Raw genomic sequence first — 72,089 nt, forward strand, 5'->3', positions numbered from 1 at the left:
GAATATCTATCTATAGTCTATGCCATCTAACAATACCAGAATACATACTTTTCTCAAGCTCACATGGAACATTCACCAAGATAGATTATGTTCTGGGCAATAAAACGCACCTTAGTAAATTTTTTAAAATAAAAATTATGCAATGCCTAATCTCAGACCAAAATGAAATTAAACTAGAAATTGTAACAGAAAGATAGCTGAAAAGTTTCCTAATACTAGAGACTCAGCAATACATTTCTAAAGAAGTATATGAGTCAAAGAAAAAGCTCAAGAGAAATTTGAAAATACTGTGAACCAAATGAAGATAAAAACAACATATTATGAAAACTGTATGCCCACAGATTTGATAACCTGAATTAAATGGACCAATTTCTTGAAAGACACAAGAAATTGTCAAAACTCACACAGAAAGAAACAGACAATTTGAAAAGCCTATATCTATTAGAGAAATTGAATTAATAATTAACCCTATTAATAGAAATCACCAGGCCCAGATGGGTTCCCTGGTGAATTCTACCAACCAGTTAAGACCAATATCTTTCATTAAAATAAGATGCAAAACTCCTCAACAAAAAAATAGCACTTCAAATTCAACAAGTTGTAAAAAGAATTATACACCACAACCAAGTAGGATTTATCCCAAGTCCTCAATGCTGGTTCAATAATGCAAATTAATTACTGTAATCTATCACATCAACAGACTAAAGAAGAAAAATAACATGTTCATATCAATAGATGCAGAAACATCAGTTGACAAAATCTAATATCATTTATGATAAAACCTCTAAGTAGACTAAGAATAGAGAGACTCTTCCTCTTATCTGCATCTTCCTCTTATCAAAGTCTGCTCCTTCTATAGCTTGCCCCTTATCAAAAATCAATTTTATCCTTCCAATTGTGCAGGCAAAAGCAAAAAAACAAAACCAAAACAAAAAACACCTTTTGGCTGTATTCTCAAAATACATGCAGCATCTGACCACTTCTGATGTGGTCATACAATGTGCATATAATGCGGTGACTATATGCCTTGGTGATGTTTATTTTCTATAGTGTCTCACATGCATTCTACCGCTATTCTCAAGATCGTCTTGCCCCTTATCGCTACCAGTTATCCAACTCCCCACCTTTTCTTACCCCCCTGCTTATGTGGCTTTTCAAACACTAAGTTAAAGCTAAATTTTCAATGGAGCCTCATATGATCTGCACAGCCCACTGACTCTTCACCACATCTCCCACTGCCTTCTCCCTTCATTACCACTCTCCAGCCATCTTGACCTCCTTGTTAAGCAGGTCAAGTACACTATTTTGCCAGGGATTTTGGACTGGCTGTTTCTGTTCCTAGAATGTTTTTTCCAAAGATATCCAGGAGGAGCCTTTTAGTGGAGTCTTTAGGATTTTCTAGGTATAGAATCATACTGTCAGTGAAGAGATAGTTTGACTCCTTCTTTTCCTATTTGGATGCCTTTTATTTTTGTCTATTGCCTGATTTCTCTGGCTAGTGCTTCTAGTACTATGTTGAATGGGAGTGGTGAGAATAGACATCTTTGTCTTGTTCTAGTTCTCAATGGGAATACTTCCAATTTTGGCCTGTTCAGTATGGTGTTGGCTGTGAGTTTGTCATAGATGGCTCTATGACAACATTCTGTGGTATGTTTCTGTGATGCCTGATTTCTTGAGGGTTTTTATCCTGAAGTGATGTACTTTATCAAAAGCTTTTTCTGCATCTAGTAAGATAGTCATATGGTCTTTATTTGTAATTCTGTGTATGTGGTGAACCATATTTAGCAATTTGCATAAGTTGAACCAACCTTGCATTCCAAGAATAAAGCCTACTAGATCACGATAAATTAAATTTTTGTGTACTATTGTATTTGGTTTGCTAGTGTTTTGTTGAGGATTTTTGCATTTATGTTCATCAGGGATATTGGCCTATAATTTTCTTCCTGTTTCTTTGCTAGTTTTTGGTATCAGAGTGATGCTGTCTTGTAGAATGAGTTAGGGAGAAAGCCCTCCACAATATTTTAGTATAACTGGTACTAGTTTCTCTTTGTGCATCTTACAGAATTTGGCTGTGAATGCATCTGGTCTGGGGCTTTTTTATTTGGTTGATAGATTTCTTTGAAGTTATTATTACTGATTCAATTTTGGAACTTACACTGATCTGTTCAGTGTTTCAATTTCTTCTGGATCCAATCTTGGGAGAATGTATATTTATAGGAATTTATTCACTTTCTCTAGATTTTCTACTTTGTGTGCATACAGGTGTTCATATTAGTCTCTGAAGATGTTTTGTATTTCTCTGGGGTGATTTGTAATGTTACCTTTTTATTTAATTGTGCTTTTTTTGATCTTGTACCATTTTCTTTGTTAATCTAGTAAGCACTCTATCTATCTAGTTTATCCTTTCAAAGACCAAACTTTTTGTTTTGTTGATTTTTTGCAGAAATTTTTGGGTCTCGATTTTATTCAGTACTACTCAGATTTTAGTTATTTCTTTTATTCTGCTAGCTTTGGGGTTAGAGTTTTTGGTTTTATTTTGTTTTGTATTTTGTCTTTGTACTTCCTCTAAGTGTGTTGTTAGATTGTTAATTTCAGATCTTTTTAGCTTTTTGAGGTAGGCATTTAGTGCTGTATAGTTTCCTCTTAACATTGCTTTTGCTGCATACCGGAGATTTTGGTATGTTTTGTCTCTGTTTTCATTTATTTCAAAGATTTTTTAAAATTTCTGCCTTAATTTTGTTGTTTAACCCAAAAGTAATTCAGGAACAAGTTTTTCAATTTTCATGTAACTGTGTGGCTTTAAGAGAACTTGTTAGTATTGATTTATATTTTTATTCCACTATAGTGTGAGATATATGGTTAGTATAATTTTGATATTTAAAAAAATTTATTAAGACATGCTTTATGGCCAAACAGGTGGTCAATCCTGGAATATGCTCCATGTGCAAATGAGAAAAATGTATATTTTTTGGTTGATATATGGAGTATTATGTAGATGTGTATTATATCCAATTGGTCAAGTCCAGAATTTGTCAGTTTTCTGCCTTGATGGTCTCAAATGTTGTCAGTGGGGTGTTAAACTTTGCTGCTATTATTGTGTGGCTGCCTAAGTCTTTTAGTAGGTTTAGAAGTATTTGTTTTATGATTCTGGGTGCTCCAATGTTGGGTGCATACATATTTAGAATAGTTAAGTTATCTTGTTGAATTGAACCCCTCAATATTATGTAATGCCCTTTGTTGTTATTTTTTTTTTTTACTAGTGTTGGTTTAAAGTGTGTTTTATCTGATATAAGAATAGTAATCTCTATTCTTTTTTGTTTTCTGTTCATGGTAGATCTTTCTCCAACCCTTTACTTTGAGCATATGGGCATCATAATGTATGAAATGAGTCTCTTGAAGACAGCAGACAGATGGGTCTTGCTTTTATTTCTTAACTTTTTTTTTTTTTTTTTGAGACAAGGTCTCACATTGTCACCCAGGCTGGAGTGCAGTAGTGCAATCTTGGCTCACTGCAGCCCTGACCTTCCAGGCTCAAGTGGTCCTCCCACCTCAGCTCCCCAAGTAGCTGGGTGTGCACCACAATTCCTGGCTAATTTTTTGTATTTTTCATAGAAACAGGGTTTTTCCATGCTGTCTGGGCTGGTCTCAAACTCCTGAGCTCAAGCAATCTACCCACCTCAGACTCCCGAAATGCTAGAATGACAAGCATGAGCCCCTGCACCTGGCTGGATCTTGTTTTTTAATCCGTCTTATCATTCTTTACCTTTTAAGGAGGGCATTTAGATAATTTATGTGCAAGGTTAATTTGTTATGTGAGATTTTGATCCTATCGTGAAATTGTTAGCTGGTTGCTTTGTAGTTTCTATTTTGTGGTTGCTTTATAGGGTCTGGGGGCTATGGACTTAAGTGTATTTTGGTGGTAGCAGGTATTGTTCTTTTGTTTCCATATTTAGAACTCACTTAAGAATATCTAGTAAGGCTGGTCTAGTTGTAACAAATTCCTTAGCTTGCTTATCTGGATGATATTTTATTTCTCCTTTGCTTTTGAAGCTTACTTAATTTGGTGATATGTGAAATTCTTTATTAGAATTTGTCTTCTTTAAGAATGCTGAACATAGGCCATCAATTTCTCCTGGATTGTAAGGTTTCTATTGAGAAATTCACCGTTAGCCTGATAGGATTTCCCATGTATGTGATCTGACTTTTTTCTCTAGCTGCCTTAAAGATGTTTTCTTTAGCATTGTCCTTGGACAGTGCATATAACGTGGTGACTATATGCCTTGGTGATGTTTATTTTCTATAGTATCACATGCATTCTCTGGATTTGTTGTATATGGATGTCCACCTATCTAGCAATTTTAGGAAATTTTTCTTGAATTATTCTCTCAAATATGTTTTCCAGGTTGTTTACTTTTTCTCTTTCTCTCTCAGAAATGCCAATAATTCATGTTTGTTCACTTTGCATAATCTCCTATTTTTTGAAGAATTTGTTCCTTATGAAAGATTCATTTTTAAAATTTTTATCTGAGAAGACTAGACTTGTCTTCAAGATCCATAATTCTTCATGCTCCTTGGTCCAGTCTATTAACAAAATTTTTAGTTCTATTTTGAAATTCCTTAAGTGCGTTTTTAAATTCCAGAAGTTCTGACTGATTTCTTTTTAAAATGTTTATCTTTTCCTTCATTTCTTGGATTGCTTTAGAAGTTTCTTTGTATTGATTTTCAAACTTGTCTTGAATTTTTTTTATTTTTATTTTTTATTAGATGGAGTCTCAACCTATTGCCCAGGCTGGAGTGTAGTGGCATGATCTTGGGGCTCACTATGACCTTCACCTTCTGGGTTCAAACAATTCTCCTGCCTCAGCCTCCCTAGTAGCTGAGATTACAGGCATGTACCACCATTCATTTGTGCTAATTTTTGTATTTTTAGTAGCTATGGGTTTTTTTCCATGTTAGCCAGGCTAGTCTCAAACTCCTGACCTCAGGTGATCCATCACCTGAGCCTCCCAATGTATTGGGATTACAGGTGTGAGCCACGGCACTTAGCCTGAATTTTTTTTTTTTTTTTTTTGAGACAGAGTTTTGCTCTTGTTATCCAGGCTGGAGTGCAACGGCGCATCTCAGCTCACCGCAACCTCCGCCTCATGGGTTCAGGCAATTCTCCTGCCTCAGCCTCCCAAATAGCTGGGATTACAGGTACGTGCCACCATGCCCAGCTAAGTTTTTTGTATTTTTAGTAGAGACGGGGTTTCACCATGTTGACCAGGTTGGTCTCGACCTCTTTACCTTGTGATCCACCCGCCTCGGCCTCCCAAAGTGCTGGGATTACAGGTGTGAGCCACCGCGCCTGGCCCTAGCCTGAATTTTTTTATCTATCATTTCTAAGTTTCCACTTTGGCTAAAGGCCATTGCTGTAGAGCAGTCCTTTGGTGGTGTCACTACATTCAGATTTTCCATGGTGCCATAATTCTTGTGCTGATTTCTTCTCATCTGGAGATGCTGTCACTTCTAATTTTCATAATTATTTTCATGGGAGTAGAATTATTTGTTTTTCTTTTGTTCCCCGTAATATTACTTTTCTTTTCCTTTCATTTTATCCCCCTCATTAGGGGGTGTGAATGCAGAGAATGCTATGTAGGGTCTTTTGGCTTTGAGTTTTTATAGGGCTGTGCAGTTTGACTTCCAAGCCAGTAGATGGCGCTTATAGGTAAGAACCGGCTATGGACAACTCAGGTATGTATTTGATCCTTGTTTAATGGCTGAAGCTGTCTATTGCCTCAGGCAATGAGCTGATTGGAATGAAAGTGGTCTGAGCTCCCTACTCAGCCCTGGGAGCTGGGGTACAGGGGTCACAAAGGGAAGAGTCAGACTGGGCAGGTCTGCCTACAGGTCCTCCAATGGCAGGCACAGGCACCAGCACTGAGGGTGAATCTAGTGGGCAGTCACCAAATGCCCAAGAGGTATCCCTAGACATGAAGCTGGAAAACCTCCTTTGCCCCAAGTTCTCTGCATGGGAATGCAGGGTGGCCCAAACTCCTCATCCAGGAAAGTAGGTGCTCCAGATGCTTGGAAAATTGCTTGTGTGGGGAGCAGAGAAGGCCCTCTGCACCAAGATCTCTGCATGGGAGAGGTGTAGTGGCTCAGGCTGCTGAATCAGGCAAGCAGGTTCTCTGAATAGCTGTCCATCATGTTTTAAGTGGTAATTTTTCCCTTCCAACTCCTCTATCTTTCATGCATGTGATGCATAGTACTTACTACTATTTGACATAGTGTATATTTTACATATTTATTTATTTTGTCTTCCCCTAACTAGAACATAAGCTCTAAGAAGGCAGGTAATTTTGTCTGTTTGATTCATACTGTATCCTCTGAACTTAGAACCACGCCTAGCACATAATAGGTCATCAATAAAAAAAAAATTATTAATTGAAGAGAGGAAAATGGTATTCTAGAGGAACTAAAAAATAAAATAAACAGAACAGTTTGAATACAGCATAGAATGGGTAAGAGACCAACATGCAGAGTTACACTGGAACCAAATTATTATGCCTATCTTTGCCATGTAAATGTATACATTAAGAGTTACATAAGCTACATTACTTACTCCACCTAGGAAACTTTCAGATTCCTAATAAAGAAAAGTCAACTCTGCCTGCATCCACAGGGGACACTGGCTGCCATGCATAGCCATTTGAAGTCTGAAATAATTGAGACGTTCTAGTGTGTGTGCTGTTTAAGGTACGATTTTGGATACATAAACACATACACATCAATATATGTCACACACATACATACATGAGATTTTGAAACAAACAAGAAGGGGCAGAAGCAATGCAATCAACATCTAGAATGCTCTTGTAAAAGCAAAAAGGTGTACAAATGCATTGTCTGTTATCTTTTGAATTTAGAAGCAAATGGATTTAAGAACAGCCTTCTTGAACTAATCTATTTGTAAGTAGAAGATACTGTCTACATAGATTTTAGTTGTTGTCCATAACCTGACTGTAGAAAATAGTATCTTATATGCTAAATATCAGCAATAAAATATTTCTATTTAATACCTATGACACATTTATCCTGAATTGATTGGATCTTCTAATACATGCAGCTGGCTTAGCTAATCCATTCTAAACCAAGCTATTTTAAAAGCCCACTGTGATAATCCTTTTACAATACTCTGATGAATCATTTTTAAAGGAATACATTTTATCTGAACTAATGTGTCCTAAACCACAATGGCCTCTGTCCAATCAGTTCACATATATGTGTTGCTTGGTAATTTCAGATTCATTTTTATCATCTTGGGTTGATGTGTATTGCTAATAATGTAACAACGAGCATATCAATTGCCAGAAGATGTTTGACTGTCATGATTTCAGAAAAAAAGGCCATTTTTGTTCCAATGAAAAGACACTCTTCATATGCTTTTGCTACGACTCTTCAGGTCTTTCAGAACTGAGGCTCTGTAGAAAACACGAGATTTACACGCATATGCAAGCTGGCATGCTAGCTTGAGATGTAATTGAAGACACATTTCTCCATGGATTGAAGTGTTTTATTGTAAAATGCATTTCCCATTATACTTTCTTTGCACATTTAATTTTTTTCAGAAATGGTTCTTTCCATCATTTCCTTTTTTAAAAAATAATTAATAGTGTGAGAGAAGGTCTGTTGTGGTTTTGTTGTGGATAAACCAGCTGTGGCCCTTCAAATATTCATGTGTTGGAATAATCATATTCTCTTTTCCTGGAAGCAATTCAGTTTTTCTCACAAAAACTCTTAAGAGTTTGCTTCTTCCATTTTCCCTAAATCTGGGTCAATCAGGATTATAAATCTCAGTCAGACTCTTGGTTTATAGAACCCTGGGAACAAAATGGCCACCTATTTTTTAAGAGCCCCTCTCCATGGATCTAGGGATTTTATGAAAGGGTGCCACCATCTCTTCTCATTCTTTTCTGGAACAGCCACCCATGTGTCAGAGAATGGCAAGGACTGAACATCTCCCAGAGAGAAGAATCACTCAGCCAGTGGGTGATGTTCCATTGTTAGCCCTACTCTGGTCAACAGTGTTTTGAGTTGCTGGTAGAAATTCAAGTGTGAAGCCAATTTTTATACTCTAGATGGCAAAAAAAAAAAAAAAAAAAAAAAATGCAGCTAAATCTGAAGGGTTTCTCCTACTTCCCCTGGCAGCTGGTGTGTTTATATAGTGGGGATGAAAGGCCTGACATCTGTGTTTACATTTCTACATTGCAGGGTCCCCCAAACCCACAGTTAGGACTCATTTATATCCAAGCACCTCTACCCCAGAATGACAACAGCAGGGTCTTTCAACCTCTCTTTGGCAAGGGACTTTGATCTCCCTGTGCAAAATGCTCTCTGATGAGTTGTGATTAGAAGGGGAGGGCTGGGAAGTTTTTATACTTTGACAGCTTCCTCTTCTCTCTCCACCCCCAACCACACAAGAACATGACCCAGACCTTTAAGTACCCAAACGTCTTTCTATAAATTCCATTGAATCATCAGAACAAAGTTAAAACAAATTATTGTGAGACAAAAGTAGTGGGTCTCAAAAAATTCTGCATTTTTAATAAGTATGCTTGTTGACTCTGATTTCTTATTCCAGGTAGATTAGAATCACCTGAGTTCTTTATTAGGTGTAGAAACTCAAGCATCCTATGCAACTCTACCAAATGTCAATCTCTAGGTGTGGGCCCAGGAAGCTGTATTTTCATACCTTGAAGTGAATCTTATTCATATCATTGTTTAAGAACCCTTAGGCTTTTGGGGAATTGGGAAAAAGTTAATTTTAAACACTTGTTACAAAACATCATCTTATTTCTTGCATCCTCTGACCCTTTCAATGAAATGGGGCTGGTTTTCCCAAGTTGGCAGCAGTGTAACTTGAGACATGAAATCATCTTCTTTGAATGTTTAGATGTCATGTTTAATTTTTTCTGACCAGTTTATAATACATTCTATTTAAAATTTTTTAACTTGTAAATTGAGGCAAAGTAGCTTAGTAGGTTAAGAGATTTTCATGAAACCAAGTCTTCTGAAACTCACTTGATCTTAGATCTGATTTGTTTCACTACCTGACTTATGCTATACCTCATCATCTGAAATGGCATTCTGAAGTTTTTTTTTTCATTGAAAATTTTTATTTAGATAATTATAGATTCATGTGCAGTTGTAAGAAACAATTGAGAGAGATGCTTTGTACCCTTTACCCAGTTTCCCCTGATGGAACATTTTGTAAAACCATAGTACAGTATCACAGCCAGGATTGATACAATCCATAGGCTTTAGTCAGATTTCCCTATTTTTACTTGGGGTGTGTGTGTGTGTGTGTGCGCACGTGCGTTGTGTATTCTATATAATTTCATCACCTGCGTGGGTTTGAGTGTCTATCATCATGGTCAAGAGACTGAACAATTCCATCACCACAAGGATCCTTGGGTTGCCCTTTTATAACCACCCCCATCTCTCTCTGGCCCCTCTCCAAACTTGTGGCAATCACTAATCTGGTCTTCATTCCTAAATTTTAAAAATATGATATAAATGGAACCATCCATTATGTAAACTTTTCAGATTGGCTTTTCTTCAGTCAGTATAATTCCCTGCAGAGTCATCAGGTTGCTGCACACATGAATAGTTCATTCCTTTTTATTCCTGCATAGTATTCCGTGATGTGAATGTAACCACAGTTTGTTTAACCATTCAATTTACTTAGGGAAAGACTTCTGAGCCATTTCCTGTTTTTGGCTAGGGTAAATAAAGGTTCTCTAAACATTAATGTACAGGTTTATACAAAGTATGATCACTCCACATTTTTTATCAGTCTCATCAACTTGTATAATTATTTGAGACCAATCACTAACTTTATCATAGTGATAAAATCTTTCCAGTTAACTTCAGTTAACCTCATATCATCCCCTTCCTAGATGCCAAAGAAACACCTATGTGCATGAAGCTTAGCATTTGCTTATAGTTGTATTGTTTTTATTGTATTTTTTGCCTTCTCAATGAGATTGGGAGCTGTTTGAGGTCAGGGACCATATCATGTTTCACTTTTTTATAGTCTGTACAGCCTACTACAGCTTTGGACATAACATATGAACCAACCAGATAATATTTTTAAATTTAATTTGATTTATTGTGCCTCTGTGACAGAGTATATCATGTAACCGAGTGGATATAAGAATGCAAAATGGGGCCGGGCGCGGTGGCTCAAGTCTGTAATCCCAGCACTTTGGGAGACCGAGGTGGGTGGATCACGAGGTCAAGAGATCGAGACCATCCTGGTCAACATGGTGAAACCCCGTCTCTACTAAAAATACAAAAAATTAGCTGGGCATGGTGGCGCGTGCCTGTAATCCCAGCTACTCGGGAGGCTGAGGCAGGAGAATTGCCTGAACCCAGGAGGCGGAGGTTGCGGTGAGCCGAGATCGCGCCATTGCACTCCAGCCTGGGTAACAAGAGCGAAACTCCGTCTCAAAAAAAAAAAAGAATGCAAAATGAACATAGAACCTCCCCTCAGTGGACTTACAATTTAGCTGGAAAACTAAAGTCAACACGAAAGCATTTGAGATTGGAAAATAATGAGCTGCTGTGATTTTGCTGTCAGCTTATGTGGACTGAAAACAGAGATGTCAGTGTGGGCTAGAGAAAGGAAGAGCAGTTGGTGAGCTGCTGAAGGAAAGAGCTGGCGATCAGGAGAGGTAGATGAGGTGTGACCAGACTATGACCAACTCTTATGGACCAAATGCTTGTGTCCTTCACCAGAATTTGTGTGTCAAAATTCTAATCCTGTGATGGTATTAGAAGGTTGGGCTTTTGGGAGGTAATTAGGTTATAAGAGTGGAGCCCTTATAAATGGGATCAGTGCTCTCAGAAAAGGGTCTCCAGAGAGCTTTCTCATGTTCTTTCCACCACATGAAGGTACAATGAAAAGCTGACACTCTGCAACCCAGAAAAGGGCCTTCATCAGACTCTGACCATCCTGGAACCCTGATCTTACACTTTTAGCCTCCAGAACTGTCAGAAAGAAATTTCTCTTGTTTATAAGCCACCTGGCCTATAGTACTTTGTTACAGTGGCCCAAGCTGACTGAGATACAGGCCTCAAGGGATACTTAATAGGTATTTGTGCTGATTTCATTTTCTGGAATATAAAATTGGTAACAAAAGCTAACTGAGACTTGAGATGTTGAGGTGGATCAATGTGACTCTGCTAGGCTGAACTCTAATTCTACCCTGCTGGTCTCTAGATGTTCTGGGAGTTTCTGAACTTTTAGGAAATGTTACAGAGCGCTGAGATTTATGACCCGGCAGGTCCCTTGACTTGCAGAGAACCAGTTATACATTTAGAAAGAATTCAAATTGGATCACAAACAAGTTCGATGCTCCAGCAGCTGCTGAGGGAGTGTATGGGGCTAGGAGTTAAAACAGTAGAGCACTTACTCTGCTAGAGTGCTGAAAGGACCAGAGAGACTAGCATAAGCTCTGAAAGAGGGAGTAAGGTCCTAGCATAGGGAGAAGCTGCACCTCACTGACCTCGTCACACCCCCATCTCTCTCCCCTTCCTAAAACATCTGGAAAATTCTGTGAGGAACTCCTGCAAAGAAAGCTAATCACAAGGAGCTGAAGGAACTTTCTGCTTCCTAGAGGTCAGAAATCCAAGGGAGGGTCACCAGCTTCATAGACAGTAGCCTGGGTCTGTCAGTGGTCCACAGAGCCAAAGATCACAGAGCAGTGGACATCAGAACAGAACTGTGATTATTGCCACCACACCATATCCAGGACCCTTAAGAGCCATTGTTTTGAAAGAGATCCTGCAAGGAGTTCTGAGACTCAAGATACTCACTGTTTTATAAAGGTGATATAGTGGTACTCACTCTACAGTTACACCTGGGAGGGATGGGTTCTATTAGTTCTGTTATTCTGGGGAAGAATTAAGAGTGAATGCCAATGCCAATCATGCCTTAGATGCCAGCTATGCTCATTAGTAGCCAGCTGCAGAAAACATCTACATGTACCAATAGAGAAGCTAACACACATAGAGTTTTGTCGATGATCCTATTCTGTACACTTCTGTTTAATTTCCATTTTCAGCTGCGAAGGTGAGACCCCTGTTAATATACCTGAAGAGCTCTGTTTGTAATTTTAGATGTCTGCAATATGGAGATTGCTCATAGCCTACAGGTCCCATGCTAAAAAGAAAAAAAATGTGTAATTCTTAAATACATGTGGAATTTCAGGCACAAATTCGCTTAGAGTATTAATGACTTTAATGAAGACTGGTATCCATCTTAAAATCAACAAATGATTAGACTTGCAGTAAAAGTGTAAGCAATGCCCTTATTAATCTACTTGCCAATTGTTTTCCTTGATAGACATTGACTATTAAGTCTAATGGTGCCTCAAAGATCAACTGAATGGTGAAAAGGGCAACCAGCCAGTGACTTGAAGTCTTTTAACCAAAAAAGCTACTTTCTTTCTACTCGACTCCATAGGGATAACATCAGTTATCATCATCATCATCATCATCATTTTTCTATTATTATTTAACCTAGTTTTGTTTCTCTGAATAAATTCAAACATGAGGTATAGATATAGCCTGTAAGTACTCTGTAGAATAAAGTACAAGGCAGTGTGATGTTAGAAACACAATTTCTGGTTTCAGTTGTTCTCGAATAAAGCTCTTTAGGTTCAAGTTGCATTCTGCTGCAAGTCTTCTTTTCACACCAACTCTAACCCATGGAGAAGAAAGTGGCTGCCTTGCCTTCATTGTGAGAAAATTTGGTCCTCTTAGCTCTGTTTTATAGATGATGAGTTTCTATAAATTAGCCAACATTTCATAGCTGGCAAATGAAGGAACCTAGGTCTGTGTGGCTCCAGAAATTTCCATCATTTCTCCCATGCCATGATCAAGAAAGATAATCAGGATATGAGTCACTAGCTTTAGCTCTCTCCACCAAACATTTTCCAAAAGCAAGAATAACTCCTTCCCTTGAGAATTAAAGAATAAGTAAGGAGGAAAATTCCTGGAGGAACACAAAACACTTAATTGCTATTCGTCACTTCTCTTACTCAGGATAAGATTAATTAACTCTGATCTTTTCATTTGCATGGGCCTAATGTAGATGGTCTAACAATTGCTTCTTTAAAAAGAAACTCTTCTGAGAAAATAACATGAATAAATCTGAACTCGCTTCGTTCCTTCCTACTGCCTGAACTTGTTTTAGACAACAGAAGTCTGTGATTTAAAAAAAAAAAGAAGCCAAACATTTCAAATCTGGTGGTGAAAATCCTTTTCATCATCCTCACAGATACCATCAAAGTTTAGAAATACTGCAGTTTACTAAGATGTATATTTTCAAGCTTGATGGAAATGACAGGGTCTCAAGCTGCAGTGTGACTCCAGGGCAAAACTAGAGACAGTTTCTAAATTCCTTATTGTTACACCCAGGAAGAAGCCCTGCACATAGGCTGAAGATTTGTCAAAAACTTAATTCTCCATGACAATTTCCATTGAAGATAGAGGAAAGTCAATAGCCTGGAGTTCACATCATCTTGGACAGCATCTAGAAGATGGTACAATAAAGACACCAGGACCGTGATAAGCAGTGATTTCCCAATTAGATGTGAGAAAAATGAAGAATAGTTAAAGTGACAAAATATCATCAGTCATGAAGGGTTGGCCTAATTAAATAAAAGACCAATGTAAACCAGAGATTTATGATCCACCAGCTGCAGAATGTGGGCTTACTCAAAACAATGGAAATTGACGTACATTGTACATAGAGCCTCCTCTCATTAGCTTCCTCTTTAACCTTTATCTGGAGGTCATCTAGAAAAATATACCTCCAACCTTAACTAGTTTCTGTATTCTATCTGGTGTAGCCCAGTCCCCAGTGGAGCTTTTATGGCTTTGACCTGCCTGGTAGACAGAATGACAGTTTTTCTTTAGCCTCGCTACAGGCTGCCCTTGCGTGTTTTGCTTTGCTCACTCATGTTCACCATCAGGGTTGGCATATGAATGTTTCTTTTGGCAAAAAATACAGAGCAGTGGAGCTCTGAGTGTTGGCCTAGCAGAGTCCTTTGAAGGGTGTGGATTGGGTGGCGTCCCTGCATGTCACTGGCCCTGCTCGCTATTACATCTGTCAGATGGACTTGCAGCCATGAGATCCTTGACTGGTTCAGTCAGTGAACTGAAGTGAGAATGGCAGCTTCAGGATGAAATACACTTTCCTCTGCAAATGGCCTTTGTGTTTCTCTTCCCTTGTCATCCTAGGCCACTGATTTCCCAAAGCCTAAAAGCACAAGGAGTTTCATGTAACGTGACCGCTCCCAGGAGAGCCTGAAAGTTTGCCATTGGAAGGTTCAGTTCTGTTTGCTCTATTGTTTATCCCCAGTTTATCATTCATCTTGCATGGTTTTTTAATATTGACTATCATATCAACTTCATCCTTAGTTTTACTGAGCTAGCCCAGATATTCATGACCTCAGGTCCTTTTGGTAGTGTTGGCTGCCATTCCATCTTTTTGACCCTACCCAACTGTCTGACAGTTTGTCTATATTCTCCTTACTAGTACAAATATGAAGCTGAGATCCCTTCCAAGATATTTAAATCACTGTAGTTCATGGCCATACCTTGAGAGGATTCTGCTTCCTCCAGTTGTTCTTATCAATTTGTCTGAAATTGATAATTTTGGTATTAACAATTGATAGTTCAAACATTTATTTGTGGTAGTCAATGCCAGGCTCTCATCTGACAAATCCCATCTCACCCTTAAGTCTAGTACAAATTATATCCTTCTCTAAGCTGTAACTTCAGCACCTGGATGAGGGTGAAGGCCAAAGAGTATCACTTGACTGGTATGATCTATTTCAAGTGCAGCAGGATTTGGTGCCCAGCGGAGTAAGCCCCTGGCAACACCACCACAGTCTTTGTTTTTGTTTTCCTCCTTAGGAGAAAGTCATCCAACTTTCCCTGATGTTTCCTTCTCTTTTTCATTATGTCCATGTGCCTAAAAGGTTAGGCCATTTTAGTTAGTCACTAAAAAATAAGTAGCAAATGATTAATGATGAACCAAGTGATTCAACCACATGGTTTAGGCCTAGCCAGAATAGCTACTTTCCAAAGACTTCTTATAAATGTCACTGTGTTCAGCTGAGTTGTTCAGCCCTTACTCTTTCTCTCAATCTCTAGCTACTTTTTTTGTCCTGACCTTTTCAAGGTTTCTGTTAGTTCCTTTGTTACGAAAAAGGAATCTGATAAAATTTTAGTATAGAAAAAAATTATCTGATAGAATAATTTATCTGAATGTCTATTTATATGCTAGTCATTATTCTTGGCACTTAGAGTACTGTGGTGATTAAAACACAGTCCCTTCCCTTGTGGTGCTAGCAGTTTACTGAGTAAGACACACAATGAATAGATTAAAAAAACCATAAAATTAGAAAATAATGGAAGTATGCAGATGAAGCCCATAACCTAGTGCCTGGAACATAATGTTAAATAACTGCAAATTATTGTTTTTGTTAATAATTATTATTATATAATAATTACATTAATTTGTTATATATAACAATATTATTGCATAATATATTGTCATTATTATACAAAATAGTGGGTGTTCTGGTTATCTACTTTTGCATAACCAATCACACCAAAATTTAATGACTTAAAATAACAACAACCATTTATTTTTCTCATAAATCTGCAATTTGGGCAAGGCTCAGTGGCATCAGCTGAGACATCTCAATTGGAGGCTGGAGGATTGTTTTCCAAGATGGTCCACTTACATGCTTAGTAAATGAGTGCTAGTTATTACATGGGAGCTCAATCAAGGATATTTGCTGGCGTCCTCAGTTTTTCCCACCTAGGACTTAGAGTGGGGCTGTTTGAGCTTCCTGACTACATGGATGCTGGGTTCCAAGAGGTTGTCAAGTGACAGAAAGTGAAAACTGTCCTTAAAGTCCCGATCCTAGAAATTATCAGAATCACTTCCACGATATTCTATGGGTCAAGCAGTCACAGAGCCTGCCACTTTGAAGAGGAGAGGCAATAAACACCTATTTCAGTTGGAAGAAGATCAAATACTTTGTAGCCATTATTGATCTGGTACAGTGGGTTAAAATACAAGCTCAAAAATGCATTCATTCCTTTTCATAAAATACCAGCTTATTTGGCTGCAGCACATTGTAAAGGCAATCTTATTTTTCATTTTAGATTCTTGCATGAAGTAGGTAGCATAATTGGTAGTGCCCTCATTCTACAGAGAATTGAGACAGATTTTAACTTGCTTAAGGTGCCAGCCATACTGTATAAACCTAAGGAAATTTGCTTCTTCTCAGTCCCCATGTGCTTTCCATAACTTTTTACAGGTTGTGATTGGGTTTTAACTAGTCACACACACTGGTTGTGACTCAAGAAGAACATGGTTTTAATGGTCAGACCAGTGCACCACTGGTACCCAAGTTTACAATATCCAGCTGTGGAATGTATCATCTTGTCTCTGAGGCCTCAGTTACTGAGATCACTGTTCACTTTTGGTGTACCATCTGTTGTCCCGATCTTCCTAAGTGATTTTCTGGGCTGGCTTTCTTTTTCACTGGGAATAGAAGAAGTTGTCAAAAGACCAATACATTCTTTTCTGCATTGTAAAGCCATCAGGACTTAATTAAGGAAAAGTCTTTTAGCAACAATTGATTTGTTCAACTATCATTCAATTTCAACTATTTTCTCTCTCTTTTTATTAAACATTACTTAAAAGTTGTGGGTGTCCAGCTTTGGTTTTTTTGAGTGTGTTCCCATCTACTTTATATCCTGTTCTTAGTGGGTATTCCATAGTTAGATTGTAGTTTGAAAACAAATTCTGTTTGGAATGTGTTAAAAAACTCATTTAACACTGATTCTTTTTAGTTATCTTTGGATTCAGATAACTAAACTAAAAAAATAGAGTTGATTAAACCTGACAACTTTGAGTTGTTGAAAAATGTTTTAAACAATTGTCTAGGCCTTTGGAAAATCCACTTCATGTTTGTCTTTAGCTCTTTTCCCTGAATTTTTTTTTAGTCTCCTTTTATTTAGAGAAAAGTTGGAACAATTTGTTTCTGATTCATTTATAACTAACTTATTTAGAATTAGCTCAAGAAGCTGTTGTTTTGTAAGGACATGTACTTTAAAGTTGTATGTAATCAATTTTAAGCCCTTTGTCTTCTTTAAGTAAGGAAAATTATTTGTTAAATTGTATCTGAAAATCCAAAATTGGTTTGTTTCAAGATGCTGGAGCCATTGACAGTACTGAATGTAAGTTAGGGTACTGCACCAAACTCTGTCTGTCCCTCCGTGTTTGCCTAGAATTGATCTGCATACAAATTCGTGAACATGTCATCAGGTCATTGGGCAGCAGTTGACCAGTTGCAGTTGAGGTTTCCCAGGACCTAAAAAATACATATCTGGTTATGCATAAATTGATGAGTTTATTCTCCGGTGAGGCCATTTTAGGACATTAAGAGATTTGGAGATACAATATAGAATTGAATCCCCATTATTGCAAATGTTTAGAAATTAGAGGAATAATATCTCCACATGGAAACATGAGTACCTTTGTAAACCGAAAAAAAGAAATAGTTTGCATGGGCCGAATGCAGTTTAAAACACAAAGGAAACAAGAGAATGGAAATTTTGAGAAACTAAATGACTGGAAGAGAGCTGACACAGAAATGATGAGGGTGAGGTGAGGAATGGGTCTTAGAATGATCGTTTTATAACTAGCTAATAATCAGAGTCACCTAAATGGACACTTGTTTCACAAGCACAGATCCCTGGGCCTCAGGATGGGTTAGTTCAGGCACCTGCATTTTCTAAAAGCTCCCCTAGTGATTCTGATGATCAACCGAGATTGGGGACCATATTGTCATTGGAAAAATTTGTAAACTTTTCATGCACACATGCACACAGATAGCCCCCCACCAAACACACACACACACACACACACACACACACACACACACAAGCACAATTATCACAGAGGTAACTGAAGTCCAGTCTGGGCCACAACAATCTCTCTTCATCCCCTGAAATCTGACTCTGCCTTTCCTCAAACATTAGGAAGAGAAATCAGGTAAGTAAGCCCTTTTACTTCTGCATTCTATACAATTCAGACTACCTTTTTCACCAGGTCCCAAGCCAGAACCTAAGATGAGTGGGAGAACAAGACAAAGTAGATAGACAGCTATGGACACCTGCAACTGTGGGGAAGCACTTTCCTGTGTCTTGAGTATTTTATGTCCAGCTCACAACGTTATTAAGTGCTTTGTGAGAAAAGCCCCAGTGTCATTACCAGGAATCCTCTATCTACACCAGGATTACATTATATAATTTTATTGCTTTTTGGAATCTTGTCAGTATCCCTAGTGGAATTCTTAATTTCCCAAAAGGAGCTAAGTAAAGAGGTTGGTGATGATGTCAAGTCCAGTGGATGAGGATGGTCAGTCCACAACACCAGATTGCCCATCTAGTCAGGGCAGTGCCTTCTTGATAGACTGACTGTTTGTTTGCAGGTTATGTTTGGGAATGGGTCCAACTCGGTTTCAACAACTAAATTCACCAGGTAAAACTCTCCTTATGATTTTACTAGACTAGCATTTTCAACAGCCATTAATGAGCCAAGTGCTATGCAATTTTATAAATTAAGGGATTCGGGCTATAATTATGTGTAAATCCTCCCCAAATTACCTGCTCTAGTCAGAAGACATGGTCTGAAAAAGGAAGCAATAATGTTTTGGAAAATGATGACATTCTATAATAAACTCTGGCAGCAAAAGTTTCTTGGCAAAAGTAATTCTCAAGTCAGCCTCAATTTATTGCTACATGAATCAGAAATTAATTCTTCCTCAGTCATTTCCATACTTCTGAAGTATGACATCATTGGCAGAATCTGAACACTCTATGGGTACCTAGACTCTTCATATAGTAAGTCAAATTGAATGTGAACAGTTGAAGAGGGAAGCAACTTAGTTTTCTTGAAATTTTCTGAAGAACTGAGTTTATAGTAATAAGAATATACAAGGCTGCCAAAGGGTGTGAGGGGCTGGGAGAAGTGGAATTATTACGACCTTGGTGTCCATAGAGGCATTTGTATTCTCTGGGGGATAACAAAGCCAAATACTCAAAAGTCTATGTTCACAAGGAGACACTGTTGCTGGGACTACCTTTTATTCAGCTTTTTTGATCATTTTCTCCAGTTCCGAGGAATGATATAATCTCTGATTCTGCTTTTGGAGTCCTTTCCAGCCCATCCCTTTGTTGCCTTCTAACCTTCCATCCAGATATCAGAGTGGTGTGAAAAATCCAAGCATCCTGCTTAGGAAAATGTATTTGCTATTGATATTGTTTGGCAAAACAATATCAAACAATAGGGTATTTTGGTTGTGAAAAGTGAAGCCGCAAGTCAAGATTTAGAGGCAGGAGGCAAAATAAAGGGGACACCGACTTTTCTTACATGAAAAGATGTGATACTGTGTGTGTGTGTGAGCAGTCTGACAGCTAGAGGGGATAAGGGACCCCGAAAAGTTGGAAGCATGGAGCTACAAGATCAAAGGAGAGAGGGTGGCTTAGCAACATGATGAGCATCAGGGATAGTGGGCCAAGTGGCTTAATAATGGCAATGTTTGGTATTACATTCTAAACTGTTTGCTGCACTGCTCTGGGCTAGAACAGAAGCCCCTTGGGGTACCATGAACTTGAGTAGAGTCCATTACATACAATTCCTTGTGTTGGTGATCGTTTGGCAGAGGAATTAAAAGGAGACGAGGTGGCAGCCCACACTAGGGTCATCCTACATGGTGAGATGGTCACAGGAGATGAGACACTGGGTAGAGGGAAGATTATCCTAGTAGAAGGGCATTAGAGACAATTGAGCCTCTGGGACGCCTCTACTCTTGTGTGAGTCAGCTCCCATCTCACATGGGCCTCTGTGGTCATCTCTCACCTGGTCTTGCTGTCCCCTCTCTTGTCCTGCTACCGTCCTTTCTCTACAACAGCAACTGAGGTGAGCTTTAAAAATGTAAATATGATCATGATGGCGTCTCTTTTTATTTTTTTTCAGAATAAATTCTAAATTATCTGCTGTGGTGCAGATAATTTACCAAGTCCTGTGCAGCCTGGCTCATGGTTGCCCCTCCAAACTCCTCTCTTCCACCCTTCCCCTTCCCTCCCCTGATCTACCCACACTGGCCTCCTGGCCATTTCTCCTGCACAACAAACTCTTCCCCATCTCAGGTTTCTACACTTTGTATCTCCTCTGCCTGATAGCTCTTTGCCCAGATGCTGGCATAGCTGGCTTCCAGACATCATTCAGATCCTAACTTACATGTCACCTTTGCAATGAGACCTTCCTTGACTATCCTATCTAAAATACTTGCCCCTCAACCGCTACTCCTGTTTCTTTACTCTGCTTTATTTCTTTTCATAGCACTTATCATCACCTTCCATTTTTATTTATTTGCTTATTTATTTGCTGTCTGTCTCCCTGAGGTTGACAGCCTCTAAAACAGCCTCAATATTCTCTGTCTTCTGGTATTTATCATCTTGAATGTGGGCTGAATCTACTGACTTCTTTCTAATGGGTAGAATTCAGGAAAAGTGATGGGATTAGATTACAAAAAGAGTGTGACTTACATCTTGCCTTCTCTTGCCCTCTCTCTGTCTCTGGGGGCTGCAAACTGTTTTGTTGTAAGTAACCTATGGAAAGGCTCTTGTGGCAAGGAACTGAGGTCTCTGGCCAACAGCCAGCAAGGACCGGAGGCCTGTAAACACCTAAGACTGTGTGAGTGACTTTGGAAAAAGGTCCCCTCCCAGCTGGCTTAGAGATGACCATAGCTCCAGCTCACACTTGGTAGCATTGTGACCCTGAGTCGGAAGCCCCCAGCTGAGCCACACCCAGATCCCTGACCCACAGAAACCATAGGGTAGTAAATGTTCTTGTTTTAAGTCACTAAATGTGGGGTGCTTTTTTATGCCATAATAGATAACATACTACTATTGAATGAAAGCTCTGTGTGGGTAAAGACTTTGTCTTGTTTCAAACTCTCTCCTAAGCAAATAGTATAATGCCTGGCAAACAAAAGGCACCTAATATATTTTCAGTTTAAATTAGTCAATCAACATTGGGATAGGAATGGAGAACAATGGGTTTTTCAAAATATGTTGAATTGGGGCTTGAGCCGACATTGATATTTAAAGCGAAGACTATTCTTAAAGTTAACTCCAGAAGTCTCAGGAGTATTCATCTAGTGAACATTCTGGTAATAACAGGCTTATAATACTAATCGCTTGAGCACGAGATTGATGCTGGTCTCTGTCACTGAGCAAACTTTCACTGACAAGCCCAAGCTGAGGGCTGGGCCAGATGTTACCCAGTCGCTCGTGTGCGTTTGGAAGAATGATTCAAATCTCCCACATTTCCCTCATCTGTAAAGGCCTCACGGGACTACTGGTAAAACAGAGAATAAAATATGTAATGGGCTAAAGTTTGTTCTCAATAAATGGTGGTCTCCCCTCAATCAAGGAGCTTGTAATCTAAGTAAGGAGACAAGGTCTGTGTATAAGGAAGATGACTCACAACACTCCACATGAAGCATAATGTGATGTTAAATACCAGATGTTTCCCAGGCAGGAGTTACAATCGAATAATTAATTATTTTATGGTTCTTCTTTTCTGTAGGATGTCAGGTGCACATTTGTCACCAGAGAATACTACCAGAAAACCACATATTTTTTCTGCAATAAATGCTGGAAAGGAAAAAGAAATGCTGAAAATAACGAAGTAATTCCAATTCTGCTGATAAATACCTGGAAATGCACTAGGTAAAAATGACAAGAGCATAACACATTTATTCCTCCTGCTGATTACATCATAATGATTATTTTATGCAGTTTGAAGAAGATTCACTGTTCTAAAAAACTAGCATCCATTTCCAGGAAAGACAGAGCAGGGATTCTCAATCCATACCTCCATGGGATGAACCATATAAAAAATAATGATTTCCTTCCAATAGCTTACTCTATACTAAATGAAGAATTGCTTGGAATTCTAAAGAAACCTAATACTATAGCAATAATAATAATAACAAGTTTGTTTTTGCTGTTTGTTGTCTAATATTCAGATTGTAAGCAGCTGTTTTGGAAGGCAAGAGGACTGAATGGATGTGAAATTGTCTTAGAAATGTCTAGATTTCCAAAAAAATTTCACTGTTAAAAGAATATAGCCTAATGTGAACCACATTAGAATCAGCACATCTAATCCTATGGAGAAAAAGTGACTATCACTGTCTACCCATATAGGCAGATCATTCAAGCTCATTCAAAAATTCCACTTTCACTGGTGGTCTATCCGTGTCCACATGGTGACGAATGGCACTGGCAGGGTTTTCGAGGTGTTGGCGCCACTAGTGAGTGCCAGATGGAATGTGGTGAAAGTTCTGATTTGTACCTTTCAAACCAAAGGTTCTTTCCAGAATGGACAGGTCCTTCTGGCTGCCTTTTGTAAGTGCAGCCACAGGTATTCTGTTGAAGCCTGTGGGTGAGAAAGACATAAACAGGTGCTATAAATTTGTCAGACCACGAAGCCACAGGCTCTTTAGTAAATGGTAAACCCAATGGCCCAAAAGAACAAAGGGGTCTCTTTTCATCAGAATGATCAGGTTCATTCAAAAAATATTTATTAAGCCTCCCACTTTCTGTCAGATGGAAGAGCCACTGACAAGACCTCTTACTTAAAGAGTGCTTGAAGTGAGGAAGCAAAACCCCAAATCATCTGGGATGGTATGGACTGCACTCTGGACTGTAACATGGTGGAAAGGAGGAGCTGGGGTCCCAGGGACAGGCCATTCACCCTGAACCTGTGACACCCATTCTGCCCACACACTCTCAGGGCCTCAGCTTTCACTGGGGTGAGTTTTCTGCCTTGATTGACTCAGGCCAAGACCTTTCATATTCTGGAGAAAATACAGTATTTCACAAACAAGTCAATTACCTCAGGGAAGTGAAAGAGCATTGCTTCTCAACTGAAATCTGAATTTCATCCGCCTAAGTTTATATATCTGAGTCACAATTATTGAGTCATAAAGACCAAAAAGGATGTTTGAAAATTAATTTATTTCCAACCTTATGGCTTAGATTATTCTAGAAATATGAAAATATCTCCTATGAAAGCAGATCTTAGAAGGAGAAACCATTGCTTTTTCAACTAACATTTTATCATGTTTTATTGCCTTCATAGTTAACCAGTTTTTAAATCATATCTAACGTAAGTCCCTCAAGCGGAATTTTATATCTCTCTTATAATATTTCACCCCTGGATAGTTGGATAGTATTTGATCAAGCCTCATATAACAGTAATTAAATTGTCACCTTGGCATTTTTCAGACCCAATTCCTGCTAATTCTCTAGGTGACGTGAATGTTTGTAAATGAGCTCGCTGAATGGGAGACCAAGAACAATGTTGATATTGAGCTGTTACTATGTGCCAGACATTTAACTTTCATCCAGATTATCTCAATCATTCCTTACAAAAAAGGCTTTTGAGGTAGGTTCAATCATTTTCCCCATTTATAAGTGGGAAAACTGAGGCCTTTAAAAGAGATCAATATTTTACACTAGACCCCAACTGGGAAGTGGTGGAGCTGAGATATGTTTCCAGTTAATTACATAGATGAGACTGTCTACTTTTTATAAGAATATTTCCAACTATTAGATTGAGTGAGTGTTAACATATCATTTTAAAAATAAACTTGTTCATGTTCTAATGCCCATTTGTCACTCAAGTGTTTGCAAAATTGGGGGATAATTTTTTTCTAGACTCTTACTCCTTTTCAAATATAAGCTCTTAAAAGCCTTTGTTTCATCCTTGACTTTAAATCCACAAAACATAATACCTGGTGATATGTCTAATAAATTTGCTATTTTATTTGAGGATGCATACAAGTCTTGATATTTATCTGTTTAAGCCAGTAGCTCTCAACCTTGGCAGTGCATTAGAATCACTTACAGGAGCTTTTAAAGATCCTGATGCAGGACCACACCCGAGTCCAATTAAATTAGAATGACTGAGGGTGACACCCAGGTGATTACAATGAGCATCCAAGATTGAAACCACTGATTTAAACAATTCTGCCCTGGACTTTCCTGTACCTCCATTTTACCGGGCCTGCTGTGGCTTTCACTTAACCAGCTAGAACTGATATGGCCAATTCAACGCTCATTCCCAAATGGGATCCCATTACCTGCCTCTAAAACAGAGGCTGAAAAAGCTAGATATTCTCTCTTGCAGCTGCAGGTTCCATGTGATACACTTCTGCCTAAACACAAGAGAGTGAATGTCTGTTGAGGGTTTCTAAAAAGCTAATACATGCAGGTGTTCCCAATAACAGGTAAGTCAATTCAGGTGGTTGGATTTGCACTTTTTATCTGAATGTTTACATGTATCTGAATGTTTCTATAGACATCCACTGAGCATGTGACTTGAGTCAAAGTTAATTTGAGTAAGAAACCAAGGGAGAATTTTGTCTCTTTTTATTGATGCCTTGGTCTCTCTCGATTTTCTCATAGAGACCCAAGGGTCCATGTCAAAAGTATCCTAACAAGGAGGTAAATTTGAGAATCCTAAGATTTTCTTTGAAATTCTGTGGGGATGATGCTGAAAGGACCACATATAAAATGCTGATTGGATGTAATTTCCATGTGGGACATGTGATATTTCCAGGGAGAAGTCTAAGGGATTATAGATAACATAAATTTCTAGGTAGAAAACACTGACTCTAAGCCTGTGTATCTATAATGTGTATGTGCATGTATGTGTAATTCATTTGCTGATTTTTGTTTAACTTTTTATTAAACTCTAATGTATGTTCAGAAAAAAATGCACATATTGTAACATAGAGCTCAAAGAATTTTCACAAATGACCATATCTTTGCACCCAATAACCAGGTTACAAAACAGAACACTATTAGAACCCTAAAAACTCTGTTCTCCCTTTTAATAACTACCTTTGTTTTTAACCAACAATAACCACTAGGCTGCCATGCTTTCTTTTTTAAAAAACAAACCAATGAGTGGAAGCGCAAGGTCATCCCTTCTGTTTTCACATGCTCTCGATTGACATGGGGAAGAAAAACCTGTACTATAGCACATTTAATTATGGGAAAATGAAAAGAAAGAAATAAAAACCAGACCAACAAAGCAAAGATTTAAGTTGGCATCGCTTTCCATATAATTGTGATGCCGGGAGACACTCAATAAACATATCAGCATTGTTAAAATGATTTATCAGCCAAATAGTTGAATGTAAAATATTATCAATACAGGTGTCATCATTGATCTTTCTTGGGGCTCACTGCTGAAGAATGGGGCTGTAAGATGATTTCAACAAACAATCCTTGACAGGAAACCAAAGGCAACAAGGCACAGGGACAGACAGCTGACAAATGCAGTATGGGGCCATTAAAGCATGTGATGAATTTGCCAGGAAAGTATATATTTGTGCAAGAGGTGAGCTCATATCTCCCATAAATTTGTCAGCCGTGACACAGTGTTCTCCAGCTTGGCATGAGTAATGCCTTGCTATTTGCTGCCTTTGTCTGGCAAAAGCTCTATCAGTCACTCCAGGGTTATTTACAAAGAAACGTGTCTATCAGTTACAAGGACATGACTTTGCTGCTAAAAGATAACAAAAGAGGAAATCAGGCAGTGGCCTCTCAGCAAGGGATGCGTCTTTTCCAGACAAGCTCTGGACTGGAATGAATCAGATGGACGGCAATTGGCCGGGCTGGCCCAGTGCCTGGCATGACCAGCCTTAGTGCATTTATCCACACTGATTAGATTAGAAATTATTAATAGGGGGCTACAGAGTAGAGCAAAAGGTCATTTAGAGTTTAATTCTGTTCTCAGATAACTTCATTTCGGCTGATGGGATTGTTATTGTAGGGGTTTTATATGTTTATAGGAAACAATATACTCAATAATGAAGTCCTGCCTCCTTCTGCAAGGTCAGGAAAGCTATTGTGCAGCTAGATTGAAGTCTTCACAATTGTGTTAATTAAGTAACAGTGATTGGACTTGGTCTTCTCTTGAAATGCATTTAAGAGCCTAAAAGCTGCTGAGAATGTATTCTTTCAATATAAATATATAGTAAAGCAAGTGAGGCCAGAAAGCAGCCGTCGATTGAGTAAACAGAAGAGCTGACATGAAGCTTTTACTTAAGGAAGATGGGAGCCTGGTTGGCAGATTAACTTCTTGCCACATAAATACAAATGTCTTGTCAGTTTATGATTAAATGTAACAGGTCCCTTTTTCTTTGCTCAATTCCTGATGAATCTGAAAGATAAAGCTGCAGAATGTATCACTGATGGTACATTACGTCTTATCAGCTACTTTGTCCCCTTGCAAGCCTGCCTATTTGAGGCAGATGATCAGAGTTTGGTAAGAGGCATGTCCTTCTCAGATTAAAGGGACATTGCCTTGGTCTTGCCTTATAGTCTAGGGTCATTCTGGTGAGGGAGCCCAGCTGTGTCCCCTCCTTTGGAGGGCTTATAACTCAGATATTAACATTTGCTGAAGATGCTTGCAGTTTTGCTTGTTTGAGATACAAGATCTCTTCTAAATATCTACAAAAGAATTTAGTTGACTCTAAGTGAAAAGTGGGTTTCTGGAAAGTACATTGTTGCCATGTGTTTCTTAAAGATCACAGAAGACTTTTGGGCTCCATTTAAGTAACTCCCCTTCCATTTTGCTCCAGATGCAGTGATACCCCCTAAAGGGGAAGTTTGAAGTGAAATGTGGCAACTGGTGATTGAGTCTTATCTTTCCAATTCTCCTCCAACACCCCCTCCCACACCTACAAGAGGACCATCATCCAAAGACTGAACTTAGGAAAGTCGTTGAATGGAAATGATAGTTTCATTAATATAAATTTTGAAAATACCTCTCAGGGCCGAGCGCGGTGGCTCAAGCCTGTAATCCCAGCACTTTGGGAGGCTGAGATGGGTGGATCACGAGGTCGAGAGATCGAGACCATCCCGGTCAACATGGTGAAACCCCGTCTCTACTAAAAATACAAAAAATTAGCTGGGGATGGTGGCTCGTGCCTGTTATCCTAGCTATGCGGGAGGCTGAGGCAGGAGAATTGCCTAAACCCAGGAGGCAGAGGTTGCGGTGAGCCGAGATCGCGCCATTGCACTCCAGTCTGGGTAACAAGAGCGAAAAGAAAATACCTCTCAGGCAGAGATTCTCAAATAAAAGTGATTTTGTCCCCCAAGGGAGTTTTGACAACGTCTGGAGACATTTGGGGTTGTAACAACTGGGGGTAGATGGTTGCTACTGGCATCTAGTGGGTAGAGCCAGGGATGCTGCAAAATGTAGTGCCCACCCCAAACATACAACAAAGAGTCATCCAGGCGAAAATGTCAATAGTGTGAATCTTGAGGAACCCTGCTCTCAAGAACCTTTGAATCAATGAAGAAAGAGGAGTTGGGAGAGGTTACTCTCTTTCTAGGGAATGGGCTCCCACACAGAATTTCTACTTCAAAAAAAAAAAAAATCTATATGACAGTATAAATAATCATACTAGAATTTGAAAAAAAAATTCTTATAAAATATGCCCATTTTGGGCCACGCTCGGTGGCTCATGCCTGTAATCCCAGTACTTTGGGAGGCCGAGGCGGGTAGATCACGAGGTCAAGAGATCAACCATCCTGGTTAACAAGGTGAAACCCCGTCTCTACTAAAAATACAAAAAATTAGCTGGGCATGGTGGTGCGCACCTATAGTCCCAGCTACTCGGGAGGCTAAGGCAGGATAATTGCTTGACCCCAGAAGGCGAAGGTTGCAGTGAGCTGAGATCGTGCCATTGCAGTCCAGTCTGGGTAACAACAGCAAAACTCCGTCTCAAAAAAAAAAAATAAATAAAGTTGGTTGGCCATGGTGGTTCACTCCTGTAATCCAAGCACTTTGGAGACGAAGGCAGGCAGATCACCCAAGGTTGTGAGTTCAAGACTGGCCTGACCAACATGGTGAAACCCCAAAGTCTGGGCACAGTGGCTCATGCCTATAATCCCAGCCTTTGGGAGGCTGAGGCATGTGGATCATGAGGTTAAGAGATTGAGACCATCCTGGTCAACAAGGTGAAATACCGTCTCTACTGAAAATACAAAAATTAGCTGGGCATGGTGGCATGCACCTGTAGTCCCAGCTACTCGGGAGGCTGAGGCAGGAGAATTGCTTGAACCCAGGAGGCGAAGGTTGTGGTGAGCCGAGATTGCGCCATTGCACTCTAGCCTGGGTAACAAGAGTGAAACTCCGTCTCAAAACAAAAACAAAAACAAAAACAAACAAACAAACAAAAATGCCCATTTCAATGAAAACATGGGAGATAGAAAAATATTGCTTTGTTGTTGTTGTTGTTATGCCGGGTGATTTTAGAGTTATTTGCTACATATGCCACATGAATTTAGAGTTATTATGGTGTGGTGAAATGTCAAGACTCAAAAGCTTTGTATGAATATGCATGAGGTGGCATGATGCACGGGAAGGAAGACTAAACAGAGATTCCATGTATCTAAATACAACCTTGCCATCGATGAAACATGAGCCTGGTCAAGTTCTTTAATGCATCTAGGCCTCAGTTGCTGTTTCTGGCCAGACACCAAGACTGAGAAGCTTGACATCATTACTCAGCTGTTCCTTCCTCAACCACAGTCATAGCCAGGACAATAATTTCTCCGTGTTTCTGAACCTAACAGTCATCCATCCCTTCCTTTACATTTCGGTGGCCTGACTTTAGTTTGGGTCTTTGTTGCTTCCCATCTGGGCTGTTGGAGTGGTTTCCAACTGATGCTTTACCCTTGGATATATGCTATGAAACACTGCCATTTTTTCTGTTTAAACTATTACCTTTTTCATGTCACTCCTCTCAAATTCTTCAGTGGCTTCCCATTGCCTCTAATGGTTACTCTTGGCGTGACAACCTCATCCCTCTCTGATAAGCCTAAGAATACTTTTCTATCCTTGTCCCAGGTGTTTGCCTTACTTGGATCTTTGCTGTCTCCGTCACATTAATGCACTTACTGTGTTCTTCACAATGGCATATCCTAATTAAAAGTCTTGTTGCTCAGCATTTGTTCAGAAACAGCCTCCTTCCTGGAGTGTTCCTTCTCTATTGTTCTCTCTCATCCCTTTTTCAAATCTGAAATCCAGAGCATCTCAGAAAGCTTAATGAGATTTCCAGTGATATCTCTGTTCTCTAAGTTCCTATGTACTTATGATTGTCTCAGAAGTATGCATAGTACTTACTGTGTTTGACTTTGTATAAAATTTTTCTTCTCCCTTCATTGACATCTTTTATCCCTTCTCAACTAAGAGAAAAGAGAGTCCACCACACTGAGTAGGCTTCACATGAGCTAATAGGGGGTTCAGTGGGAAAGGTAAAAAAATGTTTTATGCCATCTTCTGGACTTTGTGCACATTCATGATTGGCTAAAACTAAGGCATTTTGGGATAGAATTGTAGAGCTATATTCACACACATAAATTAAAATGTAAAGTCTTTCCAGAGGCTATAAGCCTCATCATAACAATCACGATGCCCGAGGCCCCTTGTGTCCTCTTAGCTTTGATGTAGAAGGTGACCAAAGATGGCTTAGGTGGATGATCTTATTTTGGGCATGCTTTTGTATGTCAAAATTATCAGTGAAATCAAAATAGTATCCAGGATTGGGGGACTTTTGGTTACTACAGAAAGTACTTTGCATTAAAAAAAATATTTTACTTGCATTTCTTTTTTAATTTTTGAGAGATCTCTGTTTATATGTGTCTCTTGTAATCCAAAAATGAAAGTTTTTTTTGAAGGTCTCAGTTGACTCTTGTAACACATTCCAAAGAAAGTGGATTCCCCTAGACTCCTAAACTTAAATAAAATGATCAAATTTTGACATGGAGTTAGAGAAAATGATCCATATTGCTTGGTGTTTGAGGGGGTGTGTGTGCTTTTTGTTGTTTGTTTTTCTTTAGAAAGCTGTCTGGGATATAGATATAATGTGTGGTTTTATGCCATACATGCATCAAAGTGTTCTTTTCATCTTTCTCCTTTTGACTTAAGCATATTCACTGTTAATGTATGCCAATAGCTTTTAAGATGCAGCCATCTGCCTTGCCTTACCTGTAAAAGTTTGATTGTTCTTACCTCCTTTGTAGGTTCCCAAAGTTTCAAACATCCCTTATATATATAAAGGATGACTCTGCTGTCTATATACTGCAGTGCTGATGTCAGAATTTCCAAGTGTTGGCTGTGACTTTTTTTTTTTTTTTTTTTTGAGACGGAGTTTTGCTCTTGTTACCCAGGCTGGAGTGCAATGGCGCATCTCAGCTCACCGCAACCTCCGCCTCCTGGGTTCAGGCAATTCTCCTGCCTCAGCCTCCCGAGTAGCTGGGATTACAGGCACGCGCCACCATACCCAGCTAATTTTTTGTATCTTTAGTAGAGACGGGGTTTCACCATGTTGACCAGGATGGTCTCGATCTCCTGACCTCGCGATCCACCCGCCTCGGCCTCCCAAAGTGCTGGGATTACAGGCTTGAGCCACCGCACCCGGCCGACATTTTTTTTTTAACTGGAGTCACTAACATGATTGCTATAGTTAGACACACTTCTTTATTATTACCTGACTTGTTTTGTGCTTAATCTATGCATTTTCCATGTTATTCCCTTCAACTAGACTGCTTCCCTGTTAAAAGAACAATATAGCTAAATGCAGTGCTTCTTAAAGTGTGGTCCCTGGACCAGCGGCATCTGCATCATATGAGAACTTGCTAGAAAGGCAAACTCCCAAGTCTTACTTATTGAATTAAAAACTCTAGGGCTGGAATTTTACAAGCCCTCTGGAGCTTCTGGTGCAAGAGTATGACTGAGAACGATTGACTTTACTGTTCACATGGTGGCCTCTAGGGTAGGTTGCTTGAATTCAGATATGTAACCTTCAAGTCACTTGACTTTCCTGTGTTCCGTTTCTTTCATCTATGACGGGAATAATAATAGTACTATCCATACAGAGTTTTGGTGAAATTAAATTGAGATAATACATTTTACGAATTTAGTAAGTCCTGGCATCTGGTGAGCAATTCATAAATTTTAGCTGTTATTTTCCATTTTTTTCCATTCTCTAGGCTTAGAGCACTTCTTCCTCTTGATCATCTTCCCAGTTCTTGCTGGGCTGACCCTTCCCCTCTCTTGAACATCCCTGTCACCTCTCTTCACCTGTTCTGATGTTGCCAAAGCAGGGAGAAGGGTGCGTATATTTTTCTGAAGTCAAATACTGAGCTTACCCCTCACTAACTTATTTTTTTCTTGAAAACCTATACTTAATGAGGAACAAACAAAAAGGTAGAATACAATGCACTTAATTTTTTCTTAGGTCTGGTTTCTATTTAGTAATCTAATTTCCTAAGACCCAACTGATTTTTTTTTGGGGCCCTGGGAATGTGAGCCCGTACTTGCTTTCCCTGACAGCATAATTGATATGAGAATGGATGATGGGGGATGTTTTCCCCTTGTCTTCAATGATGAATCCTTCTTGTTTGTTCTAGATGCTTCTGGACTTGTTACCCTGTGTCATTTTTACCTCGTGCCAGTTTTTGACAAATGATAGTAGCAAGGTGTGGCATGCTACCTCAGGTTCCTATTTTCCCTGAGTGCTTGGATATAATAATTTTAGAGGCAGCCAAATGGCTAATGAGTCTTGCCCGCAGGAGCACAGCACAGAGGGAGTCCTCACTAGCCTATCAGAGGACTCCTTGGAAAATAGTGGAAGTGTGAGAGAGCAAGATGAATGGACATTTGTGTATCACATTCTTTGAGAATTGAATGGAGGATTTATGGTGTTCCCTGACTTGACACACTTCACACTTGTCATGTTGGCACATTGCATTATACTCTGCTGCCCAAGGGGCTTTTGATGATGTTTCAGAAACAGGTAATAGATGTCTCTGTGCTGCATCTATACATTTTCAGAGAAAGATCCAATATTAAAAACAAAGGTACAGTAGAATCCATCGCTATCAACCAAACACAAAAGCCTACCTCTGCTCTCTGCTGTCTCGTTAGTCTCAATTCCCTACCCAGACATATATAGCCCTTCTCCAACTAGATTTGGTCCCCCTGAAATAATCAGTGCTGTTGCTTTATGCACAGTTTAACATCAATTTGGGGGTGTTGCAATTGGTGACTACTGTTCTGGCAGCACAGTGCAGTAGAAAGAACACTGGATTAAGTATCATGAGCTCTTCATTTTAACCCTGGCTTGGCTGGGGACCTCCTGGGTGTGAGCTTGGATGAATCTCCTATGGCTGTGGCCTAGCTGCCTCATCGATTACATGTGCACAGGAATTCCTGACCAGCCTCCCTCCCAGGAGGAAGACATGAGAATTTGTTTTGAAAAGTATATTTTTCATACTTTTTTGATTTGCTAGGTATGGAAGTGAGAGAAAACCACCTAATTGACTATTCATGAGGCAGTTGAAATACAAATGCATTTGCCCTCAATTTTACAGAAAAAGAAACAGGTCCTTTAAAAGGGTGAGAAAGTTTTTTCAAGGAATACTGTTAGTAATAGACAAAGAAGGTCTGGACTTTGACTTCTGCTTACGAGTTGAAGTTCCCTGAGATTTTTATGTCTACCTTAAACCCACACCCCATGCTCAAAGGGCCACTGTAGGCCTGGGCAGTGAAGAATTACAAACAGCTGTGCTGTGCTCAGAGTAAGAGGCCTTTTGCCCATCTTTTGGGTGCAATAATACTTGAAAAGGAAGGCCCCAATAATGGCTGTTACTAAATTTTCCACTAGCCAGACAGGAAAGAGGTCACAGATGCATTTAGTTTTATGAAGAAAATGTTTTAAATGAAAGTTTCTTTTACAACTGAGTTTAGGAACTGAGAGTCTAACTAGTTGCATATAAGAAGTGAGCACTATATGTTTACCATCTTCTGTGAAATTAGGACTATCTGTTCAGAATTTGTAGATCTTTGCATATGTATCCTGTCTTCACCAATAGAGCATCAGAAAGAGCAGAAACTTTGATTTTAACTCTCTATAATCTTCTCAAATTCCACAGGTCAATGCTCATTAGATATAGACTTATCAACTTCAGGTGAAGACAGGTTAAAAACATCTGGAATGAAAGAGAAGATTTCGGAGCCTAGTAGTCTCTTTCCCAAGTAAATCAGGATCCCTTTAAGACATTATCTGTCAGCATTAACTGCATGTATTTCCCAACTTCCATATTCCTGCTGCTATTTAGGGCTTTTGTAGGGCTGCTTAAGGTTCTTATAAGCCCTAATGTTAAATCCTGTGATGTTGGAGTTGCTGACAGCTCTGCCTCTGTGTTATGTGCTTTAAGCATGCAGTCTAGCATCTTTTCTTTCCTATTCATGTCACTGGGGTAATACCAGCTTCCCCAGTGTCCTCCTGAAAACATCTTGAATCAAGAGATAAGTCCTGAAAAACATGCAACGGATCATCACAAGAAGCAGAAATGGTGAAGAGAGGACTGTGAATTGCAGAGTGACCAATATAAGTTATACTATTGAGTTCATTAGAAGGGTGGATGCTATGTGTAACAGCATAACATGGTTCTATGTATGTAAGTCATAATGATTTAATTTTTGTGTGCACACTGACCTTGCCTTTGTATTAGCTATTACGGTGTAACAAATTATCCCAACATTCAGCAGCTTAAAATGATACACATTTATGATCTCACAGTTTCTGTGGTTCAGGAATCCAGGCACAGCTTAGCTGGGTCTTTTGCACCAGTTTTTTGCAAGCTTGCAATCAAGGTTTTAGTCTAGGCATTGCATTCTCATCTGAAGCCAGGATTGGGAAAGGATTTGCATCCAAATCCACTCTCATGGTTGATGGTAGGACTTGGTTCCTCAAAGGGTATTGTACTGAGGGCTTCAGTTCCTTGCCAGCTACTGGCTGCAGGCCACCCTCCATTATTTGCTGTGTGGACCTCTCCAACATGGCAGATTCCTTCATCCAAATAGGCAAAGTCTGAAGCCTGCTATAGAATTAATGTTTATGATTTTCCCAAATGCATGCATTGAAACCCAGTCCCCAATGTGTTAGTATTAGGAGATAAGGCCTTTGGTGGGTTATTAAGTTATGAGGGAGGAGCCCTCATGAATGCAATTAATGCCCTTATAAAAGGGAACCCAGCGAGCTGTTTCTTTCTTCCACCATGTTAGCATACAGCAAGAAGATGGCTGTCTCTGAACCTGAAAGCAGGCCCTCACCAGACACTGTATCTGCCAGAACCTTGATCTTGGACCAGCCTCCAGAGTTGTGAGAGCTAAATTTCTGTTGTTTGTAAACTACCCGGTCTATGGCATTCTGTTATAAAAGCCTGAACAGACTAATATAACGGCAATAAGGAGAATTTGCTAGCAAGATGGAAGTCACAATCTTTTGTAACCTAATCACAGAAGTGACAGCCTATCACTTTTGCCTTATTCTGTTTATTGGAAGCAAGTCACTAGGTCCAGCCTACCCTCAGGGGAAGGAAATTCCACCAGGGTACAAATACCAGTAGATGGGCATCAGCGGAGACCATCTGAGAAGTCTGCCTACTAAGGCTTTCCATGTCTACCTCTGAACAAAAGAATCTATCACGGTTATTGCATGTGCCCCGAGCACTGGGTTTGGATGACATTAAGTGGAATCAAGGTAATTGCTCAGAAAACCTTCAGCAGGAGAGTCTGCCCTATGTCTAATTTCTCTTTTGCTTTAGAAAATTCTTACTTGAAATGTTTCTAACTTAATAATACTTTGTGTTACCTGAGGTTCTCTAAAAGCTTTGTAAGCATCAGAACAAAAACTCCTTCTCTACTTTCTAGGAGTTCTTAGATCATTAATTTATTTTGCTGGTACAGTACCTGGCTCTCCTAGTTCATGGTGAAACTTGCTTGTTTACTCTGCTCATGGTTTGGACCACCAAAAGCGTAGAGTTCAAATAACCAGGGGAGAGAATATTGGACCCAGAATCAAAGTAGCCTGAAGTTATCTCTCTACGTACCTTGTTTCTTCTGTCTGCAAACTAAGCTCAAGTGTCATTTCTCAGGTGGTCACAATGTGGTTTGAGAGTAGATGGATCATGGATGAAGATGCTTTGAGCTATTTAGAAGAGATGCACTTAATCAATAGTGGATGGTTGTTATTTGATTAAATGGCTAGTTCAAAAACCTTCATTTTCTCTCAGTTATATTGCTCCTATGTTATGTCAGACACTGGTCATATCTTACTTGTTCCCCTCTCCATCTGTTCTGCATGCTGCAGCTGTAATAGTGTTTATAAGATGCTCAGCTGACCATATCACTCCTCTATTTAGAACTGTACAATGATATACAAGAATCGTCAAACTATAGTGTCAAGTGAACAAAGCAGAGTTGTAGACATATTGCTTATATATAGAAAGCATATTTTCCAAAGGAGACTCAAGAAATTTGTATTAGTAGTTCCCATGGCTAAGGGAAGGAAGAGAGAGCAACTCTCTTTTAAATTGTAAACCTTTAATACTTCCCAATTTTGTGCTATGTGACAACACAACTGAATTCAAAACAAAACAAAACAAAACTCCTCTATGGCGCTGAATATCTTTAGGAGAAATTCACTTTTCTAACCTGGAGGACTCCCACAATAGGATCTTTTGCCCACTTTACATAATTTTCTGCTGCTCACTCTTCCGTAACCCCTTCCCCATATATACCTTATGAGAAGCATGTTTTTCTGCTGTTGTGAGCTGCTCTTTCTGCAGCAGACCTACTGAGTCAGGTGCAGGCCCCTACACATGACTCCTTCTTGTCTCTGCACTTTGGTCCTTACTATTCCTTCTTGGTGTGATTTTTCATCACTGTTCACCCAGCTAATTCATATTCCAGGAAACTCTTTCCCCCACAACTTCATGTGCCATTTCTTTGTATAACTTTTGATTGCAGCATATACTGCATTATATTCACAGCAGGTACCAAGCTCAAGCTACAAACTCAGGGATGCAAGAAGTGTGTGTTTTAATTTTTTTTTCTGCAACTAAGCTTATCTAGCATAACTCTTGTCTTCAGTCAGGTTCCCCCAAAACAAACACTGAGATGAGGAATTTGTGTGCAAGCAATTTATTACGGAAGTACTTGTGGAGAACCTGAGGGACACTGAAAAGCAGGAGAGTAAGGAGAAGTCATCAAGTAAGGGGACAGTTCCAGGCAAAGTCTCCCTGATTTCAACCTGATCCTGTGAGGAATGAAATTACATAGTACACCCATAATTCTGGTTCCGTTTTTATTGTCTGTCTCCCTTAATAAAATGTAAGCTTCAAGAGGGCAGGAATCTTTTCTACTTGCTCATAGATATAATCTAAGCAATTACAACAGTGCCTACTCACAGTAATCACTCAATATTATCTTTTTTGAGTGAAGTAATAAACTGCAACCTTCCCTTGTTACTTCTTGAGAATATGCCTTCTTCTTCATTTGCTCACCCTAAGAAATTATGGGCACCTACTATATCCTTGGCTGTAGGCTCTAAGAATAGAATAATGAACAAAACAGTTTATATCCCTGCCCATAATGGAGCTTTTAATGGGAATATGGGAAGCATTTGGCTTCTCACTGCAACACAGTGGGTGCAGAGAAAATCAGCAAGAACATTGCAGCCACTCTGCAGAGATACCTTTGCAGCCTTCTCTACTGAACGCATCCTAATCTGGGTGCAAAGTTTACATGAGGCCTGCCATCTCCCCAGGCTCTTCCTTGGTTATCTCATTCAACCTCATGCTTTAAATACCATCTACATGATGATGATGCCAAATTCATTTCTCCTGCTCAGAATTCTCTCCTAAATGCCAACTGTCCAGGAAATAAGGTACAGTTCATTTGCCCTTGGATCTTTCCAAAATATCTGTCACAGGAACTTACACCAGCCTCCAATTCGTTTCCTTTCTCTCTTAATCTCTTTCTTCTCCTCCCATATCATTGAGAGGGGTGGTTGGAGAGACTGGAGAAGGAGGACTGAGCTGCAGCTGGCATCGTCCTGAATTCTTCCAAACCTATTGTTTATGCCATACCTTCTAGGCCCTAGGTCCTGCTGACTCTGGATTTGGTCTTCAAAAAGCCTCTCTTCTGCTTTTCTGCTTTAACAATCCTAATATCTAATTTAGGGAGGAAGAGGGCCACAGAGTAAAAAAGGAAATTACTGAGAATGAAAAGAAATCAGCTATTATATCTAGACATTATCCCACATTATATTGAAATTAGCTGTTTAAGGGTCTCTTTCTATTACATTTAGGCACTTTGGGAGCAGGAGCCATGCCTATCCATCTTTGTAACATCCGTAGTTGGTACAATCCTTATTCACCATAAATGCACTGGTTGAACTGAACCAAGAATACCTGAAAACTCCACACTTTTTACTCTTTTTTTTTTCTAGCAAATAAAGGCAGATGGTCTTAGTTAAGAACATGGACCCTAAATGCAATCTACCTGGGTTAAAATTCTGGTTCTCTCCCTTATTAGTAGTTTGGCCTTGACCAAGTTACTTACTCTCTTCCCGCCCCGCTTTCATTATGTGCAAAATAATAACATAGATGTTATTCTTTCTCTAATGTGGGTATTGTAAAGTTAAATAGGTTAATAGTTATAAAGTGCATAAGCCTGCTTTGGTACAGACTGTATGTAAGTGTTAGCTGGAAGAAAAAGCATATTCCCTCTTCTTAAAACTCCCCTGACTTTGTCAGCCTGGTTAAGTCTGCTTCCCTATCTTCTTCAAGTCTCCTTTGAAATATTTATTATGCTGTATTCCCCAGAGAGTGTCCCTTTCCTCAGGTTAAGTATTGATCATTTATGCTCCTTCTCTTAGCCTTTTACAAAACACATCTAGCCAGGCATGGTGGCCCATGCACATTGGGAGGCTAATGCAGGTGGATCACCTGAAGTCAGGAGTTTGAGACTGGCCTGGCCAACATGGAAAAAACCCCATCTCTACTAAAAGTACAAAAAAAAAAAAATTAGCTGGGCATGGTGGCAGGTGCCTGTAATCCCAGCTACTCAGGGGGCTGAGGCAGAAGAATCGCTTCAACCCAGGAGGTGGAGGTTGCAGTGAGCTGAGATCACGCCGGTGCACTCCAGCCTTGGCAATAGAATGAGACTCCATCTCAAAACAAAAATGAAATAAAATATACAAATCACATCCTATTGTGTTCTGAAGGGTATAGTGCTACATTTCCTTAGGACTGGCTTATACTCTTACTTATCTTTACATCTTCAGTATTTATCACTGTACGTGGCACAAAATAGATACCAAACAAATACCAAATCTCCTTTTACTTCCTTCCTGCCAAGTTTAACTCAGCATCCAGGGACAAATCTGTAGCATAGTGAGTAAAGATTCATCTTCTGTAATTACTAGTCTCAAAACTAGCTTGAAGGCACAGTCTCACTTGCACCCAGTGCCTACATTTTCCATACCTGGTATCAGTCTTGCCCACAATAAATGGGATTTCTAAACACTTCAATAAGCTCAGAGAATGTGGCTCAGTGGGGTAGAATGCCTTCGAAGGAGATATGTGTGCTGGTGCCCTCTTTGACTATATTATAGACTGATTCATCTTCCATGAGCCACATAACCTCCAATCAGGCTCCCGTCCACCCTCATCTTTCATTCCTTCTTCAGTTGCCCATTTTTTCTCCCCTCTTCCTGTTTCATCTATCTCACCTCCTGCGATGTCTGTGCAGGCACACACACATGCACACACACCTTTGATCCTGCTGACATCAATGGCACTAAGGAAAGAAGTTCAATATGTCCACTGGTGTCAAAACATCGTAATAACAATCCTTCAAAATGACAATCACAGGCAGCCTAGGGGCATTCTGGGGCTCTTCTGCTTTGTCCTTGCTGGCGTCTTTAGTGTTTTTCTTTGGTGTTTAAAAGCACAGGTAACTGTAGTTTGCTCTACCTGAGAGGTGCTAGTGTGCTGGCATTCAACAAACAGACAGTTATGGCCCTCCTGTGGTGAGGAAAAGGCAGAGTAGGGGGTTGTTTTGTGCCCGTCTCCTAGATTCCAGCAGAGCACAATCTCCTGTTTGCAACCAGTTACTCAGCTGCGTTCATGTTTGTTATTGTGTTGACAAGGAAAAAGGTACCATTTCTGGCAGCACCTCTTAGCTTCCAGAGCTGCCTCAGGCACTTAGACAATGTGGGAGGCACACACTGACTTGACTGCCACCTGACACCACTTCTGCTTATCTAAGCCCAAAGTACCCACTGTGAGACCAAAAAGCAACATCCTAACTAGGCAGCTGTTCACCAGATATCCCTCTACCTTCCTGTAGCTCCTGCTACTCCCTTCCTGCCAAGCATAATCCAACATCCAGGGACAATGAAAGAGATTTCCCTTCTGACTCCTAAGACAAGCCATGTCCACCTTCCCTAGTAGAGAACCAAGGTAGACACTGTTGATGCTGTTTTGTGTTTATTTTTTCTGATTTTCTCTTCTCTTTCAGCAAAAGCAAGACAAACTTCAAGCCTCAAAATTGAATACCACTTTGAGCCGCACCAACCTGGAATTTTCTAACTCTGATTCAAATTTTAATGTTCTGTTGATGGCAGACATCTAAATTGTTGTATGATTCCTTAACCAGCCACCTCATCCACCAACCAGAAAGCCCCTTTCCTTCTTTCTTTCCTTCCTTCCTTCATTCCTTGCTGTCTTGCTTTCTTGCTTTCGACAGAGTTTCACTCTCGTTGCCCAGGCTGGAGTGCCATGGTGTGATCTCTGGTCACTGCAACCTCCACTTCCCAGGTTCAAGCAATTCTCCTGCCTCAGCCTCCCAAGTAGCTGGGATTACAGGTGCCTGCTACCACATCCAACTAATTTGTTAAAACTTTTAGTAGAAATGGGGTTTTACCATGTTCACAAGGCTGGTCTCAAACTCCTGACCTCAGGTGATCCACCCACCTCAGCCTGCCAAAATTCTTGGATTACAGGCATTAGCCGTCATGCCTGGCCATTTATTGTTTCTTAGGGATCCACCAGCTATGTTAAATCAACGTTCAATTATTTATAAGTTAATGAAACACATACAGATTAACTATTATTCTGAAAACACATTGGAGGTACAACACTAACAACAATAGTCCTGATTTAGTGTTGTCAATGGCACTTGAAACACAGATTATCCCATCTTAAAGATGAGGCAATTCTAGATGCACTGTCATAAAACTGGGAATGGTTGCATTCATAATAATAAATGCCATTATTCCCCTTTGTTCTTTTGATAGAATGTGGGAATGATGCTAATTTCTATGTATTTTCATCACATTTCTAAAGACGAGCATTTGACTGTCTTCTTTTATAGTAACCAGAGAGAGGAAGAAGAATAAAAAAGCAAGAATATGAGTTTAGAAGTTATAAAACTCAGCATCTGTATACTTAAAAAAATTTTTTTCTAAATTTTTATGAAAACATACTAATATTGTTAGACTGTGTCCCCACCCAAATCTCATCTTGAATTGTAGCTCCCATAATTTGTCATGGAAAGGACCAGGTGGGAGGTAATTGAATCATGGGGATGGGGTTTTCCCACACTCTTCTCATGATAGTGAATAAGTTTCCCAAGATCTGATGGTTTTATAAGTCGGGGGAGACCCTGCACAGGCTCTCTTGCCAGCTGCCATGTAAGATGTGACTTTGCTTCTCCTTTACCTTCCACCATCATTGTGAGGCCTCCCCAGACAAGTAGAACTGTGAGTCCATTAAACCTCTTTCCTTTACATATTACCCAGTCTTGGGTGTGTCTTTATTAGCAGCATGAAAACTAACTAATACAGTAAATTAGTATTAGGAATAGGGCGCTGCTGTAAACATACTCAAAAATGTGGAAGTAACTTTGGAACTGGGTAACAGGCAGAAGTTGGAACAGTTTGGAGGGCACAGAAGACAGGAAGATATGGAAAGTTTGGGATTTCCTAGAGACTTGTTGAATGGCTTTGACCAAAATGCTGTTAGTGATATGGGTGATAAAGTCTAGGCTAAGGTAGTCTCAGATGGAAATGAGGAACTTGTTGGGAACTGGAGCAAAGTTGACTCTTGTTATGCTTCAGCAAAGAGACTGGAGGCACTTTGTCATTGCCCCAGAGATTTGTGGAACTTTGAACTTGAGTGAGATGATTTGGGGTATCTGGTGGAAGAAATTTCTAAGTGGCAAAGAGGTGACAGAGCATAAAACTTTGGAAAATTTATAGCCTAGTGATGCAGTAGAAAAGAAGAACCCATTCTTGGGGGAGAAATTCAAGCTGGCTACAAAAATTTGCATAAGTAACGAGGATACAAATGCTAGTCACCAAGATAATGAGAAAAATGTCTCCAGGGCATGTCAGAGACCTTCATGGCAGCCCCTTACCTCACAGGTCTGGAGACCTAGGAGGAAAAAATGGTTTTGTTGGCTAGGCCCATGGCCCTTCTGCTCTATGCAGCCTCTGAACATGGTTCCCTGCATTCCAGCTGTTTCAGCTCCAGCAGTGACTAAAAAAGGCCAACATACAGTTTAGGCCATTGTTTCAGAGGTTCTGAGTCCCAAGACTTGGCAGCTTCCACGTGGTGTTGGGCTTGTGTATACACAGAAGTCAAGAATTGACTTGACTAGGTGGGAATCTCCACCTAGATTTCAGAAGATGTATGGAAATGCCTGTATGCCTAAGCAGAAGTTTGCTGCAGAGGTGGGGCCCTCATGGAGAACCTCTGCTAAGGCAGTGTGAAAGGGAAATGTGGAGTTGGAGCTCTCACACAGAGTCCACACTGGGGCACTGCCTAGCGGAGCTGTGAGAAAGGGCTACCATCCTCCAGACTCCAGAATGGTAGATCCACCAACACCTTGAACTGTGTGCCTTGAAAAGCCACAGACACTAAATGCCAGCCTGTGAAAGCAGGCAGAAGGGGAGCTGTACTCTGCAAAGCCGCGGAGGTGAGGAGAGCTGCCCAAGGCTGTGGGAGCCCACCTCTTGCATCAGCATCAACTGGATGTGAAACATAGAGTCAAAGGAGATCATTTTAGAAATTTAAGGTTTAATGACAGCCCTATTGGATTTTAGGCTTGCATGAGGCCTGTAGCCCTTTTGTTTTGGCCAATTTCTCCCATTTGGAATGGGTATATTTACCTAATGCCTGTTTTACCCTCATTGTATCTTGGAAGTAGCTAATATGCTTTTGATTTTACAGAATCATAGGCAGAAGGGACTTGCCTTGTCTCCAATGAGACTTTGGACTGTGGACTTCTGAGTTAATGCTGAAATGATTTAATACTTTGGGGACTGCTGGGAAAGCATGCTTGATTTTGAAATGTGATGACATGAGATTTGGGAGGGACCAGAGGTGGAATGATATGGTTTGGCTGTTTCCCCACCCAAATCTCATCTTGAATTAGAGGTCTGATAATTTCCATATGTCATAGGAGGGACCTGGTGGAAGGTATTTGAATAATGGGGGTACATCTTTCCTGTGTTATTCTTGTAATAGTCAATAAGTCTCATGAGGTCTGATGGTTATATAAAGGGGAGCTCCCGTACACATGCTCTCTTGCCAGCCACTAGGTGGGGCATAACTTTGCTTCTCCTTTGCCTTCTGCCAGGATTGTGAGGCCTCCCCAGCTATGTGGAACTGTAAGTCCATTAAACCTCTTTCCTTTACAAATTACCCAGTTTGGGGTATATCTTTATTAGAAGCATAAAAACAAACTAATACAAGTACATTGTGGACTTGAGAGGAAAAGCTGATGTTAAAGTTGGTAGATTTTTTTTCCAAGATGGTGTGATTTGTTAGCATGCCTCATTTGCTCAGAAAGAGGAAAATCGTATGTAGAGACTCACAGAGTTAACTTTTATCCAAGAAGGAATATGGCAACCCAACAGAGAAAGTGAAAGTTCAGATACTTTGAAAAGAGCAGGAAATGGGAAGTTGCACCGTGAGTCAGGTGGAGAACTCTGAGTCTCCAGAGGGTAGAAAGGGGAGAGCGTGTCTCTGTGATACACATTCCCACTGGGTAGCTGGACAGTCCTGGCCATGGGAGAGTGCCTCACACTGCCCAGCACTGGAGCTGATTTTGTGCATGGTGGAGAGTATATAAGAAGAAGTAACATTAGGATGTGATTTGCATACACTCCCAGACCCAGTGGAGACATCAGGAAGATATTCCTGATCCTAACTTAGGGAACACCGTGGAAATCTCCCAGCTAACTCAGGTGCTGGTCACAGATTTGGAGAAGCTCCCAAGTGATCTTTGTGCTCTAATCAGGAGAAGTGTTGAGCTCCTAAGGCCAGAACCAAGAGGTGAACAGGAATCGTGCTATTGCCCTGACTGAGAGCTGGGTGCCAATGCTTCTTAGGCTGAACCCAGAAGGATGAGGCCTGACAGTCATGGTTTGTGTCTCCAGCAGGAAGTCTTGAAGCCTGGGGCAGTTTTCCATTCTGAACCCAGGCTGCTGAAGGCCCAGTTGGCTGTGGCAACTTTCTGCCAGCATAAGTCCATGGATATGAGACCTGTTTTGTCAAAGGCATGGGAGCTCTGTGGATCTCACTGCCAGCTGCTGCTCCTCTTTCTATGTGTGGTATCTTTCGTGCAGCAGAGGCAGTTCTGCTTCTCCCTGGAATATTACCCCAGCATCCAGGGAACTGCTCTCTGACTAGCATAGAGATTGCCACTTGTGCTTGCACTTTGGGGACCAGAGAACAAACATGCCTGACCCAGCCCCTAACTAGCTTTGCGACTCCACCTGGTTCTTGGTAGCAGAACCTAAACAGAGGTTCTTGGTAGCGGAACCTAAACAGAGACTTCTGGGAGTTTCACTGCCCAGTCCATTGCCTGTGACATCTGAATACTCCCACTAGATAACACAGGCCAAGTGCAAATCCCACAGCCACCATCACAGCTGTCTCTCTCCTGCAAGTGCGACTTCCTGGCTAGAGGTCAACCAGCACAGCCCACTACATCTGCTGGCACAATAACACAGCACTCAAGAAGAAGAAAACTTTTGTATGACCTCAGCTAACACCATTGCTGCCACTACTCAGCCACTAAGAAGGCCTTGAGCCTATTCATGTTCCCAGTATATTACTACTACAGTTGGCAATTGAGAAAGCCACCACACTTAAGCTTTGTAAAGCTTATGACGTCTACATCAATACCCTGCTACTTCCATCCTGGCTGGTGCTTACATCCACTGCTGGGAGACCAGAGGACAGGTCATCCTGGTTCAGCTCCAACTAACTGCCCCCTCTGAAGCTAAGAGCAGAGCCCTAGCAACTGCACATCCCATAGACCAGTCCATAGCCTGAGGCATCAGAGAGCTACTCCAGATGGCTGCTTAGAGATGTCAGTGATCAGTTCTCAGAAAGAAGAGCCAAGATTGTAGGTGAATAATCATAGCTCAAATGGAGTGTTAAAGGGAGAGCGCTCACAGAGATAAAACCCTGAGAAAGCTAGTATTCCACAAAATGGTAGGGAGTGTTTTTAGCCTCTTTAACTCTTGTGGCAGACTGCCGGTTATCATAACTCAAGAAGAGATTCTTTGCCCTCATGAGCCGAAATACTGGAGTGGGCTACAACTTGGGAAATTCTTCAAAGCATTACACTGGGCTACCGGCTTATGCAGGAATCCTTTCTTTTTCTCCTGGACCTGGGCTGTAGTAGCAGGTACAATACTGGGTGTGCATCCATTGTAGGACTTTGCTTTGCTCAGGGACCTTCAAACCTTGTCTCTTCACATCACCGGATCCTTTGCAGCCGTTCCCCAGCACAGCCTGGACATTGACAGCCCCACAGGGTAGCTGGACCCAGAGGAACAGTGAGGGGCTTCACAGTAGTCTGGCTCTCTGGAATTGCCTTGCTTAGGGAAAGGAGGAGTGTCACATGCCAAGAGAGCACCCCATGAACCAAAGAAACCAGAATGCAGGCTTCTTTGTGTACCAGAAATTCCTGCTTGTGCATTTTTCAGCAGAGGCAGTGCTGGGCTCAGTGGGGGAAGACTGAGATTCTTACCCAGATGTCAAGCAGCCCCACTGCTGCAGATAGGACTTGAAGAAGGAACTTCTTTCTCCCACCCACTGCTGCAGACAGCTGTGGCTTCTCCCTTGGGCATTCAGTACAGATTCTGTAGACAATCTTACTGAAGCATTTTGGGGTGGCTGTGTACCATGGGATGTGCACCCTCAAAGCTTGCGTGAGAGGTAGAGTCCCTCTGTCTTTCCACATGGAATTTCAGTGTTTCTCCAGAGGTGCCTGTCTGATCTGAATATCTGGAAAAATGGGTCAGGGGCATGGTGGGGAGATAGATTACTTCTATTGGCCTGGTAGTGGAGCTGAGGTGATTCCCTTTCTTCTCACTGTGAAAACCTCAGTGTATTTCACCAGAAGCTCCCCCTGGCCACCTCTGACATGGATAGGACTTTTGCCCCTCACTGGGGTATTGCATATATCCACCTGCTTCAGCCACAGGTCGTTCTTACCTGTGGGTATCTTCTTTTGGCCTGAAAGCTGACCTGTTCAACACAGTGAAAAAACATACTGGGGAAATGAGATAAGCTTCACCACTGAGGAATGAGATAAGGTTCAATGAGACCTCTGCCATCCTGACCCCACATAAGACAGTGAACCTGCTCAGACACCTGGCACATCACTACTACAAGTGGCATCTGAGAAAGCCATCATACAAAGGTTCTCTGTTACCAAGGAACTCATATAATCTTTGCCACTGAAAGCACTCAGAGCCAAAGCTAGGTTGTCATAAACTATACACATTATATTCAAGATCTCAAGGGGGAAAAAATAAACTCAAGTCCTGCCAGAAATAAATGTAAAAACAATGCAAAGAAATAGTCTATTCAGAAGTGAAGGGACCAGAAAAATAATTCTAGCAATAGGAAAAAACAGTTTTACAGTACCCCCAGAGAATCACACTAACTCTCCAGCAATAATCCAAACTAAAATGAAAACTTAAAAAGAAATTAAGAACATGAATAAAAATTTTTCTAAAGAAAGAGATATATTCTTAAAAGACCAATCAGAAGTTCTGGAAGTAAAAGACTCATTTAGATAATTACAAAAGGCAATGGAAACTTTTAACACTAAACTAGACCAAGGAGAAGAAAGAATTTCAGAGTTCAAAGATGAGTGTTTGAACAAACAAAAAATTTTTTTAATTAAAAGAAATAAACAATTTTTAAAAAATTAAAAGAAAGAAACACAGTATCCAAGAAATACAGGATTATATGCAACATCCAATTCCAAGAATCATAAGTATTCCTGAAAGACAAGAAGAAAAAACAAAAACCTGAAAGATGTATTTGAAGGAATAATTGAGGAAAGGTTCTCTGGTCTCACTAGAGATATAGACACCCAGATACAGGACAAAGAACTCCTGGAATAATAATTGCAAAAATAGCATCACCAAGGCATATGTCATCAGGCTATCTAAAGTCAATGAGAAGGTTAGCATTCTAACAAAAGTGAGAAAAAAAATCAGGTAACTTATAGAAGAAAACCTGTCAGACTAACAGCAGACGTCTCAGCCAAAACTTTTTAAGCCAGAAAAGACTGGGGGCTTATCTTTAGTTCCTTAAGCAGAATAACTGTCAGCCAAAAATTTTGTATCCTGCAAAACTACATTTCATACATGAAGGAAGAATAGTCTTTCCCAGATAACCAAACACTGGAATAATTTGTTGCTACTAGACTGGTACCTGAAAAAAATGCTAAAAGGAGTTCTAAATATTGAAATGAAAGGTTGACACTCACCGGTATAAAAACAATCAAACTGTAAAACTCAAAGAGTTTAAAAACAATAACACAATGAAGAATACAAAGCAACTAGCTAACAGTCAACAGGATGACTGGAACAGTATCTTACATATCAGTATTAACTTTGAATGTAAATAGTCTAAATGCTTCACTGAAAAAAATATAGCTTGGTGGAATGCATAGAAAAATACAATCCAGGGTACGCACGGTGGCAGTAATCCCAACAATTTGGGAGGCTGACATGGGGGGAATTGCTTGGAGCCAGGTCTTATTGCCAAGACCAGCCTAGGCAACATAACAAGACCTGTTTCTACAAAAAAAATAAGACAAATACTAGCAGGGCATGGTAGTATGGGTCTGTAGTCCCAGCTACTTAGGAGGCTGGAACTGGAGGATCTCTGGATCACAGGACTTTGAGATTACAGTGAGCTTTGCTTGTGCTACTGCACTCCAGCTTGAACAACAGTGAGACCTTATCTCAAAACCAAACAACGAAATCCACAATCCAAATATCTGCTGCCTTTAAGAGACTCACTTAACACTTGAATATTTTTATAAACTGAAGGCAAAGGGGTAGAAAAAAATTCCACACAAAGGAAAACCAAAAGCAAACATGAGTAGCTATTCTTATATCAGATAAAACAGGCTTAAATCAACAACGGTAAAAAATTTTTAAATTATTATATAATGATAAATCAGTGAATTCAATGAAAGATATAACAATTCTAAAATATATGCATCTAGCACTAGCACTTCCAGATTTACAAAACAAATAATACTAGGCCTAAAAATAAAGAGGTAGACAGCAATACAGTAATAGTGCAGGACTTCAGTACTCCACTGACAGCACTTGACAGATTGTTGAGGCAGAAAGTCAACAAAGAAACACTGGACTTAAGCTGGACTCTAGAACTAGCCTAACAGACACTTACAAAAATTTCTATCCCAAAACTGCAGAATATACATTCTTCTTATTATTACACAGAACATTTTCCAAAAGAGACTATATGATAGGCCACAAAACAAGTATAACACATTTTTAAAAATGGAAATCATCAAGTATCTTCTCAGACCACTATGGAATAAAGCTAGAACTCAGTTCTAAAAGGAATTATCAAAACTATACAAATACCTGGAAATTAAACAACCTAATCCTGAACAATCTTTGGACCAATGATGAAATCAGAATGGAAACTAAAAAATTTTTCAAAATAAATAACAACAGTGACACAAGTTATCAAAATCTCTGGAACATAGGATGGTGCTAAACCATTCATAAAAGACCACCCCCATGAACCAGTCACCTCCTACCAGGCCTCACCTCCAGTACTGGAGATTACAATTTGACATGAACTTTGATGGGGACACAGAACCAAACCATATCATATGGAATCAACCTAAGTGCCCATCAACCGATGAGTGGATAAAGAGAATGTGTCATGTATAGATAGATAGGTAGATAGATAGTATTCTCTCTCTCTGTGTGTGTGTGTGTGTGTGCACGCACGCATATGAAATACTACTCACCCATAGAAAAGAACAAAAGGATGTCTTTTGCAGCAACTTGGATGGAACTGGAGGCCATTATTCTATGTGAAGTAACTCAGGAATAGAAAACCTAATAGTTATAAGTGGGCACTAAACAATGGGTACACAAAGACATATGTAGTGGTATAGTGGACATTGGAGACTCAGAAGTGGGGAGAGTGGTAGGGGGTGAGGAATGAAAAATGATCTATTGGGCATAATGTACAGTATTTGGGTGTCAAGTATACTAAATGTCCAGATTTCACCACTACACAAATCATCCATGTAACCAAAAACAACTTGTACTCCTAAAGCTATTGAAATAAAACATAAATAAAGTTGGTAGACATCTTGAACAAAGTAATATAAAAAATATTTTGCATCTTCTTAGCTTTCAAAACTGGCTTACAATGAGATTCAAATCAGCAATGTATTTAGAGCTTAAAGTTGTTCAAAATAGGAAAAATCCTGCCAAAGTATGATATGTATTTGTTATTTGTGACAATTATCATTTATACATATGGAGGTCCTTCTTATACTGATATATGGGTCATTCAGAAAGCTAATCACAAGCTAAGAAGAATGATCTTTATTGGAGAGAGTGCAGAAGTGCTATACACTTTTAAATGACCATATCTCACAATAACTCACTCACTCACTGTCATGAGAACAGAACATCTATAAATCATTTTTTAAGCTATTGTTTTTGAAAAGCTAGTTAGCTGAACTTTGGCCATCCACTTCTGTTGTAGAAGGGCTCCAGTGTGTTGGCTTCATGCCCATAGAGAATATACTAATGGCTAACCCATATTAAATGCTTATCTTAGCCAGGAACTCTTCTAAGCCCTTCATATTATTTCTCATTTAATCTTCATAGGGGCCCTATGAATTAAGTTGCTATTCTTATTCCATTTTAAAGATAAGGAAACTAAGAGAATTTAAAAAATTTGCCCCATTGATAGATTGAAGAATTGAACTCACTACTATGCTAATTCAAATATCAGAGCCAAATTATTTATTAGAAATAACTTGTCCCAGTGATGAGAAAATTGAGGTCTAAGATGGAAGCACCTTGCTTAAGTTTATATAACTAACATGGAAGGATATGGACTATAATGAGAAGAGCACCAAACATGGATTTTACATAAGAGTAACGTTTTAATTCCCATGGCTTCATTTCTTGTCTTGAGACCAAGGAAGTCACTTTCTCCTATTGATGTCACTTCCTCCTTTATTGAGACTCAATGTCTGTACATGCAAATTTGAGATCATTCAATATGTAGCAATACCATTCAATATGTAGCTACCAATATGTAGGGAATATGCAGCACCACTATGTGTGGGAATAGAATGCAGCCCCTCTTGAGGCACTTACAATCTAGTGGAGAAACAGATGGAAATATGGAATTATGCATATGATACATTGTCTCAGAGAAGTAAATGCAAGTAAAAAGATGTCTTCTCCCCAAAATGGTATAGTTTTTGTAGCTGGACTTGAGAAATTGATATAATTTAGTGTGTGGAAGGGCAGGTTGCTCACATGTGGATAAGTGCTAAGAGATATTTTAGAGAGGAAGGTGGGGCAAATCCTACGTGTCATTCTAAGTAGTTTACACTAGGTCATGTGGACCATGAAAAGCTATTCAAGAATTTTACTCATGGGGGTAGTCTATTCCAGTTTGCATTTTAGAAAGTTCACACTGCTAGCAACCTGAAAGATGATTTGAAGGTGGCACAGTTAGTTAGAGATAAGAGATTGCAAGAGTCCAAATAAGTAGTGATAGGCTAAACAAAAGCAAATGTAAAGGCCAGGGAGATAATGGAAGGGTTTGAGAGATATTTAGGAGGTAGAATCAAGAGAATCTTGTTATTAGATACCGTAAGAATAAAGGTTATATACAGACTCTATTGTTCAAGTTGCCTCTTGCAAGGTGGTGGATGGTGACAACATTTGACAAGATGGAGAACACAGACTGTTGATCAGTGGGGCAAATTTTGAGGGGAAAGCAATACATTCTGATTTCTATATGTATAGTTTCATGAACAAGTGAGACATCTAGGAGATTTCTAGGAGGCTCTTTGAAATAAGGCTGAGGAACTTTGGAAAGATATTCATGACATAAATACAGGTTTGAGTCATCCCTGCCAGAGCCATGAGCATGAGTGTCAACTCCAGGGAGAGTGAATGGAATGCAAAAGAAGGGAAGTGGGTCCGCGAGAGACACCATGATTCTGGAAGAAGACAAATAAAGGGCTAACAGAGGGCCCAGAGAAAATTCACACAAAGAAATCAGCAAGGGACTGGGGACAGAAGAATGTTGCTTAAGCCAGCAAATGGAAGGGCTTTAAGAAGTTGGTTGTTCAGAGGGTCAAGTGTTCCTGAGACATCAGAATGACAGGAGCTGGCAATTAAATGGCCATAGTGATCCTGGTGAGAGGATTTTCCTGGAAGTATGTGTTGGGGCAAAAGCTATAATGCAGTGGAGGCTGTGAATGTAAGCAGCTATTTCAAGTATAGCTACAAAGTGGAGCTATGAGGTGGTACGGTAGCTAGAAGAGTCAATAACATTGAGGGAGGGTTTTCTAAGGTGGAAGATAGGTGAGCATGTTTTTAACCTTCAGAGGAGCCAGCAGTAAAGAAAGATTGATACTGTGAGAGAGACGACTTAATAAATGCAGTGAAGGTGGTAGAATTGGGTGTCCTCCAGAGCTCAGATGCAAGAATCAACCTTAGCCTGAATAAGGATATTTCTTTATTTGCTAACTTTGTATAAAGTTTTTAAAATTTGTTTAAAAATTTATCAAAGTCCTAGATATAAATACATGGTATCACATCTAATAGTACAGAAGTAGATGATATAAAATAATAATCATCTTTACCACTCTACTTTCCTTAGTTCCATTATAAAGAATTGCTTTACATTAAAAATGGATTTATAATTTTATATTGATTAATAAAAATATACAGGCAATATAAATAATTTAATAGTACCCATACTAATATAAAGAAAACAAAGGTTGCTTAAAATCCTAGCCTTCTAAAATAATCACATGGCAGGGACCATTCTTGCATCTATCTATCTATTATCTATCTATCTATCTATCTATCTATCTATCTATCTATCTATCTATTATCTATCTATCTATCTATCTATCTATCTATCTATCTATCATCTATCTATCTTTAGCTATCTATACATTCATCCATCCACCCATCCATCATCCATTCATCAGTCTGCCAATCCATCCAGCCATCCATCTTCCTATTTTTTTCCCTACCCTTCTCTAGCCCATGTAATGTTAATACCACCATTCTATCTTATTAACTATATGCCTTGTTAACAGCCTAGTGGGTGAGCTTCTGGCCTTATATCCAGCTCCTATATTTATACAAGCTCATATATATGATTTCTATAATTCATATATATAATTATGTGTTTACATAAGCAGGTAGATACAGATTCTATATTTACATAAATTTATATATTATATATCTATACGTCTTTTGTTGATCACTGTTCTATTTTTTAAAAATAGGATTATGTAACACACACTTTTCTGTGTCTTGCTTTTCTTACTCAATAATGCATTGTGGAATCACTCCAAGTCACTTGCTATTGCTCTAGCTCATTTTTTGCTATACAATATTCCAATATGTGGCTATATTTCAATAATTTATGCATTCTTTTGTTATAGAATGTTTACTTTCAATCCACTACAAACAGGTTTGTAATAAATACGATCATACATATGTTCTTTTATATTAGTACCTTTATTTCTGTGAAATCGACTACTGGAGTAAAATTGCAAGATCTAGGAATATGTGTATTTTTAATTTTCATAGCTGTTGCCTAGTTGCCTGGTATGTTGAGTATGGTGCTTTTTTAGAGTGCTTCCTTGTGTTGCAGAGGCTAAAGGCTTACATTTTCCAAAATCTGTTGCAGTCAGAATGTGACTTGGTTTGGCCAGTCACATTTATGCAACTTAAAATGCGGAAGTGAAGTGGAGACATCATTTCTGCTGATTATGCAATTTTTAGATGGAATGTAAGGACGTGGATTTATTTGACTTTTTGTTTTTCTTTGGAAGCATTAATGAAAATCCCCATGTCTAGAAATAAACCAAATGTCCATCAATGATAAAATGGAAATTAAGTTGTGGAACAGTCAGGCAGTGGAATACTACACATCTGCAGAAATAAATTAGCTAAAATTATTCATATCAACCTGAAATAGCTTAAAAAACACTCTGGAGGGACAGAAGGAAGTCATAAAAGAAAATATATAATATAGTTGACACCCCTTTAGTTCACCTGAGTTCAGTGCCTTGTGTCCCACCTCAAATTCACAATGAGGGGCCTCTACTTTTCTGCCTCAGGCCATTCTTAGAGCCATGAGAAGCCACTTAGCCTGAGCATGCAGGGGAGTTAAGCCCCTAAGACCAACTCTGCCAAATGGAGATGAAGTCAGTGAATAAATGCCCAGTCTCCTTTCCTTTGGTCCAGAGGTCCAATTCTGAAATGAGCTTTACACAGTTGTGTAGAGAGTACCCAACAGGACTGTGTCTCAGTTACCTGCTTTACCAATGAGCTTAACAATGTATTTTTATTTTATATTCTTCCTTCTCTAGTCTCTACCCCACTCCTGCACTTCTCCTTCCTGAGATCACCTCCAAAATACACTATATGTAGCAAAGTCTTTTTCTCAGGCCCTGTTTTCAGGGAAACTCAAACTATGACATATAGTATGGTCCTTATAGTATGCAATTCAAAAACAGACAAATTAAACATTGTATAGGTAGAGATAAAATTACAAAAGAAAGCAAGAGAATAGTTAATATAAGATTAATATACTATGCTCATTCCTAGGAGAAGGGAAGAAGCTATTCTCTGGGAAAAACATTCAATGTCTTCAAAGATACAAGTCTTACATGATATCTGTCTTATTAAGTTTTAAAATGATCAGTTCTTGACTTTTTAGTCTCAGGAACCCTTTATACTCTTAAAAAATATTTCAGACTCCAAAAGACATTTGTTTATAGGAGTTACATCAAATGATTATTAATGTATTCAAAATTAAAACTGAGCAATATTTTAGGTATTATTTATTTTAAAATTACATAACAAACCCACGACCTGATAGCATAAATAACTTATATTTATGAAAATAAATATTTTAAAAAGCTGAAACAAAACAAAGAAAAAAGAAAATTCAGTGAGTGACATTGTTTGGAATTTTTTCAAATAACTTTACTGTCTAGGTTAAGAGAGTAAAACAGCTAGGTTCTTATATCTGCTCTATCCTTCTATTCTGTCTATAGAATTATGTCATTTGGTTGAAGAATATGAAGAAAATTTAGCTTCAAATCCTATGCAATGGGAAATTGAAGAAATAGTTCAATAGTCAAAAATATTCATTGTGTATGTTCTTTGATCCTATACTCAAATTTGACAAGTGTGAGTTTCTTAAAGCTTAGTTGCAATGTGGCGTTTAAAACTATATCAGTGGATTTTTAATACTCTGTCACATTAAAATCCGTTGGTCTTCTTGAACTTTGAATGGATCTTTTACTCATACATGATGTTACATTGGAAAATAGTGATTCTCTAAATTATGTAAATCTTTCAATGTTGACACATTTCATTCTATGTGTCAAAAAATCACGTGACAAAATCACCACTGATATAATCAGAAAAAAAGTCTTTAAATATTGGGAAATGTCAAGCATATAATGGTGAATACATATTTTCCAAAATTCTAATTATTTGCTTGAAAGCACAAATTTTACAATGGGCAACGAATGCTATCAGTTGTTTTCCTTGAAGTGTCAGGCTCTCTTTATTCATTTTTGAGAAAGTATCTGCCAGATGCCCAAGTCTGAATAATCTCGGTTTGTCTGTTGGTCATTCTTCCAAGTACAAATAATGCTTCATGAACAAAGCAGCTAGTTCAGCTCACAACACAAAACATATGAGTGTTTCACCTCAAGGCAACCATCTGTGTACAATCGAAGTTCTTTCTGCATACATATCATTTTGTTGCATGTGCTTGAGTCAAGATTTAATAAACTCAATAATGTTTGCAGATTCATTAAAGCAAGTGAAGCTGGCATTCTTTTATCTGTGAGTGCATAGTGAGGAGGAATACAGTGACTACCAGTAGCATTTGGTGCCTGCCTTGGTTCAGGCTCCAGTGTTTTTACTCACCATTGTTTTTGCATCAATGCAAACATCAACACAGTAAAAATGGCAAATGTCTTAGTATCGTTATGAAAATGGGTTGACCCCATGGAACACCTGAAAGTGTTTCAGGGAATTATAAACCATATTTTGAAACTTTAAATTGTATTTACATTATGTACATTTTGAAAGAACATGTTTCCCTATAATTAAAAAGATAAAATTCCTGTGCTACCAAGTAAATATTTTAGTCTTTTTGTGTCCTTCACTAATTGTATAAGAAGCATGTTGGATGGGGTTTTCTCCTCTTTTCTTTTGGCTATACCACTCCCCACTTCCCATCTTTCAAGCATGAAAGCACTTGGCTTTTTAAAAAAATTAATAAACTTTATTTTTTTAAAGCAGTTTTAGGTTCACAGCAACATTAAGCAGAAAGTAAGGAGAGTCTCCACATACCCTCTGCTATTATTTGGCTCTGTGTTCCCACCCAAATCTCACCTTGAATTGTAATAATCCCCATGTGTTGTGGGAGGGACCCAGTGGGATCCAGTGGGAGGTAATTGAATCATGGGGGCAGGGCTTTCCTGTGCTGTTCTTGTGATAGTGAATAAGTCTCATGAGATCTGATGGTTTTATAAAGGGGAGTTCTCCTGTACATGTCCTCTTGCCTGTCACCACGTAAGATGTGACATTGCTCCTCCTTTGCCTTCTGCCATGATTGTGACCTCACCAGCCATGTGAAACTATGAGTCTATTAAACCTCTATTTCTTTATAAATTACCCAGACTTGGGTATGTCTTTACTAGAAGCATGAAAGCAAATTAGCACTCGCTTGTTCCCATACATACATTACCTCCCCCACTATAGACATGCTGCATTACAGTGGTACATGTTATAATCAATAAACCTACATTGACAATATCATTATCACACAAGATCCATAGTTTATGTTAGATTTCACTTGTGATGCTGTACATTCTACTGGTTTGGACAAATGTATAATGGCATGTATCCACCATTGCAGTACCATAGAGAATAGTTTTTTTTTTGTTGTTGTTTGTTTGGTTTTGAGACAAGATCTCTCTCTGCCACCCAGGCTGGAGTGCAATGGCATGATCACAGCTCACAGCAGCGTTGTCTTCCTTGGGCTCAGGTGATCCTCCCACTCAGCCTCTTGGGTAGCTAGGGCTACAGCCATGAGCCATCACATCTGGCTAATTTTTTTATTTTTGTAAAGTTGGGGTTTTGCTACATTGCTCAGGCTGATCTCCAACTCCTAAGTGCAAGTGACCAACCCATCTCCGCTTCCCAAAGTGAGGGATTACAGGTGTAAGCCACCACACCCAGCCCATATAGAATAGTTCTGATGCTGGACAAGTGGGTCCCTAAATTGGGGTTTAGCCTGTGAGGGTTTTTGGCTTTGCCTAAGAAAGAATTCAAGAGTGAATCAGTGGTGTTAGGCAGCAATCTTTTATTCAACAGTACTGTTGAATAAAGGGCAAGGGTTATTTAGAACTTTCTAGGAAAGGGGTGGTAAATTCTAGGTTGTTGCCATGAGAATGAGCAGTAACTTTCAGCGCATTGCCATGCCACTGGTGGGAGTGCCTTATGCTAATGAGCATTGTGGTAGCTAGGGATCACTTTTGTCACCATCTGCACATTTCCTCCAGTTTCTTTGCCTTATTCTGTCTGGACTAGATCCTGTTTTTGTTAGCAGGGTAGTGACAAAAAAAAAACAAGTCCTGCCAGTCTTATACCTGTTTCACTGCCCTGAAAATCCTTTATGTCCTCTCTATTCATCCCTTCTTTCTTAATCTCTGGCAATCATTGACCCTTTTACTGTCTCCATAGTTTTAACATTTTCAGAATGTCAGATAGTTTGAATCATACAGTCTGTAACCTTTTCATTGGCTTCTTTCACTTATTAGTACGCATTCGAGTTCCCTCCATGTCTTTTCATGGCTTGATAGCTTATTTTTTTCTAGTGGTGAATAATAATAAATATTCTATTTTCTGGCTCTACCACAGTTTTTTCATGCATTCAATTTACTAAAAGACCTCTTGGTTGTTTCCCTGTTTTGACAATTATGAAGAAAGCTTCTATAAGCATCTGTTTGCAGGTTTTTATGCAGATATAAGTTTTCAATTCAGTTGGGTAAATATCAGGGAGTATAATTTCTGGATTGTATGGTAAGAGTATGTTTGTTGAAAGAAATTGCCACACCATCTTCCAAAGTGGCTGGACCATGTTGAATTTTCACAAGCAATGAATGAAAGTTCCTGTTGCTCCACAACCTTGTCAGCATTTAGTGTTGTCAATGTTCTGGATTTTGGCCATTCTAATAAGTGTCTAGTGCTATCTTACTTTTAATTTGCAATTTCCTGGTGATATATGATAGGGAGAATATTTTCATATGCTTATTTGGCATTTGTATATAATTTTGGTAAGGTGTCTATTAAGGTGTTTGGCCCATTTGTTAATCAGGTTGTTTTCTTATTGCTGAGTTTTAAGAGTTCTTTGTAATTTTGGATAATAGTCATTTATCAAATGTACCTTTTGAAAAGAGTTTCTCCCAGTCTGTGACTTGTCTTCTCCTCCTCTTTATATTGTCATTTGATGAGCAAATGTTTTAAATTGTAATTAAATCTAACTTTTCAATTATTTCTTTCATAGATTTTGTACTTTTGGTGTTGTAATTAAGTCACTGCCATACCCAAAGTCAATCAGGTTTCCTCCTATGTTATCGTCTAGGAGTTTTATATTTTACATTTCGTTTTGTGATCCATTTTGAGTTAATTTTTGTGAATGGTATAAAATATGTTTCTAGGTTCAATTTATTTTGAATGTGGATGTCCAGTTCTTCCAACATCATTTGCTGAAAAGACTATTTTTGCTCTATTGTATTGCCTTTGCTCCTTTGTCAGAGATCAGTTGAATCTACTCATGTACCTATATATTTTGGTTATCTAATCTGTTGCATTGGCCTATTTGTCTGTTCTTTCATCAAAAACACACTGTCTCAATTACCATAATTAATAGTGTCAGTCCAACTTTGTTCCTCTTCTTCAATGGTGTGCATCTAGGTCTTTTGCCTCTTCCTATAAACTTTAGAATCAATAATAATTACTTGCTGAAATTTTGATTACAAATCCATTGAATCAAGTTGGGAAGAACTGACATCTTGACAATTCAGAAATGTGGCATATATTTCTATTTATTTGGTTCTTCTTTGATGTCTTCCATCAGAGTTTTGCAGTTTTTCTCATACAGATATTTTACATATTTTGTTAGATAGTATTTAGCTTTTATACTCCTAAAAAGTTTAACCTATACATTTGATGCCACCATTTGAACTTGGGTTCATTTTGACCAAGTCATTAAACTTCAGAGTTTAGACTACTAATTAAGGTTTTAGTAGATTCATTCACAACATGTTTACCAAAAGACGTCAAATAAATTCTGGAGAACCATTCTAGAGATGGGCTGAGGAATGACATGAGAATCAGGGGTATCTATTGAGGACGTAACCCCTTTAAAATGTTGGCAATAACATGGTCCATGTCAAAAAAATTGCATAAGATAGCCTGTTTGGGTAATTATTTCTATGAAAATGCAAGTTGGAAGCTGGAATCTAGTCTGAGGGAAAATCTAGTGTAGCTCAAGTGTTCCAGTTGGTAAACCCCAAAGCATATAAATATGATTCTTGCATTTTCTAACTATGAGGACTTCATTTCATTTTGTACCATAAGCCAGAAGCTGTAGTTATTATCTACTCTTGCTTTTTCTCTCTGTTGTTGCCTCAAATAATTGTGGCACTATGTATGCTCTTCTAGCTCATATCTCCCATTTGTTTCTAGAGTGAATATTTCATGTGGATTTTCAATATCATTTTTGGTGATTCATAATTCTACAAGCCAACATTTTTCATGCTTGATTTCAGATCCCAGTGTATTATTTTTGCAGTGTCTTTCAACTGGTTTTGGCTTTTCAGGAGGCCAAAACATAATCCAGCAATCCAAACAATAACAATAATAAATTAGTGGCTAGATGCTATGATTCAACCATATGTTTTGTTCTCACTGAGAAAATCTCTTGGGTAATTTTAGAAAACAAATTAAAAAGTAATAAATTTCTAAATGATTAAGGTTTGTGTTTGTATTGCAACTATTCTTTTTATCATGATATGTACAGCATATTTAGACATTTGGTCCTAATTTTTAAAATCCTAAATCTCATGGTGTTATCTGTGATAAGAATATATTTCTAATCATCCCAGTATTTTTAAGCACGTGGGGTTAGATTTCAGCCCAAGATATGTGTTGTAGATAATTGTGCATGGCCTTTAATAGGTTTGAAGATTCTTTTTTTTTTTTTAAATTTTTTATTGGATTTTAGGTTTTGGGGTACATGAGCAGAGCATGTAAGACAGTTGCGTAGGAACACACATGGCAGTGTGCTTTTCTTTCCTTCTCCCCTTCACCCACATTTGGCATTTCTCCCCAGGCTATCCCTCCCCACCTCCCCCTCCCACTGGCCCTCCCCTTTTCCCCCCAATAGACCCCAGTGTTTAGTACTCCCCTTTCTGTGTCCATGTGTTCTCATTTTTCATCACCCACCTATGAGTGAGAATATGTGGTGTTTCATTTTCTGTTCTTGTGTCAGTTTGCTGAGGATGACGTTCTCCAGATTCATCCATGTCCCTACAAACGACACAAACTCATCATTTCTGATTGCTGCATAATATTCCATGGTGTGTATGTGCCACATTTTTCCAATCCAGTCTATTATCAGTGGGCATTTGGGTTGATTCCAGGTCTTTGCTATTGTAAACAGTGCTGCAATGAACATTCGTGTGCATGTGGCCTTATAGTAGAACGATTTATAGTCTTTTGGATATATACCCAGTCATGGGATTGCTGGGTCAAATGGAATTTCTATTTCTAAGGCCTTGAGGAATCGCCACACTGTCTTCCACAATGGTTGAACTAATTTACACTCCCACCAACAGTGTAAAAGTGTTCCTTTTTCTCCACATCCTCTCCAGCATCTGTTGTCTCCAGATTTTTTAATGATCGCCATTCTAACTGGCGTGAGATGGTATCTCAATGTGGTTTTGATTTGCATCTCTCTGATGACCAGTGACGATGAGCATTTTTTCATATGATTGTTGGCCTCATATATGTCTTCTTTCGTAAAGTGTCTGTTCATATCCTTTGCCCACTTTTGAATGGGCTGGTTTGAAGATTCTATAGCCAGTACGATACAGAAATAGAAAGCTGTGGTTTGATATGCTCTTTCTTTCATTTTTGTTTTTGTAAGTGGTGCCCATTTTTGTAGCACCTTTCTCTCTTTTTTATGGTGATCCCTCAATGTTTTACAAAACATATCTAAAAACAAAAAAGAAAAGAAATGCTGTTAATGAACATTTACTATTTGTGACTTGTTTTCCATGAATTCTGCAATGATGTTGTGGTTTAATACTGATTTCCAAACAGCTCTCAGATTATTCTGATTCCACAGGAACTCAGCAAAGTCATGGTTCCATCTCTGTGATATTTTGACGGTTGTCAACGAATGCACAAGTCAGTCAAAACAGTGATTGTTTTTCAGATATTTCATTCCTCATATGGTTGTTTTATTGTATTCACATGCTTAAAAATAATTATTTCACATTATTTAATTTTATGGCAATAGCTAAAGCCAGAGATGACTGTGTTTTGTGCCTCTCTTTATGATTCTTATAAAAAATAAAATAAAATAAAAATTTAAAAATAAAATAGGAGTTCTACAACTTTGACAGGAAGCAAAATACATAGTGGGAAAAGACCCTAGTTTTAAATCAGAAGTCCCAACTTTAAATTCTATTTCTGTATCATACTGGCCATAGAATCATAAGCCATTTAACCTAGGCTTCAGTTTTTATCAAGTGGGGCTCATTGACTTATGTGGCTATTGTAAAGATCAAATATTAGTGACTGTACCATTATGGGATTAGTGCTGACGCTAATCTTAGCTTATGAATCTCTGTGCAAGGCAATCTAGTTCTAATAGCAGCATATGTCTCTTAATGAGCTTCCCAGGAGCAGGTATTAGATCATATATCTCCTGATATTCCACAGTGCCCAAATCAGAGTTAGCACATGTAAGAGAGTTAGTAAAAGACTTCCTCAATTCAATTGAGGCAACTCCATGAAGGAAAAGGGACTGAAAGAGAGAACATCATGAGGTAGGGGTTCTTGTTATTGTTCTGCCACCCATTTGGAATGTGTTAAGTTATCACTCAAGGTCTGTATATTTTTGTTTGTGAAATGAAATTGGATCAACTGGCTAGGATCCCTCAGTGTGTGTTTTGCATTGAAATTACCAGGCTCCTGATGAGCTTTCTCTGAAATCTCCAACTAGGCCACTTCCTGTTGCAGAAGTGGAAAGAGCTTTGTTTCAAAGGGCATGCATCTGTGAACCTTCCAGCTCTTTATTCCTTGCAGGGAATATCAGTGTCTGGATGTCGCAGTTCTTCATCCTTGTTTATAAACACTGAAACCAGCCTCTTCTTCCTGATTAAAGACAATTACCTATTCCCTCTCTCTTCCACTTCAGTTATATTTTCCCTGAGGCCAGAGAAGGAGCTCACCTCTGACCTCCTGTTATTTCCCATATTAGCTAACCAGAGAGTGACTAAATTACAAATCAGATCCTCTTTTCTGTTAAACTCAGAATTTTACTTGATCTTGCCTACTGCAAAGTTGCAATTAGGCTGTCTGAGAAGTGTAAATCAAATCCATTTAACCTCTCTCAGGAAGATGGCAAACGCTCAATACCAAGTTCCCTATCTTTTCCACAGCCATTTGTATTAAAATGGTGGCAAATGCTTATTTCTCTCCATCTGATCAGCTTCTCAGGTGCTCATCCTTTGCCATTATTTTATGTTTAAAGAGGTGTTCACATACATGCCTCTTTCCCCCAGGTTCTAGTGCACCAGATGTGATACACACATGAGAAGGCTAGAACTCCCTGCAAGGGTTCAGGAGAGCAGGGAACTGGGGAGTGGCATGGGGTCAGTGGTTATGGGGAGGTGATGAAAGGGCCCAGCTGCCCTGGCTGATGTAAAGGCCCACACTGGCTATAGAGACTGCCCAAAGCTCATGGTGATTTCTGTTCTCAAACCAGATACATCAAGACTTCCCACTATCCAACTCTAAAGTTCCCAATCATCAACAACTTTATGCCCACCCTCCGTCACTGAGGGAAAGTGCCCTTAGCATCCCTGAAGGGATTTTGCCTTACTTGTATCTCAAAACTCTTCTGTGTTCTATGACTCAGGGTGTTACCATATCATCAAACACACTGATTTTTTTCCCCCCTCATCTCCTGTTCTCAGACCTTGCCCTCTCTTCCTCAGTCTACTGAATCAGTTTTTCTATAACTTTGGTCACTCTCATATCGTCCCTGATCATTATTGGAGTCCCAGAAGTTTCCAATTCTGCTCCAAAAAAATTTGGATAAATTGAGGAAAATGAATAGCCTTTCCTGGTAATAAGAGTATACTCCCTTCATGACGCCAACAAATGCTATCTAAATCCACACAAGACCTCCCAAGCATTTCTGATGATCAGGAACAGGATACAATCTTATATACCAAAACCTCAGATAAAAAGCAGCAGTTAACTGGTAGTCCATCCCTGAAGCTCCAACCAGCAAGCACAGCAAGTGTGCAGCTCCCCACTTTGTCTGGAGGAGTCTTGTGCTAAGCAGCACCTGCCCACAAGCCTTTGTTTCTCCACAGATGGAAAAGCTCCTGCCATCCTGCGCAGCACACGGCAGAGGGGTGGCAGCCGCTGACCTTCTGGGTAACCCATCATGACGACCTGACAGCAGACCGGCTGGATGGTCCAAACTGTCACCAAAGATGTCACGAGTGCTTCTGAGGCTCAAGAATCTAATTTTCCTTACTTAAAATAAAAGGACTGAATATGAATAACCTTTCTTTTGTCCCCTAAACAAATCTCATAGGGAATCCTAATATGTAAGATAACCAAAGTACAACCAAAGGTGAAGCGGAGAATGGGTACTAGGGATGGGCTGGAGCATGTCTGCTTAGCTTTTTTCCACTACCCAGCCATTTAAAGACCCCTGGAATTCAGCTTGACAAACTCAAGAAACTTAGGTTAGATCGTTGCCAGGGGACCTTCATTTCAATCTCAGTGAAGTAGGTCAAGGACTCTGTCTTGGTCTTCCCTGAAGCCCGGTAGCCATGGTTCTGGCACACAGAAAGCACTAAAAATCAAAACCCCCAAACCCGTATGATAATATATGTCTACAGACATTCGATGAATGGATGAATAAAAGATTTTTCACATGCCATGAGGTGTGTTTATCTATTCAAGATTATAACCCCATTGACCAATAGAGTTGGGTTTTAAGCAATAACCCCCCGATCTGACCATATGCTAAATTCCTTCCCCCAACGTTTTTCTCTACACATATAAAAACTCAGCCTTATCTTCTCTGGGATTACATCTCAAATACCAAATGTAAATGCCTCCCAAATGGGCAGACAGCTTGTTTATACAGAAATAATTGCTTCAGCACAGTGTCCTCCTTTATAGGAAAACAGGAAGAAAATGCTGAGTGGGCAGATTCCTCCTCCTTTGCATTAGGAAGAAATTTAAAACCTGTTTCAGTTGTTTCTTTGGCTTTGTGTAAAAATAAGGCTTTTCTCCTTAAGCTTGGGGCTAAGTAAAAAAAATAAAAATAAATAAATGTAACCCTGACTTACAGTTTCTCTGAGCTCCCAAAATAAGTCCACGTGATTTTGAAATGTATTTTTCCCACTTCTTTTCTTAAGTTGGAACCAGTCAGAGATAAGTAGCTGTTCATTTGCCAGCTTAAACCTGCTGAGAAAGGTGGAAACAATATGGGTGTCTTAGCAGCGTTCGCTCTTCCTCTCTTCCCTCTCCCCCAGAGAGGCTCTAATGCTAAGTGTGGATCCTGCCAACGAAGCCAAGGCTGGATCTTGAGGCAGGACATCAGGTGGCCGATCCATCAAGGAAGCCACCAGCTGTTTGACTTCATTGCCGTTTATCATTACGTCTGCCTTAAACAAAAATTCTTTAATCACCTAATACTACTTTTATTGGCGAGTTGTCAGAATGTGGGGGAGAGTGGAGGGGAATTCATTTCATGTCTTGTGGAGCATTATTTTGGTTAAGTATTAGGACAAGTCTGTGCCTTCTTCCTTTGAAAAATAAGATACAAAACCAATTAGAGTTAAGTGATTACTGAAATGCATCTAATTAGAATTAACTTACACTCTTCAAACCATGATGTCAGTTTCCACAGGAAAAAAAAATCCTGTTTGGTGTTGATACTGAAGATAATTGATATCACAGGGCCTCTGCATCTCAGGCAATTGCTTAAGAAAGCACCTTCACAGCTCAGAGGCTTCTCTCCCTTTGGGTTGGGGTACATTTTCGTCAATCTGACAAGATCTGTCACATATTATCAGACAATTGATCACCGGCTCCTTGCAAGTGTTAATCCATCGTTTGATCACATATCAAGAAAAATTGCTTTTTATGTCCTACATCTTGGCCACGAGAAAGGGGAAGAAACCAGAGACTTAGGCTTCTGGCTTCAGCTCATTACTTTTTTGCAAATGATAGATGAGTTCACTAGGCAATTTAACTTTAAAATGATCTTTTCCCCTTTCTCAAATAAGCAAATACAAGGAGCTTTGCGGCATGAGCTGAGTGAAAGGGACTTTGCCTACTGTTCCTTTTGTATCTCTATAATAGGCGCCCATGTGTGGAGAGGGGCATGTAGGGTTAGTAAAATGTATTTACTTAGTATTACTGCATCTGCTTCTAAATAATAGGATTTAACGTGGACGCACACAGAGAAACTAACTTGCACTCTCCAGGACATAGCTATAATCATTTCACACATTTCTTTTAGAGTACTTACATTATGGAAAACACAATATAAAATGGCTTCTAATATCCAAAAACAAACCCAAAAATTCCTGAGTATTATATAATGACACAGTAAAACCAATTCTAAAAACAAACAAAAAAAAGTAAATGACTTCCCATACCATGAATGCAGTTACATTACTGTCAAATTCCTGACCTTATGTACACAGCAATAAAGATTCTAGCTTTCTCAGGTTGGTATAAAACCTAATAATATAGAAAGTGATGCTGTTTCTATTAGTTGATTTCTACTTACTATCAAAAACAAAAAGTTTAATTACCAATAAAAGAATAGCTAAAATTTCAAAGTTTTTGAGGGATTCCAATTAAGTTGTCAAAATTCTGGGTATCTCTAAACAATATTTCCAAAACATACAATGTTCAAAGATTGCGACTGTGTTCTCTGAGGCCAAAATGGAAAACTCCCCAAGTCCCCATGGCTTTCCCCATCTCTCCTCCATTAAAAACACCCTTGGGAATCCATCACTATTGTACATGATCTGTAACTTGAAGACACAAAGAACAGAGGTACAGTGATCATGTGCTTAAGTAAAATGAAGGGTGCTCAGAAATAGGGGATTAGTGCTTTTCCTACGTCATGGCAACTCAATGAGATAACAAAATTTCCAAATACCAACTACAAAATTTTGTAGTCCAGCAGTATGTTGCTGGCCTGCAAACTTTTGTCAATAAACTGCAAACACTGTAAGGCCAGGAACTGTGCCCCAATCCCTAGCAAAGGGTGTGTCAGGCACAAGAAGAGTGCTACAAAAATGTCTGTTCTGTTGAAATGCAAATAAGGTCTGTAGCTTAGTTAAAAGTATTGTATCAATGTCACTTCCCTGGTTTTGATTCTAGAACTAATCATCAGGAGAAGGTGAGGAAAGGAACTCGCCATTCTCTTTATGCAACTTCCAGGTGTGTCTAAAGTTATGCCAACATACAGTTTAAAACAATATCTGTTGAAAAGCAAATAAATCTCTAATCCTTTGAGCCCGCTGAATGTGGTGCACAGTTGAGGCACTGATACCTCAGGGCTGCCCTGGGCAATCTCATACACCCTTTTCTCTTGTTTTTATTGCATCCCTCTTTCACTTAGACTCCCTGACACCAAGCCCAGGTTCTGGTTCTACCACAGGACCTCTGGACGTGTTCCTGTATTGGCTCTTCCTCAAGGTTCAATCCTTAGTTCTTCATGAGGAATTTTGACTCAGACTTCCCTCCTGTAGTTACCTCCCCACGACAGCCTTCTCATTGGCCTTCTCAGCACTTAGTTTCTCTTTTGCCCAAACATTGTATGTGTGTGTTGCTAAAGATGCATGCAGAATGAAAGTAATAGAGGTGAGGCTGAGACTTAGTAGATTTACTTCATGGTAACCTGGCCCTCTGAAAAATTTTCTTTTTGAGAGGAACAATTTTTTGCAGGGAAGAGATTGTGCCTAGTTCATCTAATCCATCAAATTGAACTCTTTCAGCTCACTATATATTTCTTGAAAGTGCTATTAGAGTCGTTGACGTTTAGCTTGTTCCACATCTGTTCTCACCTTTGGGTGTCAAGAGCATGATCCTTGCTAACATCAATATCAGAGACACTGGACGTACTCAGATTCATCCTGAGGCCAAACAGCACAGTCCTAGCATTTATCTGAAACCTAATCTGGAATCATTTTAGACCCTCAGTGTCTTCTCCATCACCCTTCTCATCCAAGAGGCAGTGAAGTGCAGGGGTTAGTGACACAGGCACTGGGGCTATATAGTTTTGAATCCAGTCTGTTTCCCAGGAGTGTGACTGAACATGTTACTTAATCCATCTGCCCTTTCATTTTGGCATCTGTAGAACAGGAATAATAATGTGTCTAACTCATAGAGATTGTGTGAGAATTATGAGAGCTAGTACTTTGCAAAGCACCAGCGCTTGCCCCTGGTTGCCACTCAGTGAATGTAACCTTTGTGCTCTATCTAATGTCTTTTCTATCTTCTTTTTTTTTTTTTTTTCACTTTTCTCTGGATCCCCCTCTATCACTATGGTAACATATGCTTAAAAATACAAACATCAGGCCAGGTGTTGTGTCTCATGCCTGTAATGTCAGCACTTTGGAGGAGCCAAAGTGGGGGGGGTCACTTGAGCCTAAGAGTTTGAAAGCAGCCTGGGGAATATAGGGAGACCTTATCACTACAAAAAATAAAACATTAGCTGGTCATGGTGATGTGCACCTATAGTTCCAGCTACTTGGGAGGCTGAGGCAGGAAAATGGCTTGACCCCAGGAGTTTGAGGTTGCAATGAGCTATGATGACACCACTGCACTCCAGCCTGGGCAACAGAGTGACACCCTATCTCAAAAACTTTTTTTAAAAATTTGCTTTGAAAATTTCTTTAAACTAGAAATAAAACCAATTCAACGGTCTCATAGATAGTTCTTTTTGTTTAACATAAATTGACCCTTCTGATCTTAAAGCTTAAAACTTACATTTCTTGAATCTGAGTTCCTTCCTCAGGAAAGGACCTTCAGACCTCTCAGAAAAGTATCAAAAAATTGACACTCACCAGATCACCATGGGCACCCCCTCATTCATCATTATTGCTTCCTTGCCCCTCCCTAGTTCTTATCTTCTTACACATTGTTACATTTATTCCCTGCTCTATAAACCTCTAGTTTTAGTCAGTCAGGAACATGGATTTGAGACTAGGCTCCCATTTCCTCAGGTGTAGCAAACAATTAAAGCTTTCTTCCTGGGCAATACTTAGGTGTCTCAGTGATTGGCTTTCTGTGTGGTGAGCATCAGGACCTAGAAAAAACCCCTGGTGTTTTGATAACAGAAATAATACAGATAATCAATGGAGTCTCCGAAATTAGGTTGGGAATTAATCAGTATCCAAGAAGAAACCTGCTACAGAGTCACTCAAATTTCTGGATTGCAAAATAGGTGGCTTTGATCACTTGGTGAGTGACAGTCCAATGACCACAATCAAGGAAGATTTAACAAGGTGATTTTTTACTTGCAACAAAGAGGGCACCAAGGATAGCTCCCACAGCACTGCCTTTTTAACCAAAGGTGAACACAGGGCTTTTATTCAGCTGGTTAGCTGAGTTACTGTACGTAGATGTGGAGTACAGGCAGCCCAGGCGCAGTCACTGATCATGCTTCCACATGTATCACAACATGTACAAAATGGCAAATAAGCCCCTCTCTGGGTGGGTTTTTAGTGTGGTAATGAGGAGAGCTCCCCAAAGTTCATCTCCAATTCAGGCATCTCTAGATCCAACCAGTTTTTGTTTTTCCGGGACTGAGCTTCTTCCATGAACTTTTTGAAAGAAGAGCTCAAGATGCAACAGTTACAAATGGATACTTTTTCACAGTGATACCCAAAAACCTGGGGACCCTGGGTTACAAATCTACTGATCAGATCACTGTGTGGATGAAGGCTGAGGCGAAACACTGGTGAGCATCATTCTTTGTGGAGTCAAGCCAAGGCCCTGGGACTGCTTAGGCTGGTTTTCCCTTGTAACTCACTCACACTACTTTGACATGGGAGGTGTTGGGGTGGATTTGGAGTCTAGGTTGGATGTCACACTGCTGAGAAAGATAGGCTTAAACACATGGTTGAATGTTTCCCCTTTTTAAATGCTGACATTAAACAATTGGCACTTGGCTGACCCCCGCTCCCAGTTGCTAAATGTGGTGTGTATAGCCATAAAGCATGCTTATGCAGCCACATCTATTGAGTGGAATTAGGTTTTCAAAAGTCCCTTGGTTTTCTCAACTTTTTCAGGGATGAATATTATCTACCAACACTTGAAGTAATGACATCATAAACCCAGCTAAACGGTGTCCAATCTATCTCCCCTTCTCCAATCAAACATAAAGTAATGAAAACTTGTTGCCTGGATGTTGTCTCATAAGCCCCAGAATGCAGATTTACAAATCATACTTTGGTAGCATTTATTAAGTTTGTATGATCTGCTATCCAAGAAGCTTTTAGAACAAACAATGAGTTGTAGCTAAAACCAATGTGAGCGAGCAATAGATTCAAATTAGAAGAGAGAAAATTAAATTTTCATGTATCATAAATTAAATATCTGTTAGGCACTCCTCAGGTGACCTTCAGGTTCAGCAAATTCTGTATTAAAACTTCTACCCTGAAAGAGATGGGTGCGGGGCCTGGTGACATGCATTTCAGGTACTGTGGAAGAAAAGGCCCAGCCAGCTACAGTAAACAAATGTTAACTAGTTTTGGAGAAATGCTATTGACAGTAAAATTCTAATTTTACTCCAGCTCCCAGAACAGATGTACCTCCGAGTCCATAGACTGCAATACTTAACTGCAGCTACTCAGCTGTGACCTTCAGCCCCAGGCTCACTGCAATAAAATTTTCATGCAACCATATGGAAGAATATTTTAATAGAGATTTACTGTCAGTAACTGTCCCAAAGGAGCAAATAAGGAAGCTGTAACATATTGCGTACAGTAAATCAAGGGGACTTCAATGGAAAAACGAAACCTCCCGGAGGCAAGCATCTTTAAAATTACAGGCAACACTTTGTACAAATATGTGTACAAAGGACTAGATTTGCACTCAGTCAAGTAGCTCTAAATGCTTTCGATTTGCAGATATATTTATTTAGAATTTATTTATTGGATTTTATAAGTGGCAAGCACTTACCTGTCAGGGCTGAATGCGTATGTATCTCCCTTCCCTGGGGCAAAACAGAAGTAAGAGAGGATGACTTTAACTGAAAATCTTACCCAACCAGGGAATATGGCAGGCCACATAAATTGCGCCTTCTCTATAGCCAGGTTTACTTCAATTTAGGGTGAGGTATTAACGCCAAAGGAAAAATACTCTCCTAGCTAGTACATTAACAGTACTGGATGAGTTAGTTGAATGGTTAAAAATTTGGCTTAAACAATAACTGAGATTGTTTAGATTAAAACTGACATGTAGATTAAAACTCCTGGGGTGGGGGGCAGAATATGTCCAGAGTCCCTCCACGCATCCTTGATTACATTTCACCCAACATTTTTTTCACGTAAAAATGTCTCCTTAAATTGTGAAACTGTAACATGGCAATTTTTGTCTAAATGGGTCTTGAGCTGGTTGGAATCAGTAAATCAGATCTCATTCTCATCTTCTCCTGACGTGTGTTTATTTGGAGACATGAGTCCAGGGCCATGGGCAAGCTGAACAGCAAAAACAGTGCCTAAGCATGTCACCTGCTCCATGGCTCTGCACTTTAGTTCAGTTAGTTACCATCACTGCTCCGTTTTCTCGCTCGGCTTCAGCTCTTACTGTTAGGAGCCTTTAAGCTTCAGATATTTGTTTCCTGAGGGCACAAAAGCAGCCATCTCTCCCCCTCTACTCCACTGATAGAAACTCTAATTCAAGGGGCAGTAATTCAGAGATAAATAGACCGAACACTGTCCATGACAGTTCATATTTTATGGTGGAGAAAAGGCCTAAAACTTAAAAAACTCGTGTGTAGGAGGCATAGCTTGAATGCTTCATCCATGGTACATAATGAACGAAGACGTCTTGGCTTCAAACCGAAAATCAAAATATCCAAGTGACTGTGAATAAGGGAATCGGATGATAAATCTTTATGGTTTGCTAAATGCCCATGGGTTGTGGCATTTGACAAAGAGTGACAACAATAGAAGATTTGTCATATCTGATAAATGTGTCTTGGGCATTCCATTCTTCTGTTGAAAGGGTCCCATTACTATAAAACACAGGTAACACACCTGCACATACAGATTCAAAACAGGTTAGGTTACTCACTAAAAGTGGATTATCTTGACTAATCAGAACCTGGCTGGAAACTTAATGCATTAGTAAAAAGGCCTGAAATGTTAGTTCATGCTATCAGATTAATGTATAAATCATGTTACATGGCCAAAAACTAGTAAGCGAATCACCAGGTTTTTCAGTGTTTCAATTAATGTACTTTTTCACAGTTGGGTATTTATATTCTGTGAACCCTCTGACTGCACTCTATTTCACATTGCAATTGAAATTGAAACTAGAAATGCCACTTGAAAAATGTTACTTTGGGAACACAAACATATGTACAGTAAGTCTACTTTGCACCTTTGAGAGAAAGGCTGATCCCATTGAGATAAATCTCTAGGGTCTTTGCATTATTTGTCCATGACCACTTTTAGAATCATTCTTTTTGTCTTTTTAAGGAATGGAATGGGCATGGAAAGACAATTTTTGTCTGTGTTTAATTTCGTGAGTTTACCGTGAAGGGTGAGTCATGTCTTACTTTATCAAACCCAACTCTAAAACAAGTGTCAGTATGCTTATTCATGAAGGGTTCAGTTTTCCCTCCATTTCCTGAAAGATTCAATGGCCTAAGCTAAAGCATTTTTTTGTTTGTTTGTTTTTGGTTTTGGTTTTTTGTTTTTTTTGAGTTGGAGTTTTGCTCTTGTTGCCTAGGATAGAGTGCAATGGTGCGACCTCAGCTCACTGCAACCTCTGCCTCCTGGGTTCAAGTGATTTTCCTGCCTCAGCCTCCCAAGTATCTGCGATTACAGGCATGCGCAGCCACGCACAGCTAATTTTGTATTTTGAGTAGGGATGGGCTTTCTCCATGTCGGTGAGGCTGGTCTCGAACTCCTGACGTCAAGTAATCCACCCATCTTAGCCCCCAAAGTGCTGGCATTACAGGCATGAGCCACCATGCCTGGTCTACCCAAAGTTTTTGATAATCCTGGGCAGCACCACTTGTCCCTCCACTATTCAGCCTATTCCCCATGCTGGGTAAGTTGGTTTCCTTTCTGTCTTCCATAGGTTCACAGACACATAGAACTTTAATTTTCTTACACTTTTAGGTCATGGTTTCAGAGTAGAATTGTTTTCCTCTCTTGACACCTCCCCAAACCTTAGCAATCTTTGAAGACACAATTCAGAGTCCCAGGTACCCAAATAATTCAATTTAACCATTCTACGCCCATCACTAACGCTAAAGGCCAAGTTCTTTTCCCCTGAGCAGCTAATATACATTGAGAACATTGATAGTTGTTTAGTAAATAACTACTGATAATAGATTCATTAAATTTTTGATCTTCTTCTCTTTATATTCATTACTTTGCCATGTACTTCAGACTTGCAAGGACATGGAAGATTGTATTCTGAAGAAATTTTTATTCTTATTCCTCCCACTGGGAGCATATTAGAAAGTACTATCTCCCTTAATTCCTTGGGACCCCCCACAGATACCAAAATCCATGGAGGCTCAAGTCCCTTACAGGAAATGGTGTAGTATTTGCATATAAACTATGCACATCATTCTGTATGCTTTAAATCATCTCTAGATTAGGTATAATATCTAATGCAATTTAAATGCTATATAAATAGTAGTTCTATTGTGTTGTTTAGGGAATAATGACAAGAACAAAAAGTCTGTACATGTTCAGTACAGATGCAGTCATTGTAGGCCTAACTACATTTTCTTTCAGTGGTTGGTTGAATCCGCAGATGCAGTACAGAGTGTGTACCATCCTCATTACTTAA

The sequence above is a fragment of the Callithrix jacchus genome, chromosome 14, assembly GCF_049354715.1.
Source record: "Callithrix jacchus isolate 240 chromosome 14, calJac240_pri, whole genome shotgun sequence".
Lineage (NCBI taxonomy): Eukaryota > Metazoa > Chordata > Mammalia > Primates > Cebidae > Callithrix > Callithrix jacchus.